Here is a 72,089-nt window from a genome sequence, read left to right on the forward strand (position 1 = left end):
GTTTTTATTGACATTGCAAATTGATGTAGAGAAGAATACGTGAACAAAGTTTAAAAAGATATCATAAACGGTTTTTTTTATTCTCCTCAGAAATTTTCATTGTAATAATGGTGAAGGTGATTGCGAAAAACGTCTGTGGACTGCCCTATGCCACAGCGCATCAGGAACTCTATGCATACAAAGCTGACTCCGATTCATTCAGTGCTGTGTCTGTCACAGCTAGTTTGCAACGTCGAGACAAAAAATGGCAGAGGATGATGAGGACGAAGTGGCGCGCTCGTTTGTGGAAGAATAAAAAAAAAGAAGTGCGTCGAAGTCATTGCCTGGCTCCTTGGCTGAATACAAGTACCTTCGCACTTGTATTCAGAACTCGAGCGTAACCACGGAGCCATCACGCCTTATACGCTTCAGATTCGGATATCAATTTTGTGGACATTTTGCGGAATCCTTGTGGATTGTGGGCGAATGTTCTACTTATCATGGGTCCCGAAAGCGATAGCGCGCATGCATAGGCGGAAGTTCTCGCCGTTCTTCCTAAGGCTCAATAGGCCTCACTCTGGAAGCGACGGACCAACTGAGCATAGGCATTAAAAACAGTTGAGCAGAGGCAATTTACTAGACTTTTGTGTCCACAGGCCGACAAAAACGAAGTTCCTTTTGAGACGTGTGTTAGCGAGGTAAGCACACCTGCGAGAAAAAGTGGAGAGGCCACGCGCTTTGAAAAGTCTGCACGTCCGCCTTTTCTGACGTTGAAGCGGTTATTTCTGTTTAAGGTACTCTCCTAAATGTACTTGCCATCTTGCCCAAAAATTTTGTCTGACGCATTGTTTTGTATAAAATAAAAAAAAAAGCAATCGTAGCGGTTTGCTCGAAGCTGTACGTGTTGGTTCAATGCTGGGAACTAAAGCTGGAACGTGAAACCGAAGGAGGTTCTTGCCTCTATCAGCCTCTCTCGCCTCCCTGCTGTTCACCGGTAGTATAGTGTTCTAGAATTGGGAAGTGTGCCGTCTTCGGCGCGCTGCAATGGGAGCGACGTGGTCGCCGGAGCGATGAAAAGCGTAGGTGGCGCTGTCAGCCGTAGGAGCGCATCACAAGCGCGCGCGCAGCAGAGGAAAGGCTAGGGGCGTCTGCTTCTGCGGCTCGTTTCCTGCGTGAATTTTGTTGCATCGCGTTGCTTCTCTGGCTGTTGTACTATGGCGCGTTGTTGAGCGAAGAATGCTCTTTTCCTTTCGTTCTTTCTTCTTGCTGATTGCGCGCTCTTTCTGCTGCCTTCCCTATTCGGACCCTTCCCTTCTCAAAATACACTGTCTCCGCTCGGCGGGAGAATCACACTCGCCCGCTGCTGTTCGCAGGCACTGTTCTGTCTTTTTCCCGCGCTTTTTAGACTGTGCGGAGTTTGCTGAGCTTGTTCGGTGATGTACTTCGAATAGTATACGAAGAGGATGACGGAAAGAAGACGGAGCAAGCGAGATGGTATGTGCTTCGTACCAAATTGCGATAGTGGATACCACTCATGTAAAGAACCGCGATCTTTATTTCGCGTTCCCGTGGAGTCTGATCGTCGCGAATCGTGGTCACGGAACATAAAAAGAGGGGGCAGAGTCCTTGATGAAACTTGCGTCGTGTGTGAGCGTCACTTTGAGCCACGATTTATTGAGAGGTCATTGAAGACAACCGTCAATGGAGAGGTCATTGAAATCCCTCGTGATCGACCACAACTGACAAAGGATGCCGTACCTACCATCTTTCCTGGAGCACCGAAATATTTTTCCAAATCGCTTCCGAAAAAGAAAAAAGAGCGAAATATCTGATCAGCCGCTTCCTGTGCCGAAACGACGACGAGAAGAGGGAAATAATAAAAACGGCGCGTCGGAAATGCACGTGGATGAAGAAGGCACGAGTACTGAGGCTCTTGAAGTGCGCTTCTTAACGCTGTCCTTTTTTAGTTAAAATTCCCAAGAACTGGTCAGAAGTTTCGTTGCCAAATTGTGAAGATATAATCCTGTACGCTGGGTGCGAATGAAGACGCAACAGATCTTGACAGCAGGCTAGCGATAAAAAGGTGTCGATACTTCAAGTGCAAGGGGACGGAAAGTCAGCTGCCGCTGAGGTGAGATTGCAAGGAGGAAGTTGGATCACGAGAAGATGCGGAAAATTTAACAGCGACGTAAGCAAGCTTTGTACAGGCGCAGGCCTAGAACCTTTACGTTCCGATTGCCCGTCGTACAACGGAACATTTTTTTTTCCAAGAAGTGCTCACTCATAGTGAAAGAAAGCGATGCCGCATGCATTCACTGTAAATACCAGCGGAAACTCATCCTTAATCAGCTCTCCAGAAGAAGGTCTCGAAAAAAGTTACGGCAAAAACCACTAACGCACGGCGCACTCTACGAAGAATAAAGACGTTAAGTAAAACAAAGATGAGCCTGAGCCGCATGAAGGCCATGAATGAACACATCTCCGAAGAAATTTTTTCACAAAAAATTAACGGCCTTCCAGAAAAGCAGCAAACTGCCGTACGCGCCTGTTTCGAAGCAGCGCGCCGAAAATCGAAAAAGGGAGGAGGTACGAAGATGAATGGATCCTCGAATGCATATTGATGCGTATGCGTAGTCCGAAACTGTACGAACATTTGAGGCAGCATGACATTTTGGCTTTGTCAGGAGGCACTTGCTTAAAGAAGGCAATGAAGCATAGAAGACTTCAGTCTAGCTCGCATAAACCGGTGCATCCAATATTAAAAATTTACATGATCCTAGAAATACGTTAGACATTCGTCATTGAACCTCCCGCTAGTGTTCGAGAAATAAAGCACCCAATACGTTCAGGAAATATATCTTGCCGTTGCTTGTCAGTTCGTCGGCAATCTGTATCTTACATTGCCTGTATTTGTATTGCCGTTCCCTGACGACGGCCGCTTATTTTATAGGGAACTAGTTGTTTTGTTCATGAACATAACCATTTTAATACATTTAGACAAGCGTGTGGGAGCTAAAGCGACACAATATATTGCTACGGACATTCGGAGTCCGATTGAACTAGCGGTGACGGTTCACCCAGCTGTCTGCTCCGCGCTCACTGCGCTCCTCCTGCACACAGCGCCCTCTCTCCTGTCATCGCTGAAACGACCAGCTCGCCGGCGGCAGACGGCACACTTCTCAATTCTAGAACACTATACCGGTAGTCTGCGCAGAGCGTGCGCAAGCCAACAGCGCATGTGAGACGCGCCAGCACAGTCGGTGGGAAACAGGCGGAGGAAGAGGGTGGATGTTTACTCTGCGGGCGCGTTGAGGCCAAATTACAGGCGCCGAGGAGCGCGTTTCATGGTACTGGGCGCGCCGCTTTCGAACTCGCACGATGTCGACAATCGCCGAACCTTTCGCTTTCGCCGTAGTCCCTTTATGTTCTCTCTCCGAGTGCGTTTTTTTTTCGTTTTTTTTTTTTTGTCTAGATATATGTTCTCGCTATTACTGCCTGTAATATATAGATATTGATGCTTATTCGCTTATTTAGTTGAGTTTGCATTTTTCCTCCTTTTCGCGTTTCAGGGTTTGAACTGTTGTCATATTACTTTTATGGATTCCGTTACGCGTGTCTTTACGTTGCGTTTCTTCGTGACAGCAAATAAATGCATATTGTAGCGCCCGAAGAAGAAGCGCGATCGCTTTGACAAAGACGGCGACGCTGCTGCCGTGACTCGCACGCGTGCGCTGTTCCGCTGCTGTTGTGCTGCACTGTGCAGTTGCCCCGACTTCGAACCATTCTTTGCTGTGTCTGTCACAGCTAGTTTGCAATGTCGAGACAAAACGTTACTGGATGATGATGAGAATGATGAAGAAGAAGTGGCGCGCTCGTTTGCGTAAGATTAAGAAAAAAGTGCGTCGAACGGGGGGCCCTCATTGCCTAGCTCCTTGGCTGTCTCTCATTGTATATATCTTAATTCCTCATTTGTAAATATATTTTTCCCTGTTACAATAATATTGTCACGTCTCGGTAGAACGCCAAGGAGGGCCTAGCGTTAGATGGTTTGGATGGTCGACCAGAGCGAGATGGTGAACTATGCCCGGGCAGGACGAGGCCAGAGGAAACTCTGGTGGAGGTCCGAAGCGATTCTGACGTGCAAATCGATCGTCCGATCCGGGTATAGGGGCGGAACACCAATCGAACCATCTAGTAGCTGGTTCCCTCCGAAGTTTCCCTCAGGATAGCTGGCGCTCGATGGGAGAGCAGTCACACCTGGTAAAGCGAATGATTAGAGGCATTGGGGTCGAAACGTCCTCAACCTATTCTCAAACTTTCAATGGGTGTACGGGAGGCCTTCTGGGTTGAGGCCTCCCGCTGCGATGACAGTGCCAAGTAGGCCACTTTTGGTAAGCAGAACTGGCGCTGTGGAATAAACCAAACGCCGTGGACCAGGCTCGCGCTTGTCGTCTCATATGTCATCTTTTACTTCGAATTCTATGTGTCATTTGCCCCCCTCCTCAGGAAGCATCGTCTCGATGAGGTCGTGGGCGATTCACAAATGCCATAGAATCTTCAGATCTGCGTGGTGCGCTACGCCTTGCACCAGGGCCTTATTGAAGTGGCCGTAATTACTTGCGCGACAAAATTATGTAAAGTGTTTTAATGATTTCGAAAGCTGGGGTATAGTGGAGAATACGTAGTAGAAGTTTAAACAATGTTTAAACTATCTTTACTTTCCTAAGAAATGTTCAATGTTCGCTGTTTTCTTTAAATTAGCGCGATCGTATCTGTGTATTGAAAAGTTATATAAATAGAAGCTTTAGCTGTTTAATACATAACTATGCTGAGAACATGGTATGGAGTTTTTTGCTGCTCTGCCATAAACCTTTTTTGAAATAATTAGGTCTGCAAAGTAGAACAATTTCGTTTCTTCGGCCGATTTTGTGAAAATTTATAAAAACATCTACACTACCTTGAAAAGCGAAAAATAACTGAATACAAATAAAAACATGCATATATTTAGTCCGATAATTTTCAATTAACTGTAACATATTTTGCGTAATTCAAAACCAAAGTTGTACAAAAGAGCAGAGAAGATAAGCGCGAAACTCCGCCTCTTCATTATTAATTTCGTGTGGCCGGAAACATGTTTTGGCAGCAAAACCAATTGCAGATCTCTTTTTTCCATTTATCTGACAATGTTATATAAAGTTTGGAAATTAATATAAAAGGTCGACCGACAATCCTTTTTTTTCTTACGTGGAAGAGAGAGGGAGAGAGAAAACTTTTAATGAGCATAATAATCAGTAAAAATTCCCAGGAGCTGGGTGGTCGGTGCCCCTACTCCAGGGCTCCGCCTAGCGCGGTTAGAATGATCGGACTCTAAACTAATAGGCGGAACAAACTAATTTGTTACTTATTGCCGATATATATGTTGCGCGCCATATAAATGTACCGGGGCTTGTCATGCTCGCAGTCTGCGCGAAAAACTGCCATTTTTTTACCACCGTGTGAATGCCCAAAACTAAAATGGCAAACTCGGGTCTTCCGGCTTTTTATTTTTCAGGGATTGCATCTAGAAAGTACACACATCGTATTCGTTCCTTTCCCCAGGTAAACAGACGATGCTGCGCGTAGTTCCTTATGGATAATGCAAAAGCACTAGGACAAAAAACGGCTGAGAAAACGGTCATTTGTTCGATCAACTTGCGGCAACGTTTTCTTTCTCGGCAATGAAAAAGCTACCTTCTAATCACTAATTTAATGTCACATAATCGTGCTATGGCCACATGGTTTCGTTTTGTATGCGCGTTCTCACTAACAACTGGATTTCTGCTAGAGGTTAAGTAGATCCAGGGATGTAATCGGCGTCCACTACAAGCATATTGGGACGGGAGTGCTAGCCGGCTTCCTGGCCAACATGGCACGCGGCCGACCGTGGGCTGCCAAATGCCCGAGCAACCGTTGCCAAACAGGTCGGCCTTCAGTTGGGGTTACAAGCTCGGGCCATGGTTGCTGGCCGACTTCTGCCCAATCTAGTACATGGCCGACCATGGGCCGCCCATGGCCGAGCTACCATGGCCAAATTGGTCGGCGTTCAGTCGGGTGCTCGAGCTTGGGCCTTGCTTGATGGCCGACTTCCGCCCTACCTGGCACATGGCCAACCATGGGCCGTCATTCGACCGAGCCCCGAATGCCGGCAGGTCGGCTGCCGACCAGCTGCCGATGACCGGCCATAGGTCGGCAGTCGGCCAATGCTGCTTGGGACGGCTACTCTACGCTCCTTTCACTCGCTGCGCACACTGGCTGGCCAGGTGGCCACACTGCGTTAAAACCAGCAAATGCGGCTAGAACTCCACGCCTTTTGATGCAGGGGCTTGCAGAGCACCCAGCATCGGGAGGACCTTAGCTGCATTGCAAAATTGTGCCCGTTCGCGACACCTTTGTTGCCACCGGCTGTCAGTCAGAAAAGCTCGTAGGGCCCGACTTGCCAACGCCTGCGACTACGGCTCGCACATCATGCCAGATGGGTGATGAGCGCGGAGTATGAACACGGAGGTAGTGAACGCAGAAAACGTCCTCGCACCCGTTTTGCAAAAGCTGCTTCACCGGGTGCGCTTGCCTGGCCTTGGCATCGGCGTACCGATACCGACATGCAGTGGCTACAGGGATGAACAGTGCGCCAATGACTTCCCGGTGGCATTGCGCCTTTATGAGCTAACAAGTGACCTGAGAGTTGTGCGATTTCCAGAAGAGGTTTTCCAGTCGCACACATCTATCAAGCCGCCCAATGATACTCGCCAGTATGCGGCAAAGCGAGCACTATGTCAGATTTCCAACGCTTCTCTTGCTTCCGTATCAGTACTAGCAGCGAATGCGACGACAGCTGGAGCAGCGGCCACAGACACCTGATTAATTGCCTGTCGAGTTCGTATGAGCGATGCAAGAAATATACAAGTAGGCCGACCCAGAAGCTTCGCACTCGTAGTGTTTGAAACAGGTTTTCGGCGAGCGCCACTCTCCATTTCCTTCTACTTGAGTTGCTGCCGATGCGGCGACCTGAACGAGCTTTCAGTTGAAGCGCGCAGAGTCCAGGCACGTAAGTAGCGGCCCCTGCCACCGGCTCTGGAGTCCTAGAGCCGAAGCATGCCTGGAGAACCATCGCAACATATTTGGGTGGGAATACTCTTGCGGCACTCAAGTTAACGAGCTTTCCATTGTCGCTCGAGGCATCCGCTCGTGGCCCGGATCACTATTGGTACATGCGGCGCCGTGCTAATATCAACCCCAGTGAGTTCAGCAGAGTTCCGCCACAAAAGGTCGCACCTACTCAGAACCCTGCTACCTGAGCTCCCCATATGACCGGACGGCCGAGGGGTTTATTAAAATTCCCGAGTTTCGCAGCAATAAGCATGGAGATCTGTGCGCTTCTTTATCTATGGCCAGAGTGGCCATATAGCCAGAAGCTGCCAACACCGACACACAAACGCAATATACTTAAATACTTCAATAATTGAAACACTTATTAAGGAAAACAAATTCAAATAACTACCTTTCAATTGGCACCACCCGTTAAAGAACATCAATAGATTCCCCTCCACATCCTTATTACAACGACAGCCCCATTAACCTTCTCACCTAAATAATTAACAAGATATGAACTAAAACCTCACATTCCTCTGTCTTTTACCACCCCGTGCTTATCTAACTTTTAAACCAATAAATATATAACGTCCATAATCACATATCCTTAAAGTGCAACTTCCTCCGAACAAAACAACACTAAACTCGCACAAATTCCCCCCTCACAATACAAATCTACACTATTTTTTCCAAAATTTTCAAATTCGGACTACAGTCACATACCCCCACGTGTATAGCTAACTTGCAAATCAACAATTACACAACATTAATAACCTGATGTACATACGGTACACGCCTTGCCGAACAAAACAACATTAAATTCGCAGAGATCGCCCAACGCAATCGAAAACTACACTATTTTAACCTAAATTTCTAAATCCGGAGCTTACTCTACCACGAGGTTAGAGGATTCATCCCTAACTGTCTCAAACCACAATAACTGCCCTCCTCTCTTTTTCTCGACCTAAACAACACCCAGGAACAACACACTACTTTCACTTATACTTCATTTGCAACATTTTACGCAAAATCTTCGAATTTGACTTAGTCATTTCCAACATCCCGCCGGCCTACGTTTTTTTTTCTTCTGTTTACAGTATAACTTACCCTCCTAATCCAAATTGCCCACCCGTATTCTAGCCTCTTATACTACCTCACTCTTACTCAGTGAATTCACATTTTTTTCTCTTTCCACTGTTGTTGTGTTCTTTTTGAGTGTCTGAGTGTCCACCATTCATTTTATTAGGACCCAAACCCATCTACCAAAACTACATGCACCTCATCTATTCCAAATTACCACTGAGGGAAGTACACAACTGTAAACGAAATGCAGAGGGAGATGTCCCATTATACAACTCTCTCAAGCAAAAAGGGCGCCAAAGCAAAACATCCCCCCTCGGAGACGGTTCGCACACCGGCACGCACCGGTAGTCAGGCACCGAGTAAACAAAAACCCAACCAAGGGAACACCTCTCGGAGCACCTCTGATAGCTGATCGAGCTCAGAACTTGACTCGGACCGATCCGAGGACGAGGAGGAGATGCCAAACAATCCTCCCACACGGGACAATATCCCAGCAAAGGCACCAGGCACAGAGGAGGGGGCAACTGCAGCAGAGGGAAAAGAGGACACGGCCGCCATCCTACAGAAGAACGACCTACAATTTATGCAGGCCATAGCAGCAGGCCGGGGTCACGGACTTTCCACAGCATTAGCAAACAACTCCTCGAGGCTTTTAAAAATGTAAAAACGGCATTCATTTCGGCTGCACTTAAGAACGCGGAGCTCACGGGCTCCCTGAAGGCCCGCAAGGAGATCAAGGCTCCTCCCCCACACAGACCTGCAGGTAATCAAGAGCCCAAAGCTCAAACAAAAGAAACCCCCCTCCCCCCAAACTAACACCATAGTCATACAGACTAAAACGCCCAATGGCACAAGGCCAACAGCCATCGCCACATTCCTCTAAAAAAACTACGATCCAGCCGAGTACGGACTTACAGATGTGGAGATGCGGGTCAGCGGAGACAGGGTGGTGGTCAGCTCCACCAGCGAGGATGGGTTAAAGAAGCTCAAGACTGCTCTTGAGAACAACCCTAGAGCCCACAGAGCTTACAACTCACCAACCAGCCCTAAGGGGGCCGACGTTTAAGATAGTCGGCCTCCCCAAGGAGATGGAGAGGGAGGAAATAGTCCCAGAACTGAAAAAGCACAACTGCTTCCTCACAGACGAGGACGGACTCCACATCACGGCAGAGTACGTCAATCCAAACGGAAGGAGGGTCGCCATCCTGGCCACCAGCATAAACACATACCACCGCCTGAGGGAGACACAGCTGATTAGGATAAGATGGACCTCCTTCCACAACACGCCACTTTGCACGCAGTGCGCCACCTATGGGCACGTGGCAAACCACTGCCGCAACAGAGACCGTGCATGCACCATATGTGCACAGCGTCCTCATAAAGACGAATGCCGCAGCGACACAGCTAGGTGCAGAGAACGCGCGGTCTCTGGTTGCCACGATCCTGAACAAACCATGGGCAGCAGAACCTGCCCCACCCTCCGACAACTGCATGCAAAGCAAGAAGCCCTCTGGCAGTAAGCCAAGAGCAACCACCTCTGAGCCATGGCCATTAATCTGTACTCGTCCCCGTAACCTAAAACACACACACAACACTTCCACCACAGTCATAGACCAAAACACACACTCTCAACACAAAGCACACCCTCTGAAAATAATACAAGCAAATCAGGCACACCCCCCAAAAACCAATGAACTACTAAACGTATACCAAAAGCAACACTTTCACGACGTCTCACTCATCCAGGAACCATACTATCACAACAAGATCACGTCATTCCCTTTGAAAGACAAAATTATTGCATTCGACCATTCACCAAAAACTGCAATCATAATGCACAATAAAAGTATCCAGGTCTGACCAATTAAAGTCACAAAATCACTAATAGCTGCAAGAATTACATGGCGCAAACAACAACTCCTACTGATAAATATCTATGCCCCACCAAAAGACGATATTAAAACACACATCCACTAATTGAACAACTCATCCCACACAACGAACACGCAATCATAGCAGGTGACTTCAACTCAAAAAATCCAGCATGGGGAAGCCCAATTAGCGACGAAAGAGGTGATCCTCTAATTGAATTTTTTAACACAATAAACTTCTAAATCCTTAACCAACCCAACAGCCCTCCCCCCCCCACATTCGAAACAACCAATGGACGCAGCTGGATCGTCATAACTGCAACAACACCAAGCACAGTAACCCACATAAACAATAGGGAGGTCCTGAAATACGAAAACTCCAGTGACCACAAATATATATTATTCGAACTATTTAAGGGCTACCAATCGCCTCAAAAATAACGCACGCAAAACGGCACACACAAAATACTCCAAACCCTTAAAGGAGTATAGACACCATTTTTTGAAGCGTCGGAAGGAATACGATTGCTTTCCTGGTTATACAGAGATGCTCCCCAAGCAATCCCAACCTCGCACGTTTCCGCGAAGATATTTTAATTTGATTTTTAAAACCAGCCAGGCAAGTACTCCGTTTTTCAAAACCCATTGACATCGACATCTCTGTGACGAAAACGTGTGCATAGGTAAACAACATGACGTCATCAAACAACTGTGACGTTTAGTCGGCAAAGCAAAGAGCAGTGACGACACATGGCCGTACTCGAACAGCGCCGCCGCCTCTTCCGGCCATGCCCTGATAAAGAACTCCGCTTCTGCTCGCTTTACTCGATGGCTTCTTCGTTGGTGCATGTTACAATTACCTCACCGGTGTACGTATGGAGACTGCCTGCTAAACTCAGGCCCCAACAGCATGCCTGCACAAGTGCAGGGCTTACGGCAACGGTGCCTGTCGATGGCGCGCCGGGAACATACTGCGCCGCTCCCCGCCTACCCTAGACGTCGCTAGCCCTAGCTGGTTTCACATCGAAGCGCCAGCGAAAGGCACTTCGGAACGAGCTAATGCTGTAAAAAACGTCGGAGTTTAGCGCCGCTTTACTGGCAAGCCCATCTCGTAAAATAATTTCTTGCTTTGCGCGACGCCTTCAGCAGCGGAGCTAGCTGACATCAGGTGCGTCGCACCGGGCAGCAGCTGTCGGAAAAAAAAAGTTCGCTTGTATCAATGTAAACATTTCTACCAGGACCTCTGTATTGGCCGAATAATCCTCGCAATTGAATCGTGACTGATAGTCCTTTGTACAAATAGCTATGTAAGCGAATGAACAGCGATATTCGATAGCTAGATTACCGATAGCGGATGCTCAGGCAGCTATGACTTGGGAGCCGATCGCGGCGGCCACGCTTTACGCACCCAGATTGCCTTGACTGCGCCAGATGGCGCCACATGCTTGGACGGCGGCGCGCAGGCCTGCCGCGTCGGGACCAATCAGCGCGTGAACAGGCGTGAGCACGGGAGCCATCGGGAGAGCTTACGGGTTACGGTGGCTGATCGCATCATTACTAAAACATTTTTTTAGAACAGCTTGGCTCACAGCGTTGGCCAACCAGACTGATAAAGCAGCATCTTCACGGTTCCTTTGTTCAACATTCCTACCAGTTGACATTTCCTGCGCGTCAACCCACCAAGCTTTCGTGGCTGCTGCTGATTCCTGCTTCGTCGCAGGCGAGCGGGTCGGGATTTAAGTGCCCGGCAATGTTAGTAACATCCACGCTACTGGGCAAAACAACGTCGCAGTACTAATTATGCTACGCTGAAGCGCTGCTCGACGACGATATTTTTGTGCACGTGCGACAGCAAGCAGACGAAAAACGCGACCCGAACGCGTCATCAGATTTTGTGTTTACGCGATCACCAACCTTGCCAGTAGGGAGCGCTCGTGTGGCGTTCTCGTATCTTTGACGCCATCGCGCGCTCGTGTCCTGAGAGATCGAAACCGAAACTGGCCCTGATAAATGCACTGATAACAAATTAATTGATCTGTGCTGGGGCTTTTTGGGTCGGAGTCCCTCTGTTTTGGACCACTGTGGATCGATTAAAACAAAAATATCGGAACAGAAAATGTACGTGTCTATACTCCTTTAAAGACGACACAGGCCGAGGGAGACCGCCAACACCCCAATCACATCAATTACACGACTCGAACACATAATCAATCACCTATACAAACCAATACAATAACTAACCCAAAAAATTCGAAAAAACAGTGAACAACAAACATACCCCAAACCACTGATGGACAACAGAACTTGAAATCGAAAGGAAAAAAGTAAGGGCTATGCGAAGTCGATACCAAAACGCCCCAGATACACTTAGAGAAGAATTCAAAACAAAATACACAACAGCGCTCAGAACATATTAGCAAAACATCTCCAACACCAGAAACACATCCTGGAAAGAATACTGCAGCAAAGTGTCTAAAAACCCATTTACACTTCCCTAGAAAATAAGGCCAACAAAATTAAAAAACAAGTCACCATTCCATCAATCAGGAAACCCAACGCCACGGAAGCAAAAACACTAGAAGAATCAGTAATCCTTATCCTCGAATCACTCTTCTCAACACCACAGACAACAATAACAGGTACAAGAAAACAATCACCGGAACCTCCACAACACACAACAAACATGCACTCTACCTTCCAAAATGACATACCAATCACAGAACTAGAAGAAGACGCAAGCAATAACGCACTTAAGAAGCATATACTACCAGGTCCAGATAATTTAACAGCACCATTTATCCAATCGCTATATCACCACCACAAGCAACTCTTCATTAACATCTTCAATGCATGCCTCTCATTAGGACACTTCACATCTCATTGGAAAGACTCTAAGGTCATACTGATCACTAACAGAGAATTCTCACATAAAAACCCAAAACCAACTAAATTTAAATCAATAGCACTTCGAAAGAATTCCAGAAACCCTCCTTAAAAACCGCATTTACCACTTTCTTTACACAAAAAAACTTCTTCCCGTCAAACCAATTTGGTTTTACACACAACGTTTCTGCAACCCTCGCACTCCAATCTCTCCTTAACAACATCGAGGAAAACAAATCCCAAAACTACACCACTATCATTATCTCCTTGGACGTCAAAAACGCCTTCAATCTCATTCACAAATCGCACCCATAACTAAATTCCTTCAACAAAGTAACTGCCCACCTAATCTCAACAAAATTGCAGCTGAAACCCTGACAGATAGATCAATTTACTTTTCCACAGGCAGCACAAGCATCACACACAAAATCCCACAATGTTCCCACAAAGATCCCCCCTCAGCCGACTACTATGGAACATAACAATCACCGACCTACTCAATACCAACATACCACAACACACACAAGTACAAGCATTTGCAGATGACATAACAATCACAATACATGAACACACAAGAACAGTACAAGAACAACGAGCCGCACACGTTCGAGACATTACTCAACGCTGGGCAGAAGCAAACAAATCCAATTCAGCCCTCAGAAAAGCAAAAGTCCTAATAATAGGCAATAAATATAAACCAGGCAACCAAAAATTAAATTCGACGGGCAAACACTAGCACACAAAACAACTATTAAAATACTAGGCGTAACATTCGATTCCAAACTCTCATTTCTACCACACCTAAATGACATACAACAAAAAGTCTCCACAATCACTATAAACATTGCTAGATTCACAGGACATACATGGGGCATGACACCATCGCACCTCCGAGACATCTACATCCACGTCACAGAAAGACTAATAATTTAGTCCGCCCCAATTTGGTACACACCTAGCTCAATAATTCTCAAGAAACTACAAACAATTCAAAGAATTCCACTCACTCAAATAACAAAAGCATTCAGAACAGTACCAAATTTGGCCCTCCCGATCCTCTCAAATATACCCCCCATACACCTCACCATTGAACGGGAGAGCACACTCTACAACATTCTATACAACAACAAGCCATACTAACACGAAGAGCTCCTCATCTCCTCGGAAAAACATAGCACACAAGACAGACATTCGGTTCACACATCCTGCAAAATTAGGCACAATTAACTGCGGCACACAAATCCCAACTTCCGCCCACCTTTACATACAGACTGACGGCTCGCAGTCCGAAACCGGAACCGGATCAAAAATAGCAATTCTAAATTCTAAGCACCAATTAATGGAAACAGAACAATCCAAGCTACCGAATTAAGCATCTAACTTCGAAGCCGAAGCCAACGCCATCATACAGGCAATACTCTATGCAAAGAACGCCCATCATATAACAATAACCATCCTCAGAGACAGCTTATCAACACTCAGAGGTCTAAAAAATCCAACAAACACCAACCCACTCATCCACAATATCAAATCAACCCTCTAAAAAGCATCTCAAAACTACAATATCACCCTACACTATGTCAAAGCACACCGGATTAATTGGCAACGAAATAGACGAAGCAGTAAAGGAGACAGCCAAACATGGCACAACTCCACACCCCAATCACAAAACAATATGTTAAAACAACACTCCGTACACACATGCACAAAAAATGGGCAACTCACTGGCATACAACAGGCAGACACAGAAGCACATACAACTGGATTAAAAATCCAAAACACATCCCACCACCCTTCCCCACCACCTACTACACCACTCAAGCACTAGCAGAACACGGACGCTTACCACACTACCTCCAACGATTCAAAATCACCAATAATAACAACTGTAAATGTGGGGCCCCTGCTAACAACATAGACCACTACCTCCTAGATTGCCCCATCACTGCAACAGAAAGAGAACCAATCATACAGAAATACCCACAACCCCTTCAACACAAACCAGAAATCCAAAAACACAAGGAAACTTACAGAGCGTTGGAACAAATAATGGAAAAAATTAATCATCACAATCAACAACTCCCTAGTCACATAAAATGTACGAGCTCAACACAACCTCCCATTTCAAAGAGGGAGAAGGGGGGGGGGGGAAGGAAATTTTTTATACATTTATATTTTTTTATTATTATTATTTACCTTTTTTTTCTCCTCCCGCGTTCCCTCCTTCCATCCTATTGTCCACCAACTCTCTCTTTCCCATCCTCCTACATCTCCATCATACTCAACGGGAAGCCCAAAGCAGCAGGCCTTCCCTCACCCCGCCTCGCCCTAATTCCTCCAGTAAAAGTCTTCCGCAAAACTCCGAGGCTCAGAACCACCAACAAATCAGGAAGAAAAAGGGAGGGTGGGGAATTGGGGTGAAGGGGGGCGTGAATAAAGAGAGGGGAAAATCACCTGGGAACAAAATTAAGGGGTGGGGGGCCTGTAATCTAATCTGTATCAAGATTTCACAGATACCCAAGCAATCCACCAACCATGTCCGCAAGGAACGACACCATGGCAATACAAGCCTAGTATTACCTTCCCTCTCCGCACAGCAAAAGCTTGGCCCCTTCGACGACCCTGCTCCGACCCGGAAAACCATCTTAATAAACATATGTTATCAACAATAAGCATGTACAACACGCCACAACCGCAGTGAAACCATCTAGTGAAATAAATCCGCTTTGACTTGCCGGTTCCCGTGGCGGCGGCTGGGCTGGATAGTAAATTTAAATTTTTTCTTTTTTTAAATTTTTTTTGAGCAATCCCTATTCATTTTTCTTAATATTGGTTTAAGCCCGTTGTACCTAGTGGCACGGGCAGAGGCACATTATTTTATGTTTTTTTTGGGTAGCCTCACCATAATATATATATGTCTTTGGACACTATCTTACATTATGTCCTCCCAAACAACCTGATATACATTAGTGGTGCGAGAGGCGTCTGTCTTTGGACTCCGTCTTACCTTATGTCCCTATGACCTCCTAGAGAAACCCGTTATACTTAGTGGTACGGGCAGAGGCTCATTAGTTTTATTTACTTTTGGCCTGCCTTACAGTAATATATGTCCTCCCAGACGAAGACCGTTATACCTAGTGGCACAGGCAGAGGCATATTATTTTTTATTACTTTTGGTATAGCTTAACCATAATATATGTCTTCCTAGCCAGAACACCAACTTTGCACCAACTCCGGCCCTACGTCCGCAAGGTTGGCGTAACATTGGTTTTTCGAGATATATTTTGATCTATTGGTACTGCGTGTATTCGAACATTGGAGCAGTCCTCAGACAGCCAACATAGGCGATAACCGGCCGTGCCGCTAGCATAAAAATTTTTGTATTTATTGACACTCAACGAGAATTCACTGGCACACATGGCATTGGTACTACCGCGGTTAAGCCACCTTTAGCCATGCATTTATTTCACTTTGCTATATACTTACTGTCGCCATTTCCTTTGATAACTATCGGCTTGACCATTATGGTATTGGTTTGGTTTGGTAAAACTATTTCCCACAGTAGGGGCCCTGGAGGACACTCGGCTAGGCGCCAGGTGTAGAGGGCAGCTCCCACGTCGGCACAGAGAGCCCGAAGCTCTCCGCCGCCCCGTGGGCCTCCTGGACAGCCCGAAGCTGATCATCTAGTGAGGCACTTTTTAACGCGACAGCGTTAAGGAGCTCGTGTTGCAGAAAAGCCGGTGTCGTCGGCATCGGCGGCGTTGGCCGTGAGCGATAAATCCCAGCATGCACTTCATAAATAAAAAGCAACTTCCAAGATGGGCTGGGTGGGAATCGAACCAGGGTTCCGGAGTGTGAGATGGAGACGCTACCACTCAGCCACGAGTTTTTTTTCTTTGTTTCCGAAGTATACATGAACAACAAATGGTCACACTTAATAAAACACTTCAGCTGCCCTTGAGCTGACACGTGTGATGTTAAAATTTCTTCAATTTTACCAGGTCATCCAGAACTTCTGCCCACTGTGGTGGGTCAGAGAGCGCGCAGATACATTCCCGTAGATAAACAGCACTTTCAACAAAATTTTCACGTACACTGCGAATGTTAATATCTTCATGCCTTACTTGCATTCGTGTTTTCCGCAAGCTGTGGAGGCCTAGAAGCATTATTAAATCATAGGGTACGTCCTCGTTCTCCGCCGGTGAAAACCGGATGCCATAAGGATTTAGTGGCAGCTCTTTTTTAATTGTTCTTTGTAGCACGTCCCAATGTAATACTGCATCCCAGCAGTCTAAGAATATGTGTTCGATTGTCTCTGGCTTCTTGCAAAGCTGGCAGTTTGTCGTCCAAGGGACGTAGATTCCTTTTTAGTGAAGCCAGGTTATGACGGGTAGAGTGTTCGAGTGCAACTTAAAAAAGAACGTTTTGGCAGCCGGTCGAACTGTCATCCTCTTCACTCGTTTTAAAATATCCTGCCCTGGGCCTCCACGGTAAGGCTCCCAATACAAAGGTGCCGGCAGCATGATTTCCACTAGGTCCTTATACAGCTTTTTCTTGCCAACACTGTACAAATATTCAAGGGAAAAACGCACCTCTAACAACTTGTAAGAGAGCTACCTCGCGCAAATATCCTGTGACAGCACCAATGATGTTTTCACTTGAGGAGACAACAAATCCGGGTAACAGCTATTGCAGCCGCACTTGCATGACTGTTCTTAAAAAGGTGTCATTTTGGTCGCGAAGAAAAAAAAAAGCGTGATACCACTTGTCGCAGAAACGAATGAATCAAACCGACTCCTCCGCTTTTTAAAAAAAGAAATAAATTCGTTCGCCTCGTCTTTTCCCAGGTCGAAGTCCAAAGAAAAACCGCAAACACACGATGAATTTTTTGAATGGCAGTTCGTGACGCACATAGAACATTCATTACATACCATATCTTATGAAATCAAAAACACATTGCAGATGAACGCGCGTGAAAAGATTGACAGTTGCCTTCCCTGCCATGCTTCCGCTTTCTCTCGCACTCTATTTGTTTCTTCCTTCCAGTGTAAGTTAGCATCGCGATGACATTGTAGGGGCGCACCCAGATACTGCATTGGCAAGGAAGACCATTGCATTCGGGAGAAAGAAGCAGGTTCAGCATCCCATAAGCCGTGCCAAAATCCGGAGCTTTTTTTCCAGTTAACCCGACATCCAGTCTGGTCACAAAACTTTTCAACAACGTTAACCACTTCACAAATGCTCTCTCTGTTTTTAACAAAATACTGCAATGTCGTCCGCGTATGCAAGTAGCTTCACATGCGCCGACTGAAGCTTGAAACCCGAGATGCATTCATTATTGAGAATGGCCAAGCATAATGGCTCGAGATAAGCTGCAAAAAGCAGAGGAGAGAGTGGGCATCCTTGCCTCACCGAACAACGCACTGCGAGACTGTCAGTGAGATCGCCATTCACTATAATACGCGTCGAGCAGTTTGCGTACGCCATTCTCACTCCCTCCACGATTACCGATCCCAGGTTACAATGTTCTAGAATGGAGAAAAGGATGTCGTGTGATACGCGATCGAACGCTTTTTCCAAATCCAGCTGAATCATGGCAACCTGACTTCCAAGCGTGTCTACACATTCCAGTACGGTTTGTGCCACATGTATATTTGTGGCGATGCTGCGACCTCTTATGCCGCACGTTTGGTGCGGTCCGACTAATTTGGCTATTACACTCTGCAATCTCTTCGCTAAAACCTTCATGAAAATTTTGTAATCAACATTTGTCATGCTTATTGGCCTATAGAACTTCACCAACAGGCGTTTCTCTGGATCATCACTTTTTGGAATAAGTACGATGTGTGACGTAGTAAATGATAATGGCACTTGTTTGAGTTCGTAGGCTTCTCTTATCACTTCCAACACAAGGCCGGAAAGATGGTTTTTAAATGCTTTCTAAAAGGAGGCGCTCAGCCCATCTGGTCCAGGGGCTTTCTGTCACCCGTTAATAATTAAGGGGGTATTATTAACGATGCGCCCTTAACGGTGCGCACACTCCCAGACACCCTTTGAGTGAGGGGGGGTAGCTGTTCCGGTCGCAAAGGAGATGCCCTCGACCTGCGTGGCAAGCTCAGCCGGGATTCAACTACCTTGTGGTGACAGAAGGGGGTGGTCGTTTGGTGCCCAGCGGTCGCCGGTTCAAACCAGAGTAACGATCGGAGTCAGAAGTAACAAACAAAACACAATTTATGCACAGCAAGAGACGATACAAAGGAATACACAAGATCACTTGAAATACATAGACGAGAGGTTCACAGAATGCAAACGCTAAGCATGCAATTACACAGGTATCCAATAACATAGAGGCTTTACAACAGATGAAACACGAGAGAGTACATAAACAAACACCAAATTGTTCACCGGGGACTGTTGCAGTCCGACGCCTCAAGAGTCACGATGTGGCCGCCATACGAGACGAGTGCCGCTCCCTTGAAAGTCCGTGGGCTTGCCAGCAGTGGGTGATCCCCGGGAGTCCAGTCGAAACAAAGGCGAGCACGTCGCAAAACACTTGACGAACTGACTGACTGACTGACTGACTCAACAAGCGGCGCGGTCGCTTTAAATAGGGCGCGCCGCGTCTGTTTGTTAACTCGCGCCAAAGCTAGCGCGCACACACACATAGCTTCGCTGGTTATAGCGCTCTCTCTTTCTCCCGTCGAGCCGCGCGTCGCCATTGGCCAGGTCCCATAGAACATACTGGAGATTTCTGGCTGATTCCAGTCCGATGAACCACCGTCTTCCCCGGGCAAGGGGAAAGAGGGTGACAACAACGCGTACAAAGCTACGCGCTCTCCCGCGCGGGGAAGGGGCTTTTCTCTCCATGCTCTCCACGCGACGCCGCGCGCGCCTAGCGCTGTACCGACTTGATGAAAATGGGCGCCGGTTTCGTGACACCCCAGATTAATTGTCACCCGTTAATAATTATGGGGGTATTATTAACGATGCGCCCTTAACGGTGCGCACACTTCCAGACACCTTTTGAGTGAGTGGGGGTAGCTGTTCCGGTCGCAAAGGAGTTGCCCTCGACCTGCGTGGCAAGCTCAGCCGGAATTCAACTACCTTGTGGTGACAGAAGGGGGTGGTCGTTTGGTGCCCAGCGGTCGCCGGTTCAAACTAGAGAAAGGATCGGAGTCAGAAGTAACAAACAAAACACAATTTATGCACAGCAAGAGACGATACAAAGGAATACACAAGATCACTTGAAATGCACAGACGAGAGGTTCACAGAATACAAACGCTAAGCATGCAATTACACAGGCATCCAATAACGTAGAGGCTTTACAACAGATGAAACACGAGAGAGTACATAAACAAACACCAAATTGTTCACCGGGCACTGTTGCAGTCCGACGCCTCAAGAGTCACGATGTGGCCGCCATACGAGACGAGCGCCGCTCCCTTGAAAGTCCGTGGGCTTGCCAGCAGCGGGTGATCCCCGGGAGTCCAGCCGAATCACAGGCGAATACGTCGCAAAACACGGACGAACTGACTGACTGACTGACTCATCAAGCGGCGCGGTCTCTTTATATAGGGCGCGCCGCGTCTGTTTGTTAGCACGCGTCAAAGCTAGCGCGCACACACACATAACTTCTCTGGTTATAGCTCCCTCTTCTCCTCCAGTCGAGCCGCGCGTCGTCATTGGCCAGGTCCCATAGAACTTTCTCGAAAGGTCTGGCACATTCTAGGCCGATGAACCACCGTCCTCCCCGGGCAATGGGAAAGAGGGTCACGGCAGCGCCTACAAAGCTACGCGCTCTCCCGCGCGGGGAAGGGGCTTTTCTCTCCATGCTCTCCACGCGACGCCGCGCGCGCCTTGCGCTGTACCGGCTTGATGAAAATGGGCGCCGATTTCGTGACACTGCCCCTCCCTTAAAGAATATTGTCCCACAATATTCACAACAACCACGAACATCGCGCGCACATGCATGCGCTCACAAATATATGAGGCAAATGACCATATCACACACATTGAACAAATTTCACAAACTGTAATAACCCCATTACAAAATTTACACATCAATGCCATGAAATTCACAAACATAGCAACACACTGTCGTCAGATACACATAAGAATCAACAACACAGAAACACAGCTATTCAAATGTGGAGCGCACACACCCAGGGCATGCTTTCGCCTATATTTCCAAAAACGGCTTGTGGCTTTTCCTTCGAACAGGTGAGCTCTTCTCAAACTGCCAGTTCTCTTTCTTACGAAGCACTGGTACGTCTTTCTTACGCGTGTCCTGCTTTTCTTCCTCATTCGCGCTTTGATCTTCCTTATATTGTCTGTTTGCCGATCAGAAGTAGTTTGGCCCTTGTATCTGAGGCCCCAAACAGTACGCTCGCGGAGAGAAATGTTGCCTGCAGGCCTAATATTATTCCGTGCCGGCCGCCCAGTTTCATCTCTATTTGAGCTGTTCTCCTTGCGCTTCAAGTCCTCCAGTAAGTTCTTCCTTTTCTTTCTCCTTGAGTTTTCCGGCTCCATTTCACCTGACTTGGCAGGTCTGAAGTTGTTTCTTTTCATTTTCACTTTTATTCGCACCTTTGGCCGAGGAACGTTTGATCCGGTTTTACCCGCATAATCAGAACATTGCTGTCTGAAAGGAGCGTCTTTTTGAGAACTTTGCTCTCCCTCAATCCCAATTTTCTTTCTTTTCTTTACGACCTTCAGTCGTACCTTCTTTAAGCAGAGCTCAGTTGCAACTGGAGGCTCATCCTCCTCACTTTCAGTTACATCCCGTTCCTTAAAAGTTTCCTTAAAATGTTTCTTGAATCCTTTCATTGCAGTGCAGTCTTCGCTTTCTTCCATTTCTGAACCTTCAAGGTTAGGACCTGCACTGCCACCTCCATCCAAGCTTTCGTGCTCACTGCTATTTGAAAGCTCCTCATCCCTGTCACTCATGTCCTCAGCCATGGTGTCATTTAATAAGGAGCTACAATGCTGCCCTTCTTCATCTTCAGGCGTAGAGTACATGAATGAGCATTCTGGCTCGACATCTGCCGTTGCAGCTTCTCTGCAACCTGTCGTCTCGGAAAGCACAATCTCATTTTTCTGAGAATTCTGAACTCCAGTTAGGTCATCTGACGTTTCTGTTGCAAGAACACGCTGATCCACAACCTCATTCTGGCTGCTGGAGCCAGTTTCTACAGTACCTGTGGCTGTCAATGTATCGCTTGGTTCACTGTACTTTCTCATATAAGGAAAGGTAACCTCCGGAGGCTCGGTAATACCTTTCAAACGCCGAACTTCAGCCAGCTTTTTGAGAAGGATCTCTCTCTCTTTTAAGAATTCTTTTTCTTTTTCTGCCTGCTTCCTCAGCCATTCTTTTTCTCTTTCGGCTCTCTTCCTGAGCCATTCTTTTTCTCTTTCTTCTTCTTGTCTCTTTGCCTCTGCTTGTTTCCTCTGCCATTCTCTCTCTCTTTCTTCTCGTTGTCTCTCTCTTTCTTTCACAACCTCTTCTCTTTCCTTCTTAGCTTGTTTTAGAACCTCTCTTTCTTTTCGGTCCACCCATTCTCGCAGTTCAGCTCCTTTAAGACCCTTCTCTAGGCCTAAGGCAATAATCTCTTTGAGATTCATCTCTAATCTGAACTGTTTAATGCTAATACATAGCACTCTCAATGGACCTTACACAACCGCTTCAGCGCGGTACCTCTTGCTATCGCTCTGCTGCTACACCGTTTACGACCTCTTCGTAAACTCTTCCAACTCGTTCTCCGTCCTCTGAGCTTGAGTGCACCAAACGTCCTGTCGCGGACGCAGAATTATTGTCACCCGTTATTAATTATGGGGGTATTATTAACGATGCGCCCTTAACGGTGCGCACACTCCCAGACACCCTTTGAGTGGGTGGGGGTAGCTGTTCCGGTCGCAAAGGAGTTGCCCTCGACCTGCGTGGCAAGCTCAGCCGGAATTCAACTACCTTGTGGTGACAGAAGGGGGTGGTCGTTTGGTGCCCAGCGGTCGCCGGTTCAAACTAGAGAAAGGATCGGAGTCAGAAGTAACAAACAAAACACAATTTATGCACAGCAAGAGACGATACAAAGGAATACACAAGATCACTTGAAATGCACAGACGAGAGGTTCACAGAATACAAACGCTAAGCATGCAATTACACAGGCATCCAATAACGTAGAGGCTTTACAACAGATGAAACACGAGAGAGTACATAAACAAACACCAAATTGTTCACCGGGCACTGTTGCAGTCCGACGCCTCAAGAGTCACGATGTGGCCGCCATACGAGACGAGCGCCGCTCCCTTGAAAGTCCGTGGGCTTGCCAGCAGCGGGTGATCCCCGGGAGTCCAGCCGAATCACAGGCGAATACGTCGCAAAACACGGACGAACTGACTGACTGACTGACTCATCAAGCGGCGCGGTCTCTTTAAATAGGGCGCGCCGCGTCTGTTTGTTAGCACGCGTCAAAGCTAGCGCGCACACACACATAACTTCTCTGGTTATAGCTCCCTCTTCTCCTCCAGTCGAGCCGCGCGTCGTCATTGGCCAGGTCCCATAGAACTTTCTCGAAAGGTCTGGCACATTCTAGGCCGATGAACCACCGTCCTCCCCGGGCAATGGGAAAGAGGGTCACGGCAGCGCCTACAAAGCTACGCGCTCTCCCGCGCGGGGAAGGGGCTTTTCTCTCCATGCTCTCCACGCGACGCCGCGCGCGCCTTGCGCTGTACCGGCTTGATGAAAATGGGCGCCGATTTCGTGACACTGCCCCTCCCTTAAAGAATATTGTCCCACAATATTCACAACAACCACGAACATCGCGCGCACATGCATGCGCTCACAAATATATGAGGCAAATGACCATATCACACACATTGAACAAATTTCACAAACTGTAATAACCCCATTACAAAATTTACACATCAATGCCATGAAATTCACAAACATAGCAACACACTGTCGTCAGATACACATAAGAATCAACAACACAGAAACACAGCTATTCAAATGTGGAGCGCACACACCCAGGGCATGCTTTCGCCTATATTTCCAAAAACGGCTTGTGGCTTTTCCTTCGAACAGGTGAGCTCTTCTCAAACTGCCAGTTCTCTTTCTTACGAAGCACTGGTACGTCTTTCTTACGCGTGTCCTGCTTTTCTTCCTCATTCGCGCTTTGATCTTCCTTATATTGTCTGTTTGCCGATCAGAAGTAGTTTGGCCCTTGTATCTGAGGCCCCAAACAGTACGCTCGCGGAGAGAAATGTTGCCTGCAGGCCTAATATTATTCCGTGCCGGCCGCCCAGTTTCATCTCTATTTGAGCTGTTCTCCTTGCGCTTCAAGTCCTCCAGTAAGTTCTTCCTTTTCTTTCTCCTTGAGTTTTCCGGCTCCATTTCACCTGACTTGGCAGGTCTGAAGTTGTTTCTTTTCATTTTCACTTTTATTCGCACCTTTGGCCGAGGAACGTTTGATCCGGTTTTACCCGCATAATCAGAACATTGCTGTCTGAAAGGAGCGTCTTTTTGAGAACTTTGCTCTCCCTCAATCCCAATTTTCTTTCTTTTCTTTACGACCTTCAGTCGTACCTTCTTTAAGCATAGCTCAGTTGCAACTGGAGGCTCATCCTCCTCACTTTCAGTTACATCCCGTTCCTTAAAAGTTTCCTTAAAATGTTTCTTGAATCCTTTCATTGCAGTGCAGTCTTCGCTTTCTTCCATTTCTGAACCTTCAAGGTTAGGACCTGCACTGCCACCTCCATCCAAGCTTTCGTGCTCACTGCTATTTGAAAGCTCCTCATCCCTGTCACTCATGTCCTCAGCCATGGTGTCATTTAATAAGGAGCTACAATGCTGCCCTTCTTCATCTTCAGGCGTAGAGTACATGAATGAGCATTCTGGCTCGACATCTGCCGTTGCAGCTTCTCTGCAACCTGTCGTCTCGGAAAGCACAATCTCATTTTTCTGAGAATTCTGAACTCCAGTTAGGTCATCTGACGTTTCTGTTGCAAGAACACGCTGATCCACAACCTCATTCTGGCTGCTGGAGCCAGTTTCTACAGTACCTGTGGCTGTCAATGTATCGCTTGGTTCACTGTACTTTCTCATATAAGGAAAGGTAACCTCCGGAGGCTCGGTAATACCTTTCAAACGCCGAACTTCAGCCAGCTTTTTGAGAAGGATCTCTCTCTCTTTTAAGAATTCTTTTTCTTTTTCTGCCTGCTTCCTCAGCCATTCTTTTTCTCTTTCGGCTCTCTTCCTGAGCCATTCTTTTTCTCTTTCTTCTTCTTGTCTCTTTGCCTCTGCTTGTTTCCTCTGCCATTCTCTCTCTCTTTCTTCTCGTTGTCTCTCTCTTTCTTTCACAACCTCTTCTCTTTCCTTCTTAGCTTGTTTTAGAACCTCTCTTTCTTTTCGGTCCACCCATTCTCGCAGTTCAGCTCCTTTAAGACCCTTCTCTAGGCCTAAGGCAATAATCTCTTTGAGATTCATCTCTAATCTGAACTGTTTAATGCTAATACATAGCACTCTCAATGGACCTTACACAACCGCTTCAGCGCGGTACCTCTTGCTATCGCTCTGCTGCTACACCGTTTACGACCTCTTCGTAAACTCTTCCAACTCGTTCTCCGTCCTCTGAGCTTGAGTGCACCAAACGTCCTGTCGCGGACGCAGAATTATTGTCACCCGTTATTAATTATGGGGGTATTATTAACGATGCGCCCTTAACGGTGCGCACACTCCCAGACACCCTTTGAGTGGGTGGGGGTAGCTGTTCCGGTCGCAAAGGAGTTGCCCTCGACCTGCGTGGCAAGCTCAGCCGGAATTCAACTACCTTGTGGAGACAGAAGGGGGTGGTCGTTTGGTGCCCAGCGGTCGCCGGTTCAAACTAGAGAAAGGATCGGAGTCAGAAGTAACAAACAAAACACAATTTATGCACAGCAAGAGACGATACAAAGGAATACACAAGATCACTTGAAATGCACAGACGAGAGGTTCACAGAATACAAACGCTAAGCATGCAATTACACAGGCATCCAATAACGTAGAGGCTTTACAACAGATGAAACACGAGAGAGTACATAAACAAACACCAAATTGTTCACCGGGCACTGTTGCAGTCCGACGCCTCAAGAGTCACGATGTGGCCGCCATACGAGACGAGCGCCGCTCCCTTGAAAGTCCGTGGGCTTGCCAGCAGCGGGTGATCCCCGGGAGTCCAGCCGAATCACAGGCGAATACGTCGCAAAACACGGACGAACTGACTGACTGACTCATCAAGCGGCGCGGTCTCTTTAAATAGGGCGCGCCGCGTCTGTTTGTTAGCACGCGTCAAAGCTAGCGCGCACACACACATAACTTCGCTGGTTATAGCTCCCTCTTCTCCTCCAGTCGAGCCGCGCGTCGTCATTGGCCAGGTCCCATAGAACTTTCTCGAAAGGCCTGGCACATTCCAGGCCGATGAACCACCATCATCCCCGGGCAATGGGAAAGAGGGTCACGGCAGCGCGTACAAAGCTACGCGCTCTCCCGCGCGGGGAAGGGGCTTTTCTCTCCATGCTCTCCACGCGACGCCGCGCGCGCCTAGCGCTGTACCGGCTTGATGAAAATGGGCGCCGATTTCGTGACACTTTCCCACATGGGAGGTCATCTATGGTCTTTTCTATCTCATGCATTGTAATAGGCATTTCAAGGCTCTCTTTCACACGATCTTCGAGCGTTGGCATTAGCTGTAAATATTCTATTGGAAACCCTTCACTATGTTCGCGCGTATTACTCAGAAGCTCAGCAAAATGTTTCAGAATCGCACACTTTATATCTTTAGCATCGTTTGTAATCTGCCCTTCATGTCTTATTTGACTGATTTCCTTCTGGCAAGCATACCTTTTTTCATCTGATAGCGCTCGCTTTGTCGGCGCCTCGCCAACCCACAGTTTATCGCTTCTTGCGCGTATAACCGCGGCTCTGTACTTCTCAGCGTCGATTCTTTCTAAATAAGATTTCACATCTCTTAATTGCTTAGTGAGCTTTCCTGGCGCACAGCTTTCCATGCACAACAGGCACTCAAGTTGTCCTTGAAGTTCCTTTTCTGTTTTTTTTTCTGTTTGTACCGAATAACACTGCTCTTTTCTATTGCTTTTTTCTTCACCTGCTCATTAAATCTTTCCCATTTATCTGCACGGCTTTCTTCATGCACCTTAAGCAAACATTCCAAATCGTTCGTGATTGCCTTAACAAATTCTTCATCGTCCAAAATTTTCTCGTTCAGTCTCCATAGATGCCAGTTGAAAACAGATTTCTTGACCTTCATTCCAAAATTCGCACTAACAAGGCAATGATCACTAAACGAAATAGGTTTTACATTATAGTCGGTACAAATTGGAACGAGATCAATATATACATACAGCCTGTCTAGTCTCGCATGACCATCGCGTTGAAAGTGCGTGTATTCCGCACGGGTTCCAGAAGAAAACACATTTCCAATGTCTTCCAAGCAATAGTCATGCACAAATACATTCAACAGTTCAGCGCTCTTGTCTTTCATGGATCTAATCTTCACTCGATCAGTAGCAGCACAAACACAGTTAAAATCGCCGAATACAAGCAAAATTTTGTCACATTTCAAGTACGGCTCGACTGAATAAAAGAAGTTTTGACGATCACTTTCAACATTGGGGGCGTACATATAGACAGCACGCCAAAATAAATTTCAGAACAAAAAGTCAACAACCAAGAGTCGGTCACTTTCGCATGCAAATACGCAGTGTACGTTTATACCCAAAGTATTGCGAATGAAAAGAAGGCATCCGCCTGCAGTCCCCACAGAATGACAAACACACACATCAAAGTTTGCATGGAAAACAGACACCATGCGGTCTGCATGGTCCTGAGATTCTATCTTCGACTCTTGAACGGCTAATACGTCGATTTCATTATCTAGCAGCACGCGATTCAACTGGCATTGCCGCCTTCGGGCTCCAAGCCCTCTAACATTCAAGGTTGCTACACGTAATGGGACATCTAGCTTAATTGCCATGCGTCTAGAGAAAAGGGCGCCCGATCTATGTGATGCCTACCTCAATCGTCCATGTGGATCTGCTTGTCCGAGGTTCCGAAGCGTACGCGCTCGTATCCGGCCTCCCAATGGAATGTCTAAATGTGTACTGAGGCGTGCCTGACCACCGCACTTGCCACCTTTCACAAACACAAAGAGCCACAGCCGAAAACAGGCTATGATGGCTGACGCACCCCCTGCACTCACATGCATTAGGTCACATCCAAACTACGGAGGCGGTTTCCCCGCCTGCCGCGTCGGATGAAACGTTCAGCCGAGGCCTCAACGTCGAACGTCGAACCCACGGTGCTTTCGATGGCGGCTCGTCACTGCCACCACCAGGCTGCAGATCCTCACCGGCGCTCTCATCATGGGGCCGCTTCCCAACGGGTAGGTCGCTTACTTCTGCGTTGAAGTCCATAACGTCGGAGTTGGGAGACTCCGCGCTGCCTTGGCTTTCGAGCACAGGTTCTCTGGCGTCCGCCACGCTGTTACTTGCGTCCAGTTGGGAACCATTCTCCACTGGTGCAGAATCCGCTGCCGCAACGGCCGTGGACGTCCTCCTCATTGTCAAAGGGGTCAACACCGGCCCATCATTCCTTGCCGTTTGCCCGGTTGTTTTGGCTGCCTCTTCCGCGTCCGCCTCATCCATCAGATGCTCGGAAGAATCTTCGCTGTTCCCAGGACCAGCGATGCTCGCGTAGCTGCGAGAACACTGCCCTTCTTCGTGGCCAAAACGACGGCATGCACCACAACGCGGAACCTTACACTCTCGGCGAATGTGGCCGGTACTTCGACACTGGAGACATAACGGAGGCCTTCCAGGTACTACGACGAGCGCCAACTCTCCGCCGACGTTCAGCTGGTGCGGCAAGTCGTCCAGTTTTACCCCCACTTTCATCTTCAAGGTGACAATCCTGGTAGTTGAATCTTTATTCGATATGCCATGCACGCGCCAGCGCTCCCTGGCCAATTCGGAAAACTTTCCATACGGCGCGAAGGCCACACGCACATCTTCATCCGGAACGTTGTGAAGCAACCAGTGGAGCTTCAGCCTCACATCCTGGTTGGCCGGATCAATAACGAGACAGCGACGTTGCGTCACACACAACTCACCCACTCCAGCAATCTTCTTCACAGCATCCGCGTCTTTCAGGCTGATAGCCCAGACGTGGCTCATGCGATACGCCCCCATGGCGATAACGTCAGGGAGCAGCGAACGCTGAGCCAACGCGTCTCGGAAATCTTCCACCCGGTACGGTCGGGCCCTGATATCCGCGTGCAAAAAACATGTGTTTAACACAAAACGTCCTGTTGGAAGACTTGGCAGAACAACCTGGTAGTCATTATCCTGTTCCATAGCACTGTTACCGCGGCCAGACATGGCCGCTGAAGCCGCTCCTGCGGAGCCCGTCATTACACGTCCGTACGCTGTGGCGGCCGGAAGTGGAAGTCCCCCCACTCAGCCATGAGCCATGAGTTCGATGCTTGAAAGTGGTACAAAAGCGCTTTTAGTGAATGCGGTGTTGCCTTAGAAACGTGCCGTAGAACGTTATACTGCGGTGTATATCGGTAATTATGAGCATGTTACTTACAGAAGTCGCAGTTACACGAGGAGCGAAGTACGTTTCCACTACATTTCTTCTGCGCTCTGCGCACATGCAGAGCCATCTTGCGGCAAACGCAGAAGAACCCCTCCTCGCAATGTGCGGCGCTGCCCCGAAACGTGGCGCGCCACTCGCCCCTGACGTTTCGCCGTGCACCCTCACCGGTTGTAGAATCAAGCTTCTTTCCATTCTTTAGATCACTATCTTCGCTCACCCGCTTCTCCCCTTCGGGCCGCGCGGGTACCGGTGCGAGGATGCCCGAATACCCTTGCGTTTAATAAGTTTTCTCGCTCTCTCCCATTCCAACATCCAGCGTGCGTCACTCGAACAGTGGTGTTTAGGCGACGCGGCTCCTCTTTCCGCTCACAGCGCGATTTCTAGGTGCAGCGTCTGATGCCGGACGCCTCTGACGTGATCGCTGCGCCGTAGCGCTTCTGCTGGGAAAGCGTCCCCTGCGATGTGTGCCGAGCTGCTTCCGAGGAATCATGCTTCTGCGTGGTGCTCCCAAGCGAGATAGCGGACGATTCCATTAAGGCGTCAGCCCCATGATCGCGTCCGCCTTCATGGCGCGTCGCTGCCCGGCTTTCTCTCTCCGAGACACCGAGTTCTTTGGTTCGTTCCGCTTGCTCAGGCGAACGTTTCGTTGCAGCGCCGAACGCTGCGTTGCTCGGCGCTCATCGCGTGATTCGTGAGTGCAAAGTCCAACGCGGGGCGCCTCATCAGTGATTGCTGCGCCGTAGCGCATTGTCTTACACTCCTTGGCAGGTCGACGGGTGTTGTATTGCAGGGCCTTGCGCGCTCGCTCTTGAGACGCGTGCGATGGAAGCGGCGCCATCTACCAGTGCCGGCAGTGCTGGGCGGTGCGAACGAGGTGCAATAACGCTATCGCGTTCCACTCTTGAAGGCGAAGCTTAAGCGTCCTCCAAATTTTTAACAAATTGTCCCAACGTTCCTTGTTCTTGGCATAGGCGTCGCTCAATGCACAACCACACAGCATATGGTTTAAGTCTACACGGTCACTGCACCGTTCACACACATGTTGTCCGTCGTAGTCTGGGTCGATGTGCTTCATGCGCCAGGGGTTGGGGTATGGGTTCGTTTGGAGCAAGCGTAACGTGACTGATTGGCTGCGGGTTAATTTCTTATCCGGGAGTTGAAATGCTCGTCTGCCTAGATAAAAGTGCTTAGTGAGCTCGTTGTACGTGAATAATTAATCTCTATACTCGATATGTAGAGTAGCAGAGGGAACAGGAGGGACGCGGTCGATGAGTCCTCGCGCCGCCTCGTGTGCGATCTCATTGAGATTCCGCAGGCCGCCCCCTAAGCTGCCCATGTGTGCCGGGAACCATACGATGGAGTTATTGGGGATGTTGCTTCCGCCTAAGATCCGTAGCGTCGTCTTGTCTATCCCGCCCTTGGCGAAAGCTCGAGTGGCTGCTCTAGAGTCGCTGTATATAGTTTTGAAGTTCGAGTCTTTTCGAGGTAGTGCTATCGCTGCTTGTTCAGCTACCTCTGGCTTCTTGGTGTAAAGTGTGAGTGAGATGCGCGTACGCCCGTGTTCGTCGACTACTGCTACCTAGTAGGCATGTTTCCCTGCAGTCATTTCCCAATACCATATTGCATATCATTTGCAATCTAAGGAGTCATAAAGCCATGTAATAAAATCAGGCAAACTAAACATTTTATTGAGAGCTCATATACATGTACATGCCACAAGGTGACACTGATCATTTATAATCGACTTTCACGCTGGTATCTTCTGTTGTTGTTATAAAAATGTGTACATTGGGCCTATACTAGCTTCGGCAATTGGCCCAGCGGTTTTTGCAAACGTTTTGTATATCTGATATGCAACTAAAGAAAGACATAAAAGGAACAGAAATGCCGACAGGAAGAGGTGACATGAGGTACAGGATCGAGATGGAAGGGGCTAGGTAGGTAGGGTACCAGATGAGTTGCAGGAATAGGAGGCTGGGCATGGGCTGCGTTCCAGGGCAGAGTCCACCATGGATGGGGAAGGGACTGTGGAGTGTATTGAGCATGGTGGTTTGTAGTGAAGGCTTGATAGATCAAGCGATGAGGTTGAGGGGCCGGGGAAGAACATGGCCCAGCTGGAGCCCCGCAGGAAGCAGAACCATCTCTATGATTCAGTGTTGTTTAACGAACAGTTTGTTGAGAATATTGACCCTATGGGTCTCACAAATGACGTCTGAAAGTGAAACAAGCATATATCACCATACGATGCAACCTGAGGTTCTCAACACCTATTCAAACACATATTTGAAGTCTAGGTGCTCTATATCGGTTCAGTTCAGTCGTTCAGTTGTGTCCGACTCTTCGTGACCCTATGGACCATGTCACGCCACGCTTTCCGGTCTCTCACTATCTTCCTAACATCACATAACTTCATCTGCAGTGCCTCGAGGATGCCATCTAGCCATCGCGTTCGCTGCCTACCCCTTCTCCGGCGACCCTCAACCTTTCCTAATATCAAATCTTTCTCCAGCGACTCCTCTCTTCTCATCAGATGACCAAAGTAGCTGAGCTTTAACTTTAGAATTTGACCCTCCAATGAGCAGTCAGGGTTTATGGTCAACAATATCGACTGATTTGATCTTCTGGCAGTCCAAGGAACTCTCAAGAGTCTTCGCCAGCACCACAATTCAAACGCGTCAATTCTTCGGCAGTCAGCCTTTTTCACAGTCCAACTCTCGCATCCATACATTGCAATTGGAAATACCATAGCACGAGTTATACGGATCTTGGTTGGCAGACTAATGTCTCTGCTCTTTACTAGGCGGTCAAGGCTAACCATTGTTCTCTTGCCCAGAAGCAGGCGTCTCCCAAAAAGAGAAAATCTGTCACAGCTTCCACTTCTTGTCCCTTGATGCTCCAGGACTTGATACGACAAGACGCCATGATCTTTGTCTTTTTAATGTTCAGTTTAAGCCCAAACTTCTCACTCGCTACTTGTACGCGATTCAGAAGTCTCTTGAGTTCCATTTCACTTTCCGCCATTAAAGTGGTATCATCCGCATATGTAAGGTTGTTGATACGTTTTCCAGCAACCTTCATCCCAGCTGAAGACTAGTCCAGACCGGCCTTCCTTATGATACACTCTGCATATAGGTTAGATAGGAAGGGCAACAGTATGCAGCCTTGCCTCACTCCTTTCTCAATCGGAAACCAGTCAGTAAGACCATGCCCAGTTCTGACTGTGGCCTCTTGCCCTTCATACAGGTTCCTGAGGAGACAGATGAGGTGAATTGGAACTCCCATCTCTTGGAGAGCTTGCCACAATCTGCTGTGATCTACTCAGTCACACGCTTTCGCATAATCAATAAAGCAGAAGTAGATGTGTTTCTGGAACTCTCTTGCTTTTTGCATGATCCAGCGAAGGTTGGCAATTTGGTCTCTAGTTCCTCTGCCCTTGCGAAACCCAGCTTGCACGTCCGGAAGCTCCCGATCCACATACTGCTGCTGCCTACCTGGAAGAATTTTCAACATCACCTTGCTAGCATGCGAAATAAGCGCGATCGTGCGGTAGTTGGAACAATCTTTGGCACTGCCTTTTTTTGGAATGGGGATGCAAACTGACCTCCTCCAATTCTGTGGCCACTGCAGGATTGTCCAAATCTTCTGACATAATGTATGCAGAATGTTAACAGCATCATCGTTGAGGTTTTGAAGCAACTCAGCTGGAATGCCATCAACTCCGCTAGCTTTGTTCATAGCAAGGCTGGCTAAGGCCCATTTAACCTCACTCTTCAGGATGCCCGGCTCGAGATCAGTAATCACAACCATCTTATGTTGGGTTTGCACATTCGGGTCCTTCTTGTACAGTTCTTCTGTGTATTCCGGCCACCTCTTCTTTAACTCTGTGGCTTCAGTGAGGTCCTTGGCTCGGTTGTCCTTTATCACGCTCAGCTTAGCACAGTAGCTTTCCTTTGATATCTTTGATTGTGTTATACAGAGCTCTTGTGTTCCTTAATTTGCTGTTGTCCTAAACTGCTTGGCACTGTATGTTCAGAAAGGCATTCTTATCTCTCCTTGCTTTTTTCTGAAAATCCGCATTGAGAACCTTGTATCTTTCTCTTTCCCCCAGAACGTTTGCCATCCTCCTTTCCTCAGCTATTTGCAAAGCATCTTCAGATAACCAGTTTGCTTTCTTGCATTTCTTTTGCTTTAGAACTACCTTATTAGCAACTTCTTGTATTATATCACGAACATCAGTCCGTATCTCTTCGGGCTCTCTGTCTTCTAGATCTAATTCTTGAAATCGATTCCTCACTTCCACAGCATATTCTAATGGAATTTGGTCCAGATCATACCTTAAAGGCCTTCCAGTTGCTCTGTATGATTGAGTATAATAGTTATATTAAAGGCCATGTCCACACATTCTTTTATGAGGTTTTTTTCAATGGTCTCTGGGAATCAAGACTATTCAACATGTTATGAACGTAGGCTTGATAAAATACATGCACGAACACTCTGCATCTTGCACACAAAAGAAAGAGCTGCAGCGGTGGTGTAGCAGTAGAACATCCACCTCGCATACAAGCGGACCGGGGCTCGAATATCGGTGCCACGTAATTCTCGAGTGGATAAGAAAAAAATTCGCGTGTCGATGGAATTGCATAAACAGGTTTGGCATGCGACCTGATGCCGGTGAGCACATCCCGCAACACACTTTCTCACAAGAAAAGGAGTTGGCCACCCTGGTGCAGTAATTCGCCGCAACCTCCCATGATTAGTCCCATAAAACTTCTGCCCTCTGTCACCAGCTGCTGCGGAGCAACTGATCACGGCGACGGTCAGACCTGTGACGCAGCAGGGGGTGATAAAAATTCCTGGCTCTTCTGGACAGGCCGCCATTGGAAACTGACCCTGGTAACGTTTAACGCTAGAACTCTAGCTAGTGAAGCGAGTTCATCAGTGCTGTTATAGGAACTAGAGGGTATGAAATGGTATGTCATAGGGCTTAATGAGGCTAAGATGACGAGTGAGGCATATACTGTGTATCGAGGTTTACCAGTGAGACGAGAATTAGGAGTAGGTTTCCTTGCCAATAAGAATATAGCTGCTATTATAAAACATTTTAGAGCAATAATGAGGGGAGGGGGGCAGACATCGTAATTAAGCCTAACAAGCGATATAAACTGAAGGTTGTGCAGGCCTACGCACCTACATGGAGAAAATTGAACCTGCTGTAAAGAACGGGGGAAACCTTAAAATAGTGACTGGATTAGTAAAACGTTTATTTGTGGCCTGCCGTAGAACGCGCGATCGCGCGCGCGCGCTCCGGACGGGGCCTACGTCGTCCTCTTGGCCAGGCCGCGCTGCCTGGGTCTCCCCTAGCCGTGGCCGGCTCGCTGGTTCCCTGCCGGGCTAGCGCCTTGATGTCCTGCTGGACGGCCCACAGTTGTTCCTCTTGATTGTAGCTCCCTGCAGCTGCTTCCAGTCGCGGCGGCATCCTCCTAGACTAACTTCTTCCTGGTACTTGTTGCATTTTCAAAGAATGTGTGAGAAGCCGGCCGTCTCCGTTCAGCAGCTTCTGCATTTGTCTGTCGGATGCGTCTCAGGATACATTCTGTGCATCAGCGACGGGCTGTGGAGTGAGCCCATCTGTAGCTGTCTGAATAGAACGGCTTGCTCTCGACTGCGTTCCGAGCAAGGGGGTGGAAGAGTTCTGCGAGTTAGGTGGAACGCCTTGGTTATTTCGCTTCAGTCGGTCATTCGGTCCTTGGCGCTGAACTACAGCGGCTAGTCGACCGAGGCGCGGTCCGTTAGCGCCTGCGCCTCCTCCGTGTGCCGTCTCGTTGTGGTTGGCGTTGCGGTCTGACGTTTCGCCCGCGTGCGCCGGGAACCACTTCATTCTCACTTGTCTGCTGCCAATGTCGTTCTCGGCCGCCTGCAGTATGCGCACCGCTTCCTTCGCTATCCTGCCTTTGGGGTAATTTCTCACCGCCTGCCTCGAGTCGCATAGCACTGTGTGGCAGTCGCGGTCGGCAATGGCCAGGGCGATGACCACCTCCTCCTCTTGCTCTTCCTTGGTGCATCTCGTGCAGGCGGTCGTGCGGACGGTGCCGGTCGCGTCGACGACGACCGTCGTGAAGCCGTGTATCTTGGTGTACTCAGCCGCGTCAATGTAGCGTGCGTGTGTGTCGGCCGCGTGCTGGTCTATCAGCGCCTTGGATCTCGCTGCTCTCCTCCCTTTGTTATACTCCGGGCTCATGTTCCTCGGTACCGAGTCCACTCTGATGTTGCGCCTGATCTCATCGGGGACGGGGAGCTGAGTTTGCTCCCTGCCTTGATATCCAATTCCCAGGTTGTCCAGGATTTTCCGGGCTTCCTTTGTCGTAGACAGTCTTTCGAGTTGTACGGCACGTTGGGCCTCCGCTATCTCCTCCAGCGTGTTGTGCACCCCCCGCTGCAGGAGGCGTTTGGTGCTCGTTGTTTCGAACAGTCCGAGTGCCGTCTTGTACGCTCTGCGGATGAGTATATCTATCTTGGTTTTCTCGCTCTTCCACTTGTGGTAGGCCGGCACGTACGCTGCGTGACATATGACGAACGAGTTGATTAGTCTGATCAGGCTCTCTTCCCTCATTCCACTTTTCTTGTTCGTGACTCGTTTGAGTAGCCTCGTCGCCTTCGCCGCTTTCGTAATGAGCCGGGTGACGGTCTCGCCGTTTCTGCCGTGCGTCTCAATCGTCATTCCCAACAGTCTGATCTTGTTGACTCTTGGGATCGCGTTTCCCTCTTTGATCTTGTCTTTGATTGCCTTGTACTCTCTCGGGCTTCTCTTGGGTTTGCGGCGCTTGAGGGGCGGGTAGACGAGGAGCTCCGACATGCTCGGCGAGCATCTGAGCCCCGTTCCGTCGAGTTGGTCTTCGATCGCATCAACGGCCGCCTGTAGGCTGGATTCGTTGTGGGAATCGCTGCCCCCTTCCACCCACAGCGTTATGTCGTCCGCGTATATTGTATGTTGGACTTCCTTGATGTTCCTGAGCCTTTCGGGCACTCCTATCATCACGAGATTGAAAAGCACCGGCGAGGTGACCGATCCCTGAGGTGTGCCTGTGCTTCCCAGCTTCTTCTCCTGTGCTTGGAGGTCTCCCGCTCTGAGCTCGGCCGTTCTGTCCATGAGGAAGTCTCTGATGTAATCGTATGATCTCTTTCCCATGTTGAGTTTCGAGACTTGGGATAGGATCGCAGAGTGCTTCACCTTGTCGAAGGCGCTCGGCAGGTCGAGCCCCAGTACTGCTTTGTTGTCGCCGGTGTTGCCGTCGATGATCTGGTGAAGAAAACAGTGAAGAACAGTGACGAAAAAATCGGGCATAGGCAAAAATCAGGTTATGCGCTGAGAGATAACGCAGGCAACGTAATCACGAATATGGAGAAGATAGTCCAAGATTAGCCGAGGTATTATATACTGATCTCTACATTAACCAAAGTGGACAGTAATGAGATTGGCGGTCGGAAAAACAGTCCGATGTTCCGCCACTAAGGAAGGAGAAGGATAAGAAAACAATAAAAACTATGAAAAGGGGGAAAACAGATGGAGAGGATCAGATAACTATAGATTTGTCAAAGTATGGGGAAGGGGACATCGTGCAAGAAAAACTGGTCACCTTGTATACGCCGTGTCTGCTGTTGTCGACTACCGGAATCACGGAAGAACGCTGACATCATCCTAATTCATATGAAAGGGGACGCTAAGGACGTCAAAAATTATGGACCAATCAGCTTACTGTCTCTTATGTACAAGATATTTACAAAGGTAATCACTAATAGAATCAGGACAACCTTAGACTGCAATCAAGCAAAGAATCAAGCATGTTTTCGGAAACGGTACTGTACTATAGCTCATATCCATACCATCAACCAGGTGATAGAATAATGCTCGGAATATAATCACACCTTATACATACGGGCTGGTTAAGGAAGGAAATAAGAAAATAACATTCATTGATTGCGAAAAAGCCTTTGACTCAGTAGGAACCTCGTCAGTGATGCAGGCATTACAAAATACGGGTGTAGACGAGCCGTACGTGAAAGTGCTGGAGGATATATATAGTGGCTGCACAGCAACCATACTTTTTCGTAAAGAAAGTACCCAAATTACTTTAAAGAAATGTGTTAGGCAAGGGCTCAGAGCGTCATTTCGTGCTCTGCAACGTCATTAAATCCCCTATGTCCAGCGCCTCTCTGAAGATGCTGACCAATCAGTTCCAGGGCATACCCCTCAGATATCGGCAACCAATCGAACACATCACTGCACTGATGGTCTGATGCACTGACTGGTCCAGTATTGCTTCGTCGGGCGTGGTCACTTGTTGTCGGGTAGAGCTTGGGAACGGCGAGGAGGTAAATTTCGATCCTTCTGCAAAGATCCGCTATGTTGGTTCGGCAAGTGGATTTCCTTCTAAAAACCCAAGTGTACGTGCGCGCCACGAATACTGCTCCCAGCATTGTCCCTTTCCGGCAATTGCAACTCTTTCCTGCATTCACGGGAAATCCTCTAATGGCCGTAATCCTCATGCTCCTTTCTTTTCCTGTACGTCAGCGGACGTGTCACTTCGACCGTCTCCTTTGAACAATAGGCATTCCTCACATGACAATAGCGCCTCTCGACGGGAAGGGTGAACAGTTGAACAAGAGCCCTTCCGGCTATTTCTTACAGGGCGACATTTCTTTGTATTTTTGCTGACGTTCCCTTGACAGGGACAATTTGACAGTTGTAGGGTCACGACAAAGCAAAGCATGCTCACACAGAAAGATTCATGTGAACACGCTCACTTAGAGCCCTTGCACAAACAGCACATATCAATACCATGCCCACAGGCGCACAATAGTGCGCGCAAACGCGGACCATGCACGGTCACAACAAAATCTACGCCGCATCTTGCAAACCTAAGGGCCATACTTTTGTGTCTATACATTTGCTCACGGCATATAAAAATTTCACTGAAAAAAAATGGCCGTGGCACCTCGATTACTTTTCAGGTCCGAAGACATCCATATTTCTTTTCATATCGTTTCTTCAAACAGGCTGGTTTAAGCAATGCCATGCAAAAATGTCATCTCATATATTAAAGATTTTCGCGCTATATGTTATACCTAAAGCAACCTATATTGTCCCAACTGTCATCCGTTATTTGTAGCAGACACAACTTCACAAAAGAAATTCGATTGCAAATTGTTCGCAAAGTAAATAGACGTACGAGATAACACACATATACTATAGTGCAGTTACTAATTAAAAAAGTGCAGTTACTAACTATAGGCAAACAATGCTATCATATGGAGCATATGTATTACTCCGGCTAACAGTAGAAAAGTCGATTTTTAACAGATTATTATATTCGACAAACCATTGCATGTTCACATAGGAACTCAATTGATGAGGTCATCCACGCATCTAATGTCTATGGGCATTAGATATGTGGATGACTTCGTTTTATTCCAATTCGCGTGTTACTCAAAATAAATGAACGGGGCAAAATTTAGTGTCTCCATAATTTACAGCGAGTATAACACAAAATACACTAAGGTGCTTCATATATAGTCACATCACCTAGCAAGTGAAGTGGGATAACAGAGGTATTCAAACACTCACTCTGATCAGCATTTCGCTTTTGCGCCACCTTTTTACGTTTTTAGGCAGGCTTTTCCACTGATTATCCTCTTTTTTATTCCCCTTCCAACTACAGGAAGCAGATCTTCTGCAGGTGCCAAGCTGTCAGTTTCCGCACCAGTGGTACAACTCGATCGATTCATTTCTACGTAAAAAACGCTCCCTATACGCATCTAAAACAATGAAACCATGTTTGTGTAGGCTAAATAATTCACACATAATAAAACAATACGATATGAACAATAAAATTAAATGATCACGCCCTGAGCAACAAGAAAGTGGTAGAGAGATAGGAATTCAAGCAATGAAAGGCGGTTTACTGAACAAAGCCAAAGCAAGAGGTACAGCATCTATAAGAATAGGAAATGAAATTAAGGCACATTTAAAGGTGCATGCAGCAGTTAAAGTGATGCAGTGTAACCTTCTTTTTCAACTGCAGTGGTTGGCATAAATATTACACTAATTGCTAGGCGTCTCAGGTACCCGCATTGAAAAAAACAATCCCAGTTACCGAGCAGCCGTGGCGTGCTATTTGCAGCTGTTAACGGAAAGACAGGCTATCCTATGAGTGCATGCACATATCCTCCTTTTTGTACCTTGAATGAAAGCGACTGAACAGAGGGTTTTGTAAGAGGTGCAGCGTCCCTACGAATAGGCAACAAAATAAAGTTTTGCTTGCAAGAAACAGAAGTACAAAATGGAGCATATATGCCTGCAGTAATACCATGATTGCCTCCATTTTCATCAACAGCTGTAAGCAACCTGTCACTGCCAGTCGGTTGTTTGAATGGGGTTGTCAATGCTAGAGCTTAAAGCTAAGAGCAATATGCTTAATATTTATTGCGGTCACAGCCGTAAAGAATTCTAGCACCACACTAAATTACTGTAACTATTCAATCGTCCATTTATACATATTGTTCAGTAGAGAGCAATGAACATCTAATTAAGGTTCTCATTTGTACTCCCAAATGATTTCCTATAGAATTACAATACATGGATCGCTGCTTCGGTTTAAACATTTTTGTACGATGGCTATGACGTGCACTTCATGCATACGGTACATGAGGCACAAATAGCTATAAATGACGAAAAGGTGGACCGGACGTCCTGTCCCATGTCACCACAAAGTGCGCGCCGTGATCGAGCGCTTCGCGAGCCATGTATCTCGGACGATATGATCGCCTCATACCGTCCGTCAGTTTTTTGTGCAATGTGTCCCGCGTGCACGTTGTTTATTTTGCAGTGACAGGGGCGCAGTACTTACAAGGTTTGTGCGCCTTTTTGCTTATTTTGTTATTTTCTTCCCCCTTCGAAGCGCGGCTACCCCAGGTGGCGAAACCGGTCCGGTACATACCGTACCCTCCCCCCCCCCTCCCCGCCGCCCCCTGACAACGCTCTCGCCTGAAGAGGCTTGCTCAGAAGGGGGCATCGATTAGGCAAGTTTTAAAAATGGGCTCACTTGAGCTGTTCACGGCTTTCAATTCTTCAATATGATAATAACTATTTCAAAAGTGGGGGTTCATTATTACTAAATTATAGCCAGTCATCAAGCGGCATCACGCTCACAATGTCCGCCCCAACGTAAAATTCGCTTGCACAGACCCCACGGACAGTTTTCAAAACATTGTTTGTACATGTGAAAACAACAAAAAGCCACGCGCGTGGTATCTTATTACTAATTGATTTCAGCGCGCCGTGTTACGTTTCGAACTTCCCGAGTAACGAGACGGTGCACGTGTCGAGATGGGCGTCCGTTTTTCTAAGAAGACTGCGCGCGACCACCTCGGAGTTCGTGGACCAGAACCACCCAGGACGCAGCAAAGCGGTGTCGCATATCGGCAGCGACGGCAGCAGTTGCCCCAGTTTGTGTCCAGAGGACTGTGCACAGAGGCGCTAACGAATTCGCCGAAGAGCGGGCGCGCCTGTGTTTGGAAACAGAGAGCCGCAGCGCCTGCGTGTTAGCACCGAGGAGAGAGAGCGGGTCATCTCCCCCCCCCCCCGTGGAGAAGAACGGTCACCGCATTCCTTTCCCGCGGAGTGCTCCCGCGCGAGGGGTCCGCGTGGGTGGCGCGCGGTTCCGACCTTGGACAGCCAGCAAGCCTCCTTGGGACCCCCATGCCTGACTTCCCCCGGCGGAGTCGCCATCGTGCCGCTCAAGTGGAAAGAGTGCGCTGGGAGGACGTTCTAGTGGGCGGTTCCCGAATATCAGCAGATCAGGAACTCAAATGTGATTGGACTTTGACAAAATAGAAAATTCCCCAACTAGGTACTTGGGGACAAAAAAGTTGTTAAAAACGAGAGCACGAGTGCTCTCCAGTGTGTACCTTCTCAGATTCACCATGTAAATAAACCTTCGTTAAGTTCTCTCTAACTCTCGGCCAGTCTCTGCTTGGGTGACCACCGCCCAATATTGAAGTGCATGCAGCCCGACGTCTGACTCGGCTTTTCGCTACCCGTTGGTCCGCTACCGGAGCAGTACCAACGCAACAGCTGGTTGGCAGCGTCGGGATGGACTCCGCTGGAATCATGGTTGCAAGGTTCGGTGAGTGCTTGGCTTTTCTTCACTGAGGTTTTACCAGGCTTTGTAGTAAGTAAGTTTACAAAGGTGGTGGGGAATTGTTTATCGTTAGCACGGGACTTGAAAGTACGTGACGATAAGAGATTTCTGAAAGGAAGAAATTGCAGCACTCGGGATAACCATGAATTTGAAAGGGTTGAAAAAGCCACTTTTACTGGAGTTGGCCAAAAGTCTGGGTTTGGATCTTCAGGACCAAACGAGAAAGCCAGATATCATTGAGGCTATTGAGGCACTTGAGGCAGACGACGATGAGCTCTCGGAATGCCTGGAGCTGATTGCTGAGAGAGAGAAATCAAAGAGGGAAGCAGAAGAAAAAAATGAGAAACGCATGGCTGAAGAGAGTAAGCGCTTAGAGCAGGAACTTGAGCTGAAGCGTCTCGAACTGCAGGTGCTAAAAGCTCGAAATGAAAGGGATGAGAGCGTAGCATCGGGCACAGTAGAACGCAAGTCGTTCCGCATGAAAGACCTTATGCAACCTTATAGGAAAGGAGAGGACATAGGTCTGTTCTTGGTAAACTTTGAGCGCACGTGCGAGAAGGCAGGGTTTAGCAAAGCAACTTGGCCACAGTGCTTGCTGACACTGTTGCCTTGTGAGGCGGCAGATGTGATAGCCCGCTTGACTAAAGAAGATGCAGATGATTACGATAAGGTTAAATCTAGTCTGCTCAAAAAGTATAGAATGTCAGCGGAAGCTTTCCGGCAAAAATTTCGCAAAGCTAAAAAGGAGAATGATGAGTCGTACCCGGAGTTCGCGTATAAGCTTATGGCTAACTTGGGGGAATGGCTCAAAGAAGCTAAAGCTTATGACGAAAGCCAAAGAATGTTGCAATGCTTCGGACTCGAGCAGTTCTACTCTTGCTTGCCTGATGAAGTAAGGCATTGGGTGCAAGACAGGCCAGAAGTTGCGACTGTTTCGAAGGCAGCAGAACTGGCAGAAGAGTTCGTCTCGCGCCGTGCGCTGGACAGGACGGAAAGCCCTAAATACCAGAATAGGAAAGCAGCTGGATGGAGAGGGCAGCCTGTCGAAGAGAGACAGCAAGCACGAGGCGTAGACGTCTCAGAAAGAAGTGTGATCGTAAGAGAGGAAGTACTTGAAGTAGAAAACTGTCAGAAGAAAGCTTTTGAAAAGAGACGGCCATTGGTTTGTTACAACTGCCAAAAGCCGGGACATTTAGCTGCGGCTTGCAAAAGCCCAAAGATTGTTTGCTCGTCAGTGGACAGCAACGATGAAAATATGCGGCTTCTAGAGCCATACTTACGAGATCTCGTCGTGAACGGAAAACCGTGTCGCGTGCTTCGAGATTCGGCGGCTACAATGGATGTAGTTCATCCCTCGTATGTAGAGCCAGAAAATTTCACTGGAGAGTGCACATGGATTAGACAAGCGGTGGAAGCAAATAGCGTGTGCCTTCCAATCGCTAATGTCAGCATTGAAGGTCCATTCGGCGTACTTCGCACAGAGGCTGCCGTGTCAGCCAGTCTGTCGAAGCAGTATCCCTATCTTTTCTCGAACAGGTCTGATCAACGGTTGCAGCAGAAGGGACTAGTGTTCGGAGAAGGGGCTGTTCATGCATTGACTCGCTCGAAAGCACGAAAGCTGGCTGCTAAATCCGTCACACTAGAAGCGTCAGGTGACGTTGAGGCGACAGAACATGAGAGGTTAGGCATGACAGAGGCAATCCACGCGCCGACTAGCGAGGAAGTAAACATCTCAGACATGTCAGAAGGTAGCGAGGATGGTATTGAGTTTAAAGAGGCCTGTCGGGAGCTTCTCATAACGTCGCCATCTGACAGCTTGCAAAGATTGCTGGGGGTGGACCGATCGTCCCTGATAGCCGAGCAAAGAGCCGATTCCACACTGCAGAATCTTAGGCACATGAAGAGTAAAGGTATCGCGAAGAAACACGTGATATTCTTAGAAAGGTCCGGAATACTTTTTCGAAAGTATCGTGATCGCAGAGGAGTGCAGGTCGACCAATTGGTCGTACCAAAACGCTACCGCGGTGATCTTTTGCACTTGGTTCACAAGAGCTCGCAATCAGGTCATTTAGGGCTCAAGAAAACAAAGAATCGGTTGTTGCAGGAATATTACTGGCCGGGATGTTTTCGGGAGGTGGAAAATTTTGTAAGGACCTGCGAAACATGTCAACGGGTGGGCAAGCCGGGAGATAAGGCGAGAGCCCCAATGAAGCTAGTGCCTGCGATCACGGAGCCATTTCGACGACTCGTGATCGACACTGTTGGTCCCCTTCCACAGACTAAGACTGGTTGCAGCCACATTTTGACAGTAATCTGTCCTGCCTCCAAGTTTGCTGAGGCAGTGGCCCTGAAGGAGTTAAGCTCAATGGAAATTGTGAACGCACTCATGTCCATTTTCGCACGGGTTGGGTTTCCCGCTGAAATACAGTCAGATCAGGGGACTGTTTTCACCAGCGCACTGACTACAAATTTCCTGGAGAAGTGTGGGATTAAATTAATCCATAGTTCAGTGTACCACCAGCAGTCCAACCCGGTAGAAAAGATGCACTCGGTAATGAAACGCATACTGAGAGCCCTGTGTTTTGATCGCAAAACCGACTGGGATGCCTGTTTGCATGCAACAATGTTTGCGCTGAGAACCGTGCCTCATGAGGCCACGGGGTTCTTGCCGGCCGAAATGGTCAACGGCCGCTCCCTGCGATCGCTACTACGCTTTCTTCGGGAATCGCGTGAGGGCAGGGAAGAGAACCCTACGGTGGTCGAATACGTGCTCGCGCTACTTGAAAGGTTGCACAAGGGGCAGGAGCTCGCGGGAGGCGAAATGAGTAAAGCGCAGGTGAGGGCCAAACAGTGCAATGACCGAACAGCGAGATCACGCTGTCTTGAAGCTAGAGACGCGATAATGGTGCTAAAACCGTCCCAGAAAAATAAATTGGAAGTACAATGGGAGAGCCCAGCGGAAGTCATTCAGAGACTGTCCGACACGCGCTGTCTAACTAGCCTGCCCGGAAAGCGAAAGATAGAGCCACGTTAAATCTAACGGCAATGCCGCTGACTTAAGTCGATGCTTTTGGTGTTATTGATAGCATCGGTGAGTCTGGCTTGGATATGTTTTTTTTTCCTGGCATACGTTTGCATTATTACCATTTTTATTTTAATCTTGAGCATTGTGTTTGTGTGAATGAATAATGTTCTGGTTGTTTCAAGTGCTGAAGTAGTAGAAAAAGGATTAAAATAATATTGGTATGAAAGCCTGGTGGATCTCGTGGAGAGAGTCCTGGCGCTTGCCGTCTTTGCGGCAGTGATTTTCGTGTTGTTCAAACTGATGCTGTCTTTCCTGTGAATGAGCTGGTCTGCAGAGAGCAAGAAACCCTCCATAGTCTTGACAAGAAGCAACGAGGAGCTGCAGAGACCATTGGAGGCAGCAGAGCATCAGCAACAGTGAACCCAACCAGAACGACATCGTGTATCCCTCTGGACAATGGTTGCTGACCTTTGTACATCGGGATCTTCAACCGCCGCCGGAGAAGCTGTTACGTTTCGAACTTCCCGAGTAACGAGACGGTGCACGTGTCGAGATGGGCGTCCGTTTTTCTAAGAAGACTGCGCGCGACCACCTCGGAGTTCGTGGACCAGAACCACCCAGGACGCAGCAACGCGGTGTCGCATATCGGCAGCGACGGCAGCAGTTGCCCCAGTTTGTGTCCAGAGGACTGTGCACAGAGGCGCTAACGAATTCGCCGAAGAGCGGGCGCGCCTGTGTTTGGAAATAGAGAGCCGCAGCGCCTGCGTGTTAGCACCGAGGAGAGAGAGCGGGTCATCTCCCCCCCCGTGGAGAAGAACGGTCACCGCATTCCTTTCCCGCGGAGTGCTCCCGCGCGAGGGGTCCGCGTGGGTGGCGCGCGGTTCCGACCTTGGACAGCCAGCAAGCCTCCTTGGGACCCCCATGCCTGACTTCCCCCGGCGGAGTCGCCATCGTGCCGCTCAAGTGGAAAGAGTGCGCTGGGAGGACGTTCTAGTGGGCGGTTCCCGAATATCAGCAGATCAGGAACTCAAATGTGATTGGACTTTGACAAAATAGAAAATTCCCCAACTAGGTACTTGGGGACAAAAAAGTTGTTAAAAACGAGAGCACGAGTGCTCTCCAGTGTGTACCTTCTCAGATTCACCATGTAAATAAACCTTCGTTAAGTTCTCTCTAACTCTCGGCCAGTCTCTGCTTGGGTGACCACCGCCCAATATTGAAGTGCATGCAGCCCGACGTCTGACTCGGCTTTTCGCTACCCGTTGGTCCGCTACCGGAGCAGTACCAACGCAACAGCCGGCAGTCAAGACACTTTACGCAATTGGCTGCCTGCAGTGTTCTTTCGCGCGTTGGTGGCACACACATCTGTTATGCACGGCTTCTCAATTTGAGGCGCAAATGCTGTTCATATCGCAGCAAGCTAATAAGTCCACGCACTTGTTTGCATATAGCCCGGACAAATATTCGCTTAGTTCTTGAAGTCATGCTTTGCGCATTTGTTTCGTTGAGAATACAGAAAGAGATCGCTTGCGACTCTTAGGAGATTATATAGAACCAATTATGGGAAACCATCGGCATTGTCTGACTCACTGAAAGCTGTCATCTTAGACCGCGAGTATATATATTTGCAGCATGCCATTGATCTTTGCAGCATGCCATTGCTCCAGCAATGGCATGCTGCAAAGATATATACTCGCGGTCTAAGATGACGGCGTTCACTGAGTCTGACAATGCCGATGGTTTCCCGCCGTTGCTGTAATCCGTATTCCGGCGCCATTTCACAGTTTTGCTATTCACAGATATGTAGCAAGCACAAACTGGAGGACATATAACATATATAGGTGCAAGAGAAAATTAAGCACAGCACAATGAAAAAGAAAAGTAATGAAGAAGTTAAAGAAAGGCACAAGAAGCTATCACAGGCCTAGTAGTGTCTTGAACAAGCTCTGGAAGGAACCCAGGTAGCACAAAGTGGGCTATGAAGGGTGGGCCCCGGTGGGCCCGATGTAGGCAATGCAGGACAGCCCCGGTGGGCTCAATGTGGGTGCTGCAAGAGGGGCCAACGTAGGCCCGAAGCGGGCTGTCGACAAAGCCCCAATTGGCCCCACTAGGGGCCGATGCAGGCAGCCCTTGCGGGGCTGCCCACATTTTTCCGGCATTGTTAAAAGGGCACATCCCGCCAACTCCCCGCGATGGTCCTACTTTGGACCGATTTGGGCAGCCGCTTTGGAGGAACATTTTTTTTATTTCAGTTAGCCCCTCAGAAAATGACATAGGACCAATGCGGATTCTATAGCGCTAGCCACACTTGGGCTTGCCCATATTATTCTCATAGGGGTCCGACGTAGGAAATTGATGGAAAGCCCTAGTCTAAGTTTTCCCAATCAATATTTAGGCACATAAGTAATTACTTTATACATGTCTGCACTTTCTAAACAGCCACAATATTAATTTTTACAATAATTCATAACATTCATCTAGCCGAAATGACTTCATGTACATCTAGTTCAGGCTATGGAGATGTGTGTTCTGAACAGTAATATTGTACTGCGAGTTGCAGGCTGTCCAAAGCAACCACATAAGAGGCAACAGTTAGCAATCAGTTTGTTTTAGTATATGTAGCGCAATTTGCACGAGCGCGAGAACTAAAGCCATGTAAATTTCTAATCGACTAAACATGGCCACAACTGTTATACAAATCATCTATAACAGTAATTTAGGGCAACATCTAATGCAAATAAAAGTTGGAAACAATGATTACGCAATTGCACGCACGCCTTCTAGCCCCATTACGGCCGATGTGGGACCTACAGTGGTTTTGTGTGGGCAGCCCCAATTGGGCTGGGTGTTGGTTTTGAACCTAAAGCCCACTTGCTATTGCACGTGCCTTCAAATTCCCCACAAGGGACCAATTTTGGTATCATGCGGGCCCTCCCACCTTCCAGCCCCATTACGGCCCATGTGGGATATAAAGCAGTTTTATGTGGGCAGCCCCAATTGGGCTGGACGTTGTTTTTGAACCTAGAGCCCACCTGCTGTTGCACGGGCCTTCAAAGCCCCCACAAAGGACCGATTTTGGTACCATGCGGGCACGCCCGCCTTCCAGCCCCATTACAGCCTATGTGGGACCTAAAGCGGTTTAGCTAAGGCTGCCTCATTTGGGCCTCACGAGGGCTTGCCCAAATTGAGCCCTTATTCATATTTCACCTGCCCTCAAGTAACCTACAAGGGGCCGATTTGGGCAGCATGTGGGTATGTGCGTTTTCTTGCCCCACTACGGCCGATGTTGGTCCCACAAAGATTTAATGGGGGCGGCCTCACTTCGGATCTATGAGGGCTTTCCCATAAAAAGCCCACATTTAGGTTGGATTGCCCTCAAATATCCGGCAAGGGACCCTTGTGGTCTGGATGCAAGAATGTGCTCTGCATTAGCCCAAGAAACGCCGCTATGGGACCCATGCAGGAGGAGCAGGGGCAAGCCCAAATGGGGCTTGCCCACATTTGCCCCATCGGGGACCGATGCAGGTTTTATGATGGTTGCCCCAGCCCCACTTGCCTACATCGGACCTACTGGGGCCCCACATTCTGTGCTACCTGGGAACGCTTCCGGAGGATTCCGCACAGCTTCGCAGCTGGGGATGCTTTCTGTTGTGTCTTGCGCGTAGAGTAGCCGAGCAGACGGGGGGGGGGGGAACCATGAATCGCTCAACCAGTGCGCGATTCCCGCCGCGGTGTTGTGTTCGCAAGGGCTGCACATGTGAGCGAAGGACCAAAGACCCTCTCGACGTTCCCTTTCTCCTTTCACCCAGCCCTCCCCTGTCTGCCTACGGCCAGCCGTGTCTGGGGATAGATGACTTCAGACCATGCCGATGAGCAGCCGCCAGCGCGCACTGCTCGAGTCCAGTTCTAAGAAATAGTTTCTTGTGTAAGCAAACGCCTTGTTTTTTCAAGCCAACCGCGGCCCCCCCATACCACTTTCGAAAAAAAGATAGAAAGCCTTCCCATCCACCGTCCACGGTTGTTTTTTTTTTTTTCCCATTGTTAGCCTCCGGTTCTCCGGCTTCAGCATCGCGGACGGAAAGTGCACTCCAGCTTCTAACCCGATCCCCCGTACTAAGTAGTGAAAACTAAAGTGACAATGGCACAGAGGTACACTGCTACAAAAGGACTGGAGAGAGGGAGGGGTCGAAGCGAGCCTCGCCTGCATAAAGATGCCTATCTCTCTTCCGGGCACAGCCCGCACTCTATGACTCGACGCGCCAATTCTTACTCTCTCCCCCCACTTTCGTCGAACTGGTGTCGCCGGCCGCGCTGCAAAAAAAAACATGCACATATCGGCGAGTATTGGGACTCCTGCAGCAGCTTAAAATAACATTTTGAATCTTTTCATGGACAGAAGATTTCGCCCTGTCCTCAATCACGTTATAGTTTCTGCAAACGCAACAACCTTGCGTAAATCCATATAGTTGGTGCATCGAGAAACGCGCGCGTCATCTTTCCCCTCCCTTTCGCTCCTCGCTTATAGGAACCTGAGATTGAACAAAGGATGGTAGTTCGACCTTTTATATTAACTTCAAAATTCTATATATTGTTGCCTAACGATTGATTAATAATGTCGAAGAGGCAGAGTTCCGAGCTTCTCTGCTGTTCTGGCCAACTTTGGTTATAGATTACACAACGTATGTTCAAGTTAGCTAGCTGAAAATTATCTGACTAATTATATACCCGTTTCTCTTTGTATTCAGTAAATTTTCGCTCTTCGATTATGCGTAGATGTTTTTAAAAATACTCAAACTGCCCCCGGGAAACGAATATTTCCTAATTTGCAGGCCTTTATTTCAGAAAAGGTTCATGGTCGAGCAGACATAATTCCCCGCTATGTTCTCAGCAGAGTTATCCGCAAAAAGCTAAAGCTTATATTTATATGACAAATGAATACATAGATACGATCGCGCTAATTTACAGAAAATAGCGAACATTGAAAATTTCTTAGGAAAATTAAAAAAAAACATTTTACCATTGTTTAAATTTGTTTGCCTATTCTACACTACCTCAGCTTTCAAAACGATTAAAACACCTTACATAACTTTGTTGCGCTACTAATTATAACCACTTGAATAAGGCCCTTGTCCAATTATAGTGCAATGCACAGATCTGAAGATTCTACAGAATATGAGTATCGTTCAAGGTTTTTCAATTTTGGCATATTATTGTAACGGAGAGAAATATATTTACAAAAAAGGATTAAAGATATATACATTGAGAGACAGCCAAGGAGTCCGGCAACTTTGAGGTACTGGGTTCGATCCCTGGTGCCGCCGGTTACCCACCGGTTTTTCAATGGGTACGAACTCTCCCCCGGCCTGGTGGTCGGCTCTTCTGGGGTAAAAGGCTTGGGAAAAAAAAAGGGCCACATAATGGGCTGTTGCCGCACAAGACGGACGTATTGTTGTCCGATGGCGGAACTGACTACTGCCATATCGGAGTAACTATTTGAGACCTATGACCTCTTTCCAAAACATTTCACCCCAAAGAGCCGAGCACTAGGCCGTAGGAAAGCTTGTACCAGGGAAAATCCGGTGGGTACCCGCCGGCACCAGGGATCGAACCTGGTAACCTCCCGAACACGAGGCAGATGCCCTACCACAGGGCCACGCTTCTTTTTTTTCTTAATTACCTAATATATTATCAGATTTTACACATAAAGAACATTACTCCACACAAACACACACTGAGAGAATATTACGCGACAAATACACAACATGGGAAAAAACCACGTGATATGGGCTGCGTCATTCATTACAAATCCGTCATTTGCAGCAACACTTCCATTCTCGGAAGCCACTCAGGCACTTCGTCTTTCTCTTGAGAACTTCAATAACACTTGCAACGACTTCGCAAAAATATTGCCGTATTTTGCTCGCATCAACGTCTGCATGCCTGAAAGCCATTCTGGATCGCTAGATACTGTGCAGGCCCAATAGCATGATCATGTCCAGAGGTAGCCCATCATTATCTTCAATTGGTAAAAATCGAATTCCGAATGCATCCACGGCAAGGTCTTTTTTAACTGTTCGTTGTAGAATGTCCCAGAAGAAAAAGGCTTTCCAACAGTCTAAGAAAACGTGTTCGATAGTTTCCGGTTTGCGGCATATGAAACAGCACAAGAATGCTAAATTGGGCGAGTTGGTGCATTTGCATTTTAGGAAAGGTAGCGCAAAGAAGACAAGGACAAAAAACAAGGAAACACACACGAGCGCTTACTCACAACTGATTTTTTATTAGAAAAACTAACAGAAAATCACAACTGATTTTTTATTAAAAAGCTAACAGAATATATAGGATACAAAAAATTATCAAATACATCTAATAAAGTGGTGAAATTGACAAAAATTGACAAAAATGTGGAGAAAGGCAAGTCTGCAATAATACACACGTGGAAAAAACTACTTGACCACTGATTCTAGGTATGTAATCTCTACTTTTGTTAAGTTAATAGAAGCTTCGCTGACACACTTATCCCCTCCTTTCATGATATGATATGCCTCTATAATTTCTCGTGTACGTTGATTGCGCCATGTGCCAAGAATGATAGTTTTATCGAAAATGGGGCGGCATTTACACTTCGTGCAATGTTTAGGCAAATTATCTTGTGATGTAGGGGTTAAAGAAATTCTATGTTCGAAGAGCCGGATATTCAAACAACGGCCAGTCTGCCTATGTAGTATTTTTTACAAGAAAGAGGAATTTTGTAGATTACCTGCGTTCTGCACTGTACAAACCTAGATTTATGGATAACATAGCAGGGAAGCTCACTTTTTAACACGTCTGCCTTTCTTCTTACCAAGGCACACACACCTGACAATTTCGTGGGGGCTGACATTACTGTGCCTACATCATAGCGATTGGCGACGTTCCGCAAGCCATGTGAAAAACGGTGCCGGCACCGGGCTTGCAATACACGACATGACATGTACACTTCTTTAAGGATTCCGAAAATCATCCCTTGTATGCTCGCCGAACTTACAAAAAATTTCGTAGCACTCTGTTCAAACTAACCTGACACACAGTTCGTAAAAATTGGCCCTTTGTACCCCGAAAGAACATAAACCAGTTAAACACTTGGCGCAAATACAAATGCACCAAACCAACTCTTCCAGAGGGGACGCGATGAAACAAGCTTGTTCGGCGGGTGTGTTCCCAAGTACTTTCCCGCACAAACATGGCGAACACACGGTTAAATCTCTGTACATTCACACGAGAACAATGCAGTACTCGTAACACGTACCAAATCTTGGTAACAAGAAATAAATTACAAATTGTAGCACGTGCAAGCATAGACCAACCGAATCCTTTTAGTCTATCGGCCTTTTTCGTAGTTCTAAAACCTACTGGTTCCAATATGACTCACTGTCTTGATAGTTTTCCTGTGGCACTCCTAAATACTTCACTGGGGTTGTTATCCAAGGCATGTTCACGAAATTCGCAGGGGTTTTGTGCCACTCTCCATGCCATAAAGCGAGACACTTGTTATCTTGTTATCTAGTTGTCTTGTAATCAATTTTAGAGCATACAAATTCGGGCTCAGTTATTTGCAAAGGAGTCGCAATGGCGTACAGAGGGTGCTCGACGCGCCTGATAGTAAATATGAAGGTGGGTCAGCGCATCCAAGTGCAACGCTCTGTACGTCAAGGCTGCCCTCTGTCACCATTGCTTTTCTGCTTGTATATTGAACTATTTTGTCTGAGCATTATCAAGAGCAGCAGTATCCGAGGTTTTCGTTTGCATGCAGCAGAGGTCCGCATACTCGCGTATGCCGATAAAATTGCCGTCTTCTGTACCGACTACGAAAGCATTCGCAGTGTTGTCAAATTGGTGAAGGACTTTTGTTCTGTGATTGGTAGTGCTGTGAACTGGAAGAATGCCACGCTTTTCTCCGTTCGATGCGCTTCTTTTTCTTATTCTTCCACAAACGAGACGCGCCACTTCGTCCTCATCATTCTTCAGCAGTTACTATATTTCTTCGGTCATTTTTTTGTCTCAACGTTGCAAACTGATGGTGACAGACGCAGCAATGAATGATTTAGAATCAATTTGTACGCGTCGAGTTCCTGATGCGCTGTGGCATCAGGCAACACACAGACATTTTTCGCAGTCACCTTCACCTCAACGCGGATTACATAAAAATACAATAATTTTCAAAGAGCTAGCAACATATTCGAAATAATTTTAGTAGAATGGAAAAATTGTGAAGGGCATGAAAAGCTGCCTAATTAAAACACAGTGTTTCTAGGCTGCATTCCTTTATTCTAAGTACTGGACATCGCACATTATTTTCATTCCTGTACAGTTTCTTCCATACAGTCCCGGCTAGAGTGCTTGCATGAAGTGGGAACTGCAGATCTAATGCGCGGCAAAAGGCCCGCTTCAGGCCGTCTGAATGCCGTCATCTGAGAGAGGAACGAGCATCCGGTTACCAATAGTTTTATTTTTTTCATTCGATACCTTGCTTTGCCACTACAGCACCACATTCATGCTTTCCGCCGATCGCATCTGGCGCAAAGTTTCTTATGGGACAGAGGTTGTCGCCCGCGCTTTTGAAGTGGGCTCCCCGACAGTGGTCTCATCTCTCTTCACCCCGTGTTATTGGCGTCTGTTTGCGGTTCGAAAAAATGGGCGGATAGAATAATGAAGCTCATAGTGCAGATGCATTGAACTGCTAGAAGAGAGTTACTATAAGCCCTTCATCCCTTGTTGCACGGGCAGAGAGGCCTATTATTTTCAATTACATTTATGCAGCCTTATCATAATATATGTATCGAAGTCTGCCGGTCCGAATACTCAAAAACGAGCTCTCACTGATCCGCCTCTTAAAATGAAAGACTGGGGTGAGCATACCCCAGCGCTCATGGCCACTCCGGTCATGTCAACATCTCAACATTAACGTCCTCATTTCTTTCAACATCTTTTCCCAGATGTTGGACATATTTTTAGAATCTGAAATCCAATCCTGCTTGCATTTTCTTCGCTTAGTGGCCAAGACGTCAGACCTACAGCAATTGTAAATTCTCGTGTAAAGCCGCATTCACACTAAACCAAAGTTTAGGGCAGCGAAGCGGATTCGCTTCGCCGGAAAAGAGTGGCCTGTTCTCATATACCACTCCCACTGTGGCGGAACCGACGTGGAACTGCGGCTGCTTCTCGCTTTTTCACGAAAGCAGCCAGATCTCAGGGCAGTTTCTTTTCCGGTATCGGGAGTTCGCCAATGAAGCGAGAGCGCGCGTAAGCCCTGTAGACAGATGCGCGCTTTTCTGTCATATGTTGCTTGGCTGCACACTGTCTTGCGTTGTTTTATTGCAGTTCTTGTTTATTTTGCAGTTGCGCGCTTGTAGCGGAAAAGTAATGACGATCATTTCAGAGGATGAAGCGATCGTTTCTACTGGAAGATCGTTTCACATGCTGCTAAGTTGTGAAATGCAGAAGAAAAATCATGTTGCATGCCATCGCCGAGACGACGATGGCATATGCCTTGAGATAAGTGAGGTGAAATGTTTCAGCAAGTATAGAAGCCTTGTGTAGCTTATGAGACCGGCAGAGTAATATTAACCAGAATATACAAATGAATTTTGATTTGCTCATTTTGGTTCTTGTTGGTGTAGGTGGACCACAAGAGGAGCGACTCCGATTGTGGAAATATAGGGCCGAAGCACATTTTTCAAAAATGTAGCTAGGCCATATAGGCATCTCAGAAGACGCACCTTAGGATGATAATATCAGAATGCCTTTTTTCTTTCTGGCGCCTTCCTTCTTTCTTTCTGGGGATGAGGCCTTCCTTCTGGAAATCTTCCTCTTGAGACCGCGCGCAAGAAGAGTAAGAAATTCAATTTGTTGTATTCTTCAGTAAGTCATTTTGTTAGAACGGAGATTAACTGGCGTCCAACCACCTTCAGCACCGTTTGATATGACAAGCTGTTTAAGGTTAACCAGCCAAAGTTATGAATGTAAAATGAGGCATCGTGTCAAAAGCCTAAATGTCTTTTACTTTAGCCAACCCAACCACTATACGGGTATTGGATGCAAAGAAAAGGTCGTATCTGCCTCACTCTTCTGATTACAATTAAACATCCAGCCTGGGATTGTCACAGGACAAAACAATATACACTGAACACTGGGTATGCCAAAACTAATGTATGATTAAACTGCTTTTGATATTTTCAAATTAAACTCTTTATTTCTGGTTCTCCAGTTTTCTAGTCCTGAGGGACTAGATGACCAGTCAGCTGCAGGAACACCAAGCCATTTTTGAAATACATGCAAAACGAGTATTTAATTACCGAAGAATTGATTAAGGCGTGTCGTAGAGAACGTCTTTAGATTCTCGTCCAACAATGGCTCATCTTGCGTCAGCCATTAACACTTCATGCTGTCTAAGGAGAAACCAGCCTCCTGTGAAGTCTACGCCCAGCACCACAGACTATGCAGATTGGCAAAGGCAGGTGATCGAGGGAACCTGGAGGCAGCAGACAGGGAAACGGAGGGCTAACTCCTCTTGGACTAACCCAACCATGTCCTCATGCGGTTGGCAAATAAGCAAATAACTTTTAACTCATCGAAATGTGCTTATAACTAGAACTCAAAGCTGTCAGTTTGATGATTTGGAAAGAGAGGCGTTTCTCTCTAATGCTCCATGTTCTCTCATTTTAGGCTTGGACATGTTACCAGGGCCAAGCTGTGCGAATACTTCATCAGAAGCAGCCAATCAAAGTTTCGTGGCATATCAGTCAGCAAAGCCCTTAACAATGGTCTGTTTTCACAGATTCAAAAGCAGCCCTGCAAGCCTTAAAAGCGGCTCTTCGCCGTGGAGTCCATGAGCAACTCGTCGCGGAAATACGACAACTTCATGATTATGCCATAAATGGAGGACATGACATCATCTACCAATGGCTTCCAGAACACAGCGGCATAGCGTGCAATCTCCGGGCGGACGAGGTCGCACGAACAGCCCACAAAAACAGCGATTGTGGGTTGATTCCCTTTTCCACGCAGACGCAGCGGGCAGGCTTTGCGCACTTGCGCGGGAACACACGCTCTCTTTTTGGAATTCTGACGTTTGCGAACTGCCGCTTAAAAACCCTGGACCCTGACATGTAGCCCCGGCTTCCACCTCGCCTAACCTGATGTGAAGAAACTTTGCTGTGCCGCCTGTGGGTTGGTGTGGAATTTACAAACTCTTATTTTTTGTGATAGGTATAGCAAATAGCCCTGCATGTACAAACTGCGGGTGCGACGAGACTATAGGCCACATTCTTTAGCAGTGCCCCATATACAGCGAGGAAAGAATATGTCTATGCCGTGCGCTGAAGCGCCTAGATGGACGCCCACTGGCTGAAATTAAAATCCTAGGTCCCTGGCTACGGCGAACGTCTGCGGTGAAGGCCTCTCAGGCACTGCTCCGCTTTATGAAAAGCACAGGACTGATCGAAAGGCAATGATTTTTTATGTTACGTGATATAACTCTGACGTGATGTTATGAGACATATGTCTGTGATGTGACTGTACTGCCTTGACTCATCCCTCTCTCACCCACAACTTATATACCCACCTACTACTCCCCCCAGTGCAGGGTAGCAAACCAGTTCATTTACCGTTTAACTTCCCTGCTTTTCCTCCTCATATCCCTCCTCCTCCTCGTGGCAGGAGAAATAATCACAGGCAGCAAATTGAAGACAATGGTAACATTTATTTTTGCTTTGTACTTATAGCATACTTTGTAGTTCATAGTTAATATTGTCCTGAAAACATGTTTGTGGTTCTGTGCGTAGAGATAAAACAGAAAAAAAAAATAGGCATGATTTGTGTCATTAGCATCTGCCTTAGGTATCTCCTGTCAGCAATTTGAAAATTGCATGACAATGTCGTCAATTTGTAGAAGGCCTTTTTTGGCCTTGGCCTTTTAGAAAATGAAATACTCACGAAGAGGAAATTAAATTCCTTCAGAAGCAAGCACCGCAGTCACTAGTTAGGTTCAAGTAATCCTGCATTACAAGAAAATTGAACGACGGGATGTCAAATTGCCGATTTATCTTTCTACATCAGAATCGCAGTCCTCTGCTCTGCTTTCCAGTTTGTTGCAAATATTAGGGCAGATGACATGCACTAAATTTTATTGACTGCAACTGCACACCTTATCTTCTCAGATGGTTGCCTTAAACTTGTAGCTGCTTTTGGAGTGGATGGTCCGTATGACTCAAACTAACGAGCCAGATATTCCTGGAACGGCTGGTCCTTGAACGGCGACTTCAATGGTGGCATCTGGCTGCTCTTCAGATCTATTTCCAACCAATAAAGAACCAATACCATAAGCTGAACCACATTTTGTTTACAATTTTAACTCAATCCACACATGAATCCTTTTAACAGGTTTTCTAGGCATGGGTCATGGGCATTAAGTTAGTCTGTGAAGAATGAAAAGTTTTGCACTGTTTTAAAACTTACTCTAGAGACTGGTTGAAATGAACATCTAAACAGCCTGCAAAATATTCAGCCACATATAACAAACACTATATCATATTTATAATAGTACACCTAAATGTTTAGATTGTGCTTGATACTGCAATCATGGAGTGAGCCCCCAGAGAGGGCACACTGATGCATACTGAGAAAATATGCAAGTTACATCAGTTCTCTACACATGCTTCATTATGGCCAGCATTTGTTTTTCCACGTCACAGTAGCAATGTTGGCAGCTACAGCTCCACTCCTCATACTGGACCTAATTTGGTTTTTAATTTTGAAAAATGTGTCTTTTAAGTTCTTAAAATAATTTTTCTGACAGATGGCCTCTACAGGAAAAAAAAAGACTGGTCATCAAGCACATTAAACAAAAATTTGCGTTTGCTTATTTTCTGTTAACATGTTCTATCAGTCTCTTCAGCGTTGCAACTGTAAATTATTTAATCTGTAGTGCACAGCACTCCGGCACAGCACTCCGGCATAGCACGAGCACTCCAATATTAGCTTTTAATTGCACGAGATCTGAAGACCACTATTGTAAGAGGAGTAAAATTCAGGATTAGCCGTTGCCACATTAAATAAATCTCTAAAAACGCATCGCGCCCACAATCCGCTCTAGCGCTTCTCACGGAGCACACAGCGCCGGTACCGTGATGCTATACGCTCCAACATATTCGTACGAGCTGAATATTCATGGCCCAGGAGCCCGCAGCGGCACAAGTGAAAGAGTACGTAGTGAATGCTCGCGCTAGCTATGCATGCATGCGATAGGTGCAAATAGCGGCATGAGCGAAATGATAAGTGTTATCGCTTCGCAGCACGCAATGCATGTGTCGTACACGATCGCGCGAGGTCCGCTTCCATGGGATAAAAGTTACAAAGTTAGCAGCACCGAGAACACAACCAACCGCCCCGTTTCAGGCTGGATACGCGAAACATAACGCACTGGCACTCGAAAAAAGAAACGTTCTCAAACAGCGGCATGAGCCAAAGTTGTCGTCAATGCGCTGGTTTCGTAGTGCGTAATACATGCATCGTACGCGATACATACGATAAAGCTAGCAGCGGCGCGAGAACAGAGCGAAACGTACTGTACCGGCATCCGAAAAATTCTCGCGAGCATCGGCGTGATGCAAAATATAAAAACAATCGTACTTAGCTCTCACTCCCAATCCTTTTCCAATATGTTCCCACAGGTCCTCGTTTTAAATCACGTCCTTGAAATTTAAATGTCGCTTGGATTGGATCTCCTTTACGGCATCAGGTAGCACCTCCAAAGAAAACGTGCCGGCACACTCTAGTGCCATCTTTCTTCCTCTATGGGTGTAACGCTTGCCGCCATACTGGATTTTGAGCGGACGTGACGTCAACGACCCATCGTGGCTTCGGCGGCGAACGCAGAAAAATCGGTCGCGGACCGATTGCTCTCGTCGCGCGCTTTCCGCCCTCGTCGGCGTCAAAAGCGACCGAATCCGCTTCGCTCGCCGGAAATTTGGTGTATTGTGAACGCGCCTTAAGGGTCTTATTGAACTGGTCATAATTACTAGTGCATCAATATTGTGCAATATGTTTTTATAAATATTGAAAGCTGATGTATTGAAGAACACCTGGACAAAGTTTAAAAAGATATCAAAAACAGTTTTTTATTGCTCTCAGAAATTTTCATTGTTATGGTGAAGGTGATAGCGAAAAAAGTCTGTGTGCTGCCCTATGCCACAACGCATTAGGAACTCTACACCTAAAAAACTGACTCCGAATATTTAGTTGTTGTGTCTATCAGAGTTAGTTTGCAACGTCGAGACAAAAGTGATGTAGGATGATGAGGATGAAGTGGCGCACTCGTTTGTGTAAGATTAAGAAAAAGATGTGGGTCCAACGGGGGGGCCCTCATTGCCTTGCTCCTTGGCTGTCTCGCACTGTATACATCTTAACCCTTTTTACATAGATTTCTCCCTGTTGCAATAATATACCACAATTTCGAAACCGTGGGCGATTCACAAATGCTGTAGAATCTACAGATCTGCGTGGTGCGCTACGCCTTGCACAAGGGCCTTATTGAAGTGACCGTAATTACTAGCGCAACAAAATTATGTAAGGTGTTTTTATTTATTTTGAAAGCTGAGGTATTGTAGAATAGGTGGAGAAAGGTTACACAATCTAAAAACTGTTTTCTTTCTCATTTTTCAAATAAATTTTCAATGTTTGCTGTTTTCTGTAAATTAGCGCGATCGTATCTTTGGATTGAAACGTTATATAAATATAAGCTTTAGCTGTTTGCTGCATAGCCATGCTGAGGACATAGCGCGGAAATATTGTTGCTCTGCCATATACCTTTTTTAAAATAAGTGGCCTCAAAGTATGAAAATTTGGTTTCTTGAGTCGATTTTGAGCAATTTTGCATATATATCTACACTACCCAGAACAGAAAAAATGACTAAATACGAATAAAAACATGCATATATATTTACTCCGATAATTTTCAGATAACTTAAACACGTCGCTCTAGCCTGAGTCGCTTTGGGACGTTAAACCCCACAAACCAAACCAAACCATATTTTGTATAATTCATAACAAGAGTTGTCCAAACGAGCAGAGAAAATACGCGCAGAACTCCAACTCTTCATTATCAATTTCATGTACCCCACAACAAGGTTTGGCAGCAAAGCCAATTGCAAATAACTCGTTCCAGTCATCAGGCAATGCTATATAAAATTATTAAATGAATATAAATGGTCAACCGACCATCATTTTTTCGATATTACGTTGAAACACTCCACTATTTCTTTATTCCTTTTCCACCGCGCAGCGCAGTTGGAATGATTGAGCCTTAAACTAATTGGTTTAACAAACTAATTTGCTATTTATTGGCGATATATGTGCTGTGCGCCATATATATGTACCGGGGCGTCATGCTTGCAGTTTACCACCGTGTGCATGCTAAAAACTAAAATGGTAACCGGGAGAGTCTTCCTGTGTTTCATTTTCCAGGGCTTATGTCTAAAAAGAACACACAGTGTATTTGGCCCTTTTCCTAGGTAAACAGACGATGCAGCGTGAAGTGCTTTATGGATAATGCGAAAGCGCTAGGACGAAAAAGTGTCTGGGAATCATTTGTTCAATCAACTTCCCTTCAGGCAATGTCGTCTTTCTCGGCCATGAAAAGGTACCTTCTAATCACTAATTTAATGGCACATGATCGGGCTATGACCCCACGATTTCGTTTTGTATGCGCGTTCTCTCTCACAACTGGATTTTTACTGGAGGTCAAGTAGATCTAGCTGCCCTATTGCAAAAACCAGCGTCTGCAGAACGAAACCAGTAAGATTTTCGCGCTGGTTGTGCACTGGATCTGCAGGGCACGCTAGAGGTCTGCGTTATTCACTGGAGCAGCAACGGGAAGACACTGGCTGCACTGGTGCGATGGGAGAAAAACGCTGGGATTAGCCTTTTGACGCTGGGTGTGTAGCTGGCATCCGCCATGCACTGGGAGAAGCGCTGTATGTGCGCTGGGGCCGCACTGGTCCCAGTGCCCCAGTATAGCGGTGCGGCCTGCGGCGTCAGCCAGCGTAGCATCCCTCAGGGGCCAACAGGGCAACAGCGTACTCGCAATCGACCATCGGGGAGCATATGAAAATGTGGTTCAAGCAAGCGCTTTTTGCTGCGAAGTCGTTGCGCATTTGTAAGAAAACAAAGGAAGTATCTTTTTTCTAGAGTTTCCATGTTTCGATAGGTCGTTTCCAGCGTTTCGAGAAACACCATGCTCGCCGCGCCTCTATCTTATGACACACTGACGATTAACGCACATCTAAAGTTGGAATTGAATAATGTGGGCTACCATGCATAACCAACTGCACAGCTGATCTTCAAGGCACTCTAACAGAATTATTACTGCCAAAATGTTCAATGCGGGCTCAATCGCAGGCGAGCGTAGCCTACACCTCGGCCCAGTATAAACAGCAGAAAGAAAAACTAAAACGAGGAAGAGAGTAGTTTACCGAGTGATGGGCCCATGTGAGAAAACCCAAAAACATACAGCGCTTGTAATGCATAATATTTGGCGTGTTTCTCAAGCTTTTGCGCTCCTTCTTACTCTGCTTATGAAGCAGCCGAGCCCTCGGTCATCGCAACGCTTTCCGCAATGTCTACATACAGATAAGGTTTAGTTACACGAAATATAGGGTCATCGCTGCGGCGTTTGCCGGTATTGAAGCTTGGTCGCACTTTTTTCCTTGAAGGTTTGTACTAAAGCCCCGTGTTCAGCGAAAATTACACCCACGGTACAGAGCACCACCGAATAGCCGGCGTTGGTAAATTTGCCAGCGATGTCAAACTCCATATATTAAAATGATTCCCGTGCACAAAATAGCGCGCATAGGCACTCAGAACATTAGTCGCAAGCCGTGAGAGCAGACAGCAAGCTCTAATGATCAAGAAGTTGTAATTGTTAGAGCGGTAGCAATGGGGGCCTGTATACTGCAAAACATGAAGTCCCAATCTTATAAATGCGGGTCATGACATAAAACATTGAAATGTTTCGTGGAGTTTTCGGTGTGGCCAAGTGGTTAGCGTGTTGAGCTAGTGACTGATATGTACCTAGAGACTGAGTTCGAGGCGCGCTTGGTGCTGTCATTTTTATTTCTTTTTTTACTTTTTTTAGGTTTTTTTAAGTACCTAACTTGTTTCGTTACTTTTTACTTTTAATTTTTATCCCACGCCTTTTTTTCTCCGGGCGAACAGTGCCGCCAGTGCGGAGCGTCCCAGTATGTCGCGTCCCAGTGCGCCCAGTTTCCAGCGTCATACTGGGACCATAATCAGGTATGGTGCTGGGGCGCTGGGAATCAGTGGCACTAGTTTTTGCAATAGGGTGCTTTTACATTGTTGTCGTTATGACTGTAATCTGCATCCAGTACAGACATGTTGAGTCGTCAGTGCTAGCAGGCTTCCTGGCCAACATGGCACGCCAAAGCAACCGTTGCCAAACAGCTGGGCGTTCAGTCGGGTGCCCGAACTTAGGCCTTAGTTGATGGCCGACTTCCGCCCAACCTGCTACATCGCCAACCATTGCCCGTTATTTGGCCTAGCACCGATGCCGGCCATGTCGGCTGCCGACCAGCTGCCGATGACAGGCCATAGGTCTGCCAATGCTGCTGGGTACGGTGGAAGAGATTGTGCTAGTGAAGGCAAATGCTGCATTGTTTCGCTATGTACGTTAGCTAGCTGACTTCGCTACTCGGCACCAGTACCGACTGTGTTGCGCCCTGTATTGAGCACAGAAGATGGAATAATTGCAGCGTAATGTGTATTGTGATTTTCGCCAAACATACACTTGCGCTTCATTCCTATAGGCCGGCGCGCTGTGCTTTGAGTGCTTCAGTAAGAAAATAATGAAGAACAAACACTTTAGGCTGTTGATGCAGCTTAGGTCATAGTCATTAGGTGTATCGGCCCACAAAAAAATGTAAGCAAAATTTTCTATTCGTTCTCTACTGTCGCCTGGCAGAAAAAAATATCTAGCTTTATTTTTCAGATATTCTGAAATGAAGTGTATTTAATTCAATAGCACTGCACACTGCCTAAAATTTTACTATAAGTTGTTGGCATGTTGTGGCAGCTGTTTAACTGGTTGGGATTTAACATTTGTAGGTAAAGATTTCAAAGAGAAAATATTGAACTAGCTTGAAGCATAGCAATTCCACTATTGGTGAATGGAAATACGTTGCAATGAACTATTTGTGTTACAGACACGAAAACAACACGTGATGGAATGAATGCGTGCTCACCCCAGAAAAATGTGTCATACAATAATTATCCCCTGGTCACGCTGTCTTTAAAAAAATTATTTTTTTGTCCAGATTTTTGTCTGAGACTTATATAAGCATGTGTATAACGTTCATGAGCCGCCTTCTAATATCTTTGTAAAGTTGGCTTAACATCGCACGTTTAAAACTGTCTTCTTACGCAATATTCTCGAAAGCTTGTTCATGCTTTTAAGGGATATTTAGCAAAACATAGTGCGGCCAGACCGAAGGTATTACAGTCTAGAAAATACGTTCGTTCTCTCTAACAATTTCGAAGAAGCTTACGTTCTCTCTAATAGTGTGAGACAGGTGGGTATTTGTGACGTAGTGGTGCCATCCTTCGCCGGCACAGCATACGTGTTCGTTCCCACGCCTCAGCAGCAGTGCTGTGAACGCCGGTGGAATTCGAAACTGCGGTATCATATGAAACCATACGGACATCACTGCTGCGCTCGCACGACTGGTGCGCTCTCCTTCCCTCTTATCTCTAGCAGCGGAGGTGCGCGCCTCGCGAGTTGTCTGCCTCAGCTCCGCTTTCACTCAGAGAGTTAACAGTCGGACCACGACATGTCTCGGCCTATCTCGTGGATCTTAGAAGAGTCTGTAGCTACGTGTGAGTGCCACTGGCCCTTTATTTTAAGATATACGTTCGTAAAGTTGGTTTTAGGGAGCATTTGTTCCTTTATATTCCTGCCATGTTGCTACACTTCCCTGTAGGAGTAAAGAGGGATCATTAGGATAGACCTTTGCGTGTCAATTTCCTCTTGGGCTTTTTCGGCTGACGTCGCATGCAAGGCTGGACTGTACAAACAGTACGATATCCATTTTTTTTAAGTGCAGCTTATTAGCTAGAAATTTTTCATCTTTTCAGTCATTCGCCTCTGATATGATTACGAGAATATGCATATCGGCTGGTTGTGCACGCCGGGAGTAAGAAAAGCTTTTGCTTGAACTCTATTCCACGAAACAAAATATGCACGCTTAATGAATTCCATTTTCAGCACACTGGCTTGGATACACGAACTTTTGTAGCGGAGTGAAATTTTACGGCTTATGGCCAGTTTATCCAAGTTGTACTGCAAAAAACATAACTGTGCATAATATGGTTTCTTATTGTTATTACTTGCAGATGGTGATACGCAAACTGATCAAGCATACATTGGAGAGAGTCTGATTGCTATTGTCCTTATAACCGAGAGCAAAAGTCGAATGCTAGAGATGCAGGCTTCGCAGAACCTGAAGCTGCCATTATTGTGGCATATTTCTACTGCCTGGGATCTGGCAGCATGTTGTCAATGGGCCCAGCCGCAGTGAAGTCCAGGAAGTCTGAAGGAATTCTGCCTACAGATTTTTTTTTCGCTATCTACCACATGCGCAGCTAATAATATTCATGCAACGAATCATTCTGGCTTTGTGTGTGCATGTATACACTCAGCATGTTGTATATATATTGGCTGCATGTAAAATACCGGCACAAAAGCGTACTAAGCGCAGTGTTTGGCATAAGATGGCCTTGGTTGCCTTTGCGCCGTAACAACCATCAAATAAAATATAGCCACCAATAAAAACAAACATTCAACAATTATGGGATTGCTTGGATGCCAATGATGCAAAGCCAGTGGACAAGCTCGGGTGGGCTTTGTTGGGCAGCCTATTAGCCTAGCTGGATAGCAGTTCTTCAAAGCCGGTAAGTAAGCCTGGTTGCAAGTACGGGATAGCCGGTGAGAGTGGCTCACCAGTCAGTGGGTATGCTTTGGTGTAAGTTATTGGGTAGATGTTGAGATAGGGGTATGCCAAGGATTAAGTCTGTCTGCCAATAATGGCCATTGTAGGAAAGCCAGTCTAGTAGAATGGATCAAATCTCGCCAAGGCTAGCACCATAATGAAACGCCACTAATGGCCCCAGCATTGGTAGCGATGTTTCCAGAATATTGAGTTGATGACGGCCCATTGACGGCGTGCTATTGGGCAGTATCCAATTTTCTCGCTATCTTGGAATACCCATTTCGCAGTTAAATGTTATAATCGTGGGTAATTGCCCGCTCTGCAGAAAAGATGTAATTAGTATGCGCCTTCTCCTTAAATAGGGCGGCTGCTTTGAAATAAGTGGCAGCCCAACTGATCCCCAAATAGCAATATATTTGATACAAAGTAATAAAAACTCACTTTGTGGTGATATCGTCGATGAACATTATTGCTTTGCATTAAGCGTTTCTATCGTACACATTTCCTCAATTATAACACATGAGGTATCGTATTAATTAAGCTTGCCAGCATCACGGCCTGGAATGCAAGCGTAAGTGACGCATAAAGGACGAAAAGGTCTCCCCCAGGACTATATATATAACTAACTAGGGCCGATGTCCAAATTGCGATTTCACTGGATTCGCGAATAAAATCATATGTTGTATTTAGGTAAGCTAAATTTAAAATAACGGAAGGAGAGCAAAACAAAAGTCAAATTTACGAATCCATGGAATGAAAATTACGGATTGGGCAAACACAACAACTTACAGTTTAGAGCACAGTAACTGTAGCGGCCCACATTTAGTTGTCCACATTCTTTATCAGTTAAGTTAACCAAACACATCTTTCTCATTTTAGAACATTTAGTGAATATCCTATCATCATCATCATCATCATCATCATCAGCCTGACTATACCCCCTGAAGGGCGAAGGCCTCTCCCATATTTCTCCACTTAACCCGGTTCTGTGCTAGCTGCATCCCCTTGACCCCTGTGAACGTCTTGATCTCATCCGCCCACCTAACTTTCTGCCGCCCCCTGCTACGCTTTCCTTCCCTTGGAATCCAGTTTGTTACCCTAAGCGACCATCGGTTATCCTCTCTTCGCACTACATGTCCTGCCCATGTCCATTTCTTCTTCTTAATTTCCACTAGAATGTCGGTAACTTGAGTTATTTCTAACTCACTCTGCACGTTTCCTATCTCTTAATGTTACCCCTACCATTTTTCGTTCTATAGCCCTCTGGGTTGTCCTCAACATAAGTAGAACTCTCTTGGTTAGCCTCCACGTTTCAGCACCATAGGTGAGTACAGGCAAGATGCAATTGTTGTATACTTTCCTCTTGAGCGATACCGGTAAGCTGCTAGTCATAATCTGCGAGTGCTTGCCAAATGCGCTCCATGCCAATCTTATTCTTCTTGTTATTTCCTTATAGCCATAAGCTATATGAAACTTTATACGACCAACCTAAGGTACGACGTGGGAAGCAAGGAATGAAGGAAATTTTTCAGGTACTTGTTATTGCAGTTTTGTGTTGTGTTATAGAACTACTGTGGCGCTTTCTTATAACGGCGACTGTATTCGGACAAATCATGCTATGCTAATGAACTCGTACAATATGTGCTCTTCCGATGAATTATCACAAAATATTAGCGTTGATTGTTTTGCATATGCGACATAAATACGACGAGAAAGAACAACTCCGGATGAATGGCGGTGGTTCTTAGCGACGCTTCAGCATGCGGCTATTTCATTCAAAGAATAGTAGTTACCTGAAGAAAGTGATGAAGATGGCTACTTATCAGTGCAGGAATTACCGTTATAGTCGGAGTATTTCAGCCGCATGTCGGTGCTAGCAAGTCTCTGTAGCATCCGTGTACATGTAAGTTTATCACCTTATCCTCAGAAGTGGTGTACGAGAGTGGGCTCTGCAGCTATGCAACGATGAGAACCACTATTCACCCACGGCGCCGCTTTGAAATGCAAGTGCGGGTGCTTGAGCTTGATCTCGTACCTTGCAGTTCGTCGTGTAGTTCTGCTGTTGTGGAAAATGTTCGCAGCAGCTTCCTGATCCGATTCACTCGCCCTATCGGCCTTCGAACGTGAACGCCGGCACCCGGTTCCTTATTGCTACCGGAATCGGGCCGACAGTCCTGCTTGAGTCTGCGCAGCGCCTTGCCCACCACAGTGTAGTTGGTCAATCAGTGAGTACTATCCCGAGGGTAGTTTCTCTTCATAGCCGAGCCCACGTATGTGCCAAGAAACGCATCTACCATCCCATCAGTGAAAATAACAAGCAAGGCTATGTCACCAGAGCGTTTGTTCTACTTAAAGGCAGCATCACATTGAGAAAACGATAGTCAAAGCAATAAACACTAAGGGCCCTGAAAGAGCTTATAAAACTTGGATGGTTTGACACTAACCAAAAAATACAGATCATTCTTAACGTTTTGCATTTTAAAACGAAAAATAATTTCATTCTTGTGCTAACAAACTAACCAACATCGTTTTGGTATTTTTAATTTTTTCTCCAAACCAACTGCTTTTGTTAGGGAGCAGTCTCTCGCATTAAAAAAAACACACAAGAGGACACATAAAGCTTTGCCGCAATATAATTATTACAAGACACACTTACATCTCTTATAAACCACAATGAAAGTCCTTCAGCGCACTGCATATTCATTACTTAATCCCTCTTACAAGTCAAACTCCGTTTCTCGTGCATCCTTCAGAAGACCATTCATGGCTCTCTACCAAAGCAAGCTAACCACCATCGACATTCATGAGACATACGAACCACGGAATGCGGCATTATGCTCTTAACCGAAACCTGACAATCATTCATAAATGCCCGCATGGTAATTTCACTCCTTTTCGCTTTTATTATTATTCGGCGCAATAGAAGAAACAGGCGAGGATGGTGTGTACATATCGCGGCTCATGATTTAATAATCTGTTAAACATCAAACTTGCATTCCTGCTTGAAACGTAGTTGGTAGTGCTATGTGTACTTGAAATATTACCACGCGTGGTGCCGGCCATCGACCTCCTGATTTAATTTATTCTTGTGTTGCTAGCATCCATAAACCCCTCAGCTTCCAAACAGCTTGGCATCTGCACAATATCATTCCTCTTTATGTTGACTTTAACACTTCATTTATAGTTAGGCCTCAACTTTTTTCTGCTACATCTAGAATAACATTGAAAGTCACATTTTAACACGTGTCTAAGGTTTAGATATTCCTAATTTGTGTCTAACCCTGTTAGGTAAAGCAGCAAATCTTAAATCATTGTTGACCTTCTTACAGTTTCCCATTCTGATAGTCTCACCTCCCCTTCCTTTGCCTAGATTTAGCGACTACCCCTTGATTGAGATTGCAATAGTTGCTAACTACCTTGCACCAAGAAAGCAAGAAAGACACTAACCCTTTAAGACAAAGCTAATTATGAAGCCATGAGCCTTGAGGTATCCTGTTATTGGGTGACGTCCTCCATAATTCTTCAAGCCGTTCATCAGAGAGTAACTGGTCCCTTTAAAATTCAAATGCGTAAACTTCATTTGGACACTTCCCATGGCAGACACACATCGTCACCTTTATTTAATACGAAACTTAATCGCCTCAACAACAAAAAGACAAGATAATTTGTAGCTGCAAAACGCATGACCAGATTTTGTTCAAGGGAAAGTATTAATGTGCTAAGAAAGCCTTCCTATCATTACAGAGAAAAACGAAACGAATATTGTGACTTCCCTGTTACCATATATGCGGCCCACCAACTTCCCAAAAGTTTGAAAAATCGTTAACCTTTCGACACATGCCCCTATCAGACTGGATGAAGAAAACTGTATTAATGATCATAAATAGTAGTACATTTATTAATCTTTTCTGCAATGCATTCACTAAGGCAACATCGCACTAAGAAACCTCCCTGCATTCGACCACCCAGTTACGCAAAATATTATTTCGACTCTAATGGTATAGTCACTAAATAATCATTGAAAGTTTCATCTCCATTCAGTATTGATGGCTTGAACACTAAAGTTTTAAATATACTAAAGATATTATTGGCATCGTTCTGTGCCATATGTGTTAGCAGTCCTCAGGTGTGCTTCTACAACACTGGGAAATCGGTAACAGCATATCAGACCCCAAAAGTGTGCCTCATCATCGTATAAAAAGATCACCTTGCCGTCACATGATCTATTACTATCCGATAGTAATGGATCATGTTGTTTACTCACGCACAGTAAAATTCCTGCTCTCGAATAATTTTTGCACTCTATAAGCATGTATTGCTGAAAGCCCTTCTCGTGATACTTTGACCTGACTAAAATATTTCTCTTGACGCGAATTTGCTAGACTTTGGAAAATCATTGAAAAAAGTACCGCACAAATGATAACTAATAAAAGTTACTCGCATAAATCTTATCCATTCATTGATAGAATCGCTCTGAAACTGTCACTAAAAGACAGCAATTCATTGATGCTATAACCTACTCGTCCCCCAGTCCGCAGGTATCCTTCAGTGCTCTCAAAAGCCCAGTGCTCAGAGCATTCCTTTTGCTCACTTACAACGACTGGCCATCGAATTTTAACTTTATCTGCATGATTGGTTTATTTGTTTATTATTGTGTTATTAACCACAACATTTTGAACAGCCCTGACGCCTCATCTTTTAATTGAGTTTAAAACAATCGAAATGTGGTACAAATATCGATAATTTCACTTACTAACATTAAACATATTAAAATACTTTTCATCGCAGGAAATCCACCATTTTTCATCAATATGTTGTTTTTGATAACGTTGTGTCTCCTGTCTCAAGTATTTTGGCGTTACTCTTGTTCATACCCTAATATGATCCTCATATATAACGAACATCGCTAATCACCCTAACCATAGCCTTGTCTTCTACATCAAATTCTACGTTTTGCTACCCATTATATTAAATTATTAGCCTACTCAATCTTACTCCGACCCAGCCAAATGGGAGCCACATGTATCTTACCTTCCTCAAATCTAAGAAAAAAAAATTCATCTCAATTTAACAATGGAGATGACGCATGTGCTGTATGTGGAAACTCCAGTGAAACAATTGACCATATTATACTCGAATACAATGGTATCCATCCGGAAGTTGATGCAGGCGCAATCACTGTTCCTGAAGCTCTGGGCATTAGAGATAACAGTGGCCGGGTGAATAAACCGGCGGTGGAAACTAGCAAAAAACGGCTGGAAGATTGGTGGCTTAAAAGCAGAGAAGTGACATAATGTTAGTAATGTAGGAGCAAAATTTAATAAATAGAATGGTGGTTTAGTTAACCCTTCTAAATCAATAATTAAAATATAGGGAGAAAAATGAGCATGATAGCTACTGCTACCACCCCGTTTCAAAGGGGACGCTCCTATATTCCATCCATCCATATGTTCGCTCCGCACCTGCTATGCTCCTATTATTCATATTATTGTTCTGAGTGAAATAAAAGCGAAAAATATGTTATGTAATGTTAGGTAATGCAGAAAGAATTTTAGTTATGAAGTTTGCACAAGTTTTATCATTCATCTTTTGGAGCATCGGTGATGCCACCGCCGGCCTCTCATTTTTTGAGCAAGAAATATCAACGGAGGACTATTACCCATCCCCTGCTAAACTTCCGCTATTCTCTAATCAAATTTTGCTAAATCGCCTAAGGACTGAAACGGTCTTCCGACGAAGCCTGTACACCTTACCAACCCCATCCAATTCAAGAATAAGATTGAATTAACCATCTTGTAACTTTCACGGCCACACCTGATATCATGCCTCATTCCCAACATCTTTTGGTTATAATAAATCCTTAGACATTTGAGCAGCCTTCAGTGCCACACATTTGCTTTCATCAAATTTGGCTTCCCATTCCTCGTGTCATGAGCCTAAGCCAATACGGTATCACTTGGTGTTAAAAACCTATTTCCTGCATCGATAATGCATAGCCAACGGACACAATATCTTAATCGTTGTGCAAACTACTTAATTCTCTCTTTCGCTTGCATCGAGTAGAGTTAACATCACGTCTTTTCAATTGTCTTGAAAAGCACTTTTGCGGATGTAACAAAATACCTTCGCAATCATTCTGCGGGAGGTAGGTGCTGTGGCATGTGGCTATGGGAAGCCAAATGTTTTGTATTTTTTTGGCTTCTCTGCATGATACCACAATTAATCGATTCTGCGCAAAAGCTTCTAGAGTGCAGTAATCACGGTCGTATTATCTGCTTCTGCGATCACATGAACCTTTAAAAACGCATACTAGAAATTTTCATAGCTATAAGCATATACATTTTATCAAGTAGAGGTTTTCAATGTTTTCAGTAACATTGGAATAGTTTAGATTGATGCGTAATAGCAAATCTTTCACATGCTGGGCCGCCTGACTTTCACTATGTCTGCACAATCAATAGGCTGTTTACATTTGTTAGCTATTTTTTTGCAGCCTACATGTTTCATTGCAAATCGCTTGGCTATGGATTTATGGTGTCGCACAAATCGATATACATTTATGTTTACAATATCTATGTACGGAGCACGAAAGCCATTTGACCGGAAAGTTCCCTTCTAAGCTCAATTGTCTTTGCGGTATGTGTAAGGCGATGTAAACGTGAAAAAACGTTTCACTAGGAAAGTTCGAAACACTCTTGATGACGCGCAGATTTCTGTTCATTCTCGCATATTTTAAACTTCAGTTATTAAAATTTTTTTACTCCAACGAGGGAAATTGGCGCTTGTTCAGTGAGATGAGATAAGTTAATTGTTCATTACTAACAAGAAGGCGCGTTAGCAAAGGCGCAGAGCTAATTGGGAGAAGGTTCTCGGTGAAGAGATCTGGAAATCGCACGAGTTTTAACGTGTAAAGGAGCGAAAACCTAGAAGGCACCGAAACTGAAGTTTGGTCGTGCGACGTCAGTGCCGCATTTCACGCGTGACCGCTAAATGTAAAAGTACCTCGCCGTGACAGACGCTCGGATAGCTTCCGGCGTACGTGTGTGTGAAACGATTTGCGCGAGCCGGTATTTTCACAGCGAGATAATCGCTTCCCACATAGAAAATAAAGACGCAAAGCTCTGTTCTATTGTGGACTGCTATACGAGGTCAGAAAATAATAAATGACCGCGATTTTTTCGTCCAGCTTTTTCTCAAGAAATGATTTCTTAACAAAAAGGGGTCATTCGGAGAAAAG

The 72,089-nt window shown here is 46.4% G+C and overlaps 1 protein-coding gene and 2 pseudogenes across 1 annotated transcript; 1 reads left to right on the forward strand and 2 right to left on the reverse strand.

Moving 5' to 3' along the window:
* Positions 1-28,218: 28,218 nt before the first annotated feature.
* LOC146177310 (uncharacterized) lies at positions 28,219-29,407 on the reverse strand (annotated as a pseudogene).
* A 5,447-nt stretch (positions 29,408-34,854) lies between these two features.
* On the reverse strand, positions 34,855-36,780 carry LOC146177311 (uncharacterized; annotated as a pseudogene).
* Positions 36,781-41,452: 4,672 nt separating this feature from the next.
* On the forward strand, positions 41,453-45,236 carry LOC146177312 (uncharacterized). Its single transcript, XM_084581519.1, has 2 exons — positions 41,453-43,701; positions 45,151-45,236. The coding sequence occupies exons 1-2, from the start codon at positions 41,934-41,936 to the stop codon at positions 45,234-45,236; spliced, it is 1,854 nt and encodes a 617-aa protein (XP_084437645.1). The 5' UTR covers positions 41,453-41,933.
* The last annotated feature ends 26,853 nt before the right edge of the window (positions 45,237-72,089 follow it).

Source organism: Amblyomma maculatum, chromosome 10 (assembly GCF_055883805.1).
Source record: "Amblyomma maculatum isolate TAMU_Amacu chromosome 10, ASM5588380v1, whole genome shotgun sequence".
NCBI lineage: Eukaryota > Metazoa > Arthropoda > Arachnida > Ixodida > Ixodidae > Amblyomma > Amblyomma maculatum.

Bases quoted from the DNA above. Each gene is read 5' to 3' on its own strand.
- LOC146177312 (XM_084581519.1), top strand. From the start codon at position 41,934: ATGAATTTGAAAGGGTTGAAAAAGCCACTTTTACTGGAGTTGGCCAAA. The intron at 43,702-45,150 runs GTATCGCGAAGA...GCTGGTCTGCAG, and splicing joins TAGGCACATGAAGAGTAAAG to AGAGCAAGAAACCCTCCATA.